This window comes from Rhinatrema bivittatum, chromosome 2, assembly GCF_901001135.1.
Source record: "Rhinatrema bivittatum chromosome 2, aRhiBiv1.1, whole genome shotgun sequence".
Classification (NCBI taxonomy): domain Eukaryota; kingdom Metazoa; phylum Chordata; class Amphibia; order Gymnophiona; family Rhinatrematidae; genus Rhinatrema; species Rhinatrema bivittatum.
Genome location: NC_042616.1, coordinates 323,538,861 through 323,610,949, shown reverse-complemented (window position 1 = coordinate 323,610,949; position 72,089 = coordinate 323,538,861).

Here is a 72,089-nt window from a genome sequence, read left to right as displayed (position 1 = left end):
TATGACAGGGCAAAGGTAGCGCCGGCGCCATTTTGTTTTTTGTCCCCCGACGTCAGGAGCGTAGGAAATCGCTCCCAGACCCCCGCTGGACCCCAGCGGGGGTCCAGCGGGGTGGGTCCAGCGGGGGTCCAGCGGAGGGGTCCAGCGGGTGTCCGGGAGCGATCTCCTACGCTCCTGACGTCGGGGGACAAAAAAACAAAATGGCGCCGGCGCTACCGCAGGGCAAAGGTAGTGCCGGCGCCATTTCTACAATGCACCGGAGGCCCGAGAGTAACAGATCACACCGGGACCCTCCCTCTGGACCCCAGGTAATTTAAGTCATTTTGGGGGGGTTCAGGAGGGTGGGGGATTTATTTTAAAGGGTCAGGGTGGGTTTTAGGGATGTTTTAGTGTGCTGGTTTTCCTGCCCTCCCCCGATTTACGATTTACACGATATTTTAAAAAACAAAACCGCGACGATAAGATTCCCTCCCCCCCCCAGCCGAAATCGATCATTAAGACGATCGATCACACGATTCACATCTCTAATAATAATTGGTAAGTGTAATGAAACATGTCCAGTTCTCCTCGTAACAGTTTAGGATACGAGATTAGCTTTATCATTGTACTTTTATCCTTTATTGATGAACTCAAAATGAAACTTAAACTAAAATATCAAATACAATTATACACATATTGATTTTGGTTGTTCCATTGTTTATAACTGCTTTCCCCTGGGTACTATTCTCCTTTCTCTTTTTGATAAGCTTGTTTAAAGAGCCAGGTTTTTAAATTTTTTCTAAAGGTTTTCTTGTTACTTTGTAATCTTAAATCCAAGGGCATGGTGTTCCATAGTATGGGTCCTGCCAATGATAGTGCTCTTTCTCTTACTTGTGTTAGTCTTCCTGTTTTGATTGATGGAATAGAAAGAAGTGCTTTGTTGGCAGATCTCAGGTTTCTGTTCGGGATGTGTTCGCGAAGGGCTGTGTTCAGCCAATCTGCTTTTTCATTATGTATTAATTTATGTATGGTGCATAGTGTTTTGTACTGAATTCTTTGTTCAATGGGTAGCCAGTGTAACTCTGCCAGGGTTTCCGTGATGTGATCTCTTTTGCTTTTGCCGATCAAGATTCTAGCAGCTGTGCTTTGTAATATTTGTAGTTGTCTTAGCGAAGTGTATGGTAGACCTAGTAGGAAGGTGTTACAGTAATCAGTGCTTGCAAAAATCAACGCTTGCAGTACTGATCAAAAGTTGGCAGTTGTTAGCAGTGGTTTAAATCTTCTAAGAACCATGAGTTTGGCGTATCCTTCCTTTACTTTTAAAGATATGTGTTGTTTTAAGCTCAATTCCGTGCCAATTATTACTCTTAGGTTCCGTACTTTGCTAACTCTATTTTTTGGTTGTTTTTTAGTATGATTGGGTTTTGAACGATCTCAGTAACTTTTCATTCTAAAAGTATAAATTCTGTTTTCTCAATATTAATTACTAGATCCATTTGGTTTAGTAGTTGTTTAATGATATCTAGATACATGTTCACTATTTTTAATGTTTTTTCAATGTTTCGTCAATGGGTAGTATTAATTGGATATCGCCTGTATATATATAATGTGGTGATGCCCAGACCAGCCAGCAGGTGGCATAATGGAAAGAGATATATGTTGAAGAGTGTGGCCGATATGGCTGAACCCTTTGGTACTCCTGTTTGAAGGTTTATCTTTTCTGACATTACGTCTTTGATTTGTACTTGAAAATATCTGTTGCTTAGATATGATCTAAACCATTTGATAGTTTTGTTACTTAATCCTATTTCATCTAGTCTATTTAAAAGTATGTCATGATTTATGGTATCAAAGGCTGCTGAGAGGTCTAGCATCACAAGAATGTAATGTTTACCACTGTCGATACCTCTCATGATGTTATCTGTTAGCGCGAGCAGTAGTGTTTCTGTGCTATAGTGTTTTCGAAAGCCTTGTTGTGATGGATACAGAATATTATTGTTATCTAAGTGTTCTGATAGTTGCTTTTGGATGGTTTTTTCTATTAATTTTGCGATTAGGGGAAGGTTTGATACTGGTCTGTAATTGTTCAGGATAAGTGGATCGCTGTTTTTTTTCTTTAAAATTGGCTTTACTATTGTCCCTTTTAGTGTCTCTGGCATAGTTCCTTCCTCTAAAGATAGATTCACGATCTTTGCTAATGCTGGGGATACTGTGTTTGCTACTTTTTTTAATGTCTATGGTTGGTATTGTGTCATTTGCATGTGGGGCGGGATTTAGTTTTTTTAGCATTGATACAATTTCTAGTTCTGATATTGAATGTCGTCCATGGTATAACATCTCTTTTTTTCATTTTAATTTTTTGCTTCATTGTAATTGGAATTTTGGTTTTTAGGTTCTTGATTTTGTCATTGAAAAATGTGGCTATTTCATTACATCTAGTCACTGGTAGGTTTTGTGGAGAGTCAGATTTGTCAGTGGTTAGGTTTTTTACTATGGTAAATAAGGTTCTAGGGTTGTTCGCGTATTTCTCTATTTTAGTGCTGTAGTACTGTCTCTTTGTATTTAGAATTGCTTTTTTATAGTAGGCTAGTTGTTTTCTGTATTTAGTTAGGTTTTTGGTTGTTTTCTCTTTTCTCCATTCTTTTTCTTTTTTCCTTAGATTTCTTTTGACTTCCTTTATTTTTTCATTGTGCCAAGGGTTTGTTTGTTTGGGTTCCTTGATGTTTATTTATTTTATTGGGTTTGTCTCATCAGCTAGATTTTTTGTTATTTGCATCCATGCTGTGGTAGCAGAGTGTCAGTTGGTATAGTCTAAATTAGTTAGTTTTTTTTCTAAGCTTTCTCTCAGGGTTTATAAGTTATAGGCTGGTCGATATTTAAAATTGATGGGTTCTTTTTTTTCCTGTGTTGATTGGGGTTCAGTATACTTAATGGCAGATTGTATGAGGAAGTGATCTGACCAAGGTATTTGTGTGTAGTCTGATTTGATGTGTTCCAGGTGTTTGTGGTTGATGAATGATATATCGAGAGAGTGTCCTGCTCTGTGAGTGGCCTTGTCAGTGGTTAGAGTGAATCCTAGTGCCATCATAATATCCACTAGTGTTTGGCAGGTGTTGGATAAGAGTTTTTTGTCTATCATAGGAAAGACAAAGACACTGCCTCCCTGAAAGCATGGACAAATAGGACAAATAGGACAATAGACTACAGACTATCTTAATAACAACAAAAACACAGGCCTCCCAAAGAGCATGGACAGATAGAAAAAGAGACTATCATAGGAAAGACAAAGAGACAGGCCTCTTAGAGAGCATGGACAGAGAGAACAAGGCCTCTGAGAGCATGGACAGATAAAAAAAGAGACTATCACAGGAAGGATAAAGAACTCAGGCCTCCCAGAGAGCATGGACAAAGAGAAAAAGGCCACTCAGAGAGCATGGACAGATGGGAAAACAGATTACCTTAGGAAGGACAAAGACACAGGCCTGTTAGAGAACATGGACAGAGAGAAAAAGGCCTCCCAGAGAGCATGGACAGGTAGAAAAACAGACTATCATAGGAAGGACAAAGACACAGGCTTCCCAGAGAGCATGGAGAAATAGAACAACAGACTATAGCAGCTAGGTAGAAAAAAGTGCATCAAGGTAGGTTGAGAGTACATTGTACAAATCTCATCCTTTTATACTTTATATCACCTCAAATCACATAAAATATTCACTGATGTCTACCGTGCTGTTCTTATCTCTGACTATACATGTAAAACTGCCCCCCAAAATCTAGTCCACCACAAAAATTTCACCCCAATTTTAGAATGGCCCCTCTTACAGTGGTAGAAAAAGTTGACTAATATGTTTGTCTCTCTCTCTCTCTCTCCATCTCACCTAATGCACAGCATAACACCAGAAAAAAAAGATGTAGTTATTTCTAGCATTAAAATCCCATGCACCACATAATGTTAAGCACCCCTCATTTTCATTTACTCCTCCCAGTTGGCTACATTTTTCAAATTTGCATATCCATCTCTTAATGAGTTATTTATTGAATGCATTATCTTGGGCATTAGGGCCCTAATGCCCGCAATAAGACCCTAACATGATTTGAAAAATGATCCTCTAAATTAGCTGCATAATTTTAGAACTGCTTGGAAACAGTCTAACGTTATAAGGTTAACCATAGCTGATTAACTTTATATATAACCGGTAATATTCAAAAGAATATACGGTTATGTTTAAAGTTATCTGGCTGTGGTTAGTTGGATAACTTTAAGCAAGTATATATTCAGTGGGACATTTATCCCACTGAATATATGTGGCAAATTATCAGGTTAATCTTAGCCGGATAACTTGTCCACTAAATGGCCTTCTGAATATTGGCCTTGGGATCTTTAGTTGTGAGGGATTTTGTTTTTTATTTAATAAAGTACATTGAAAATGGTTACTGTATTCTGTATTTGATCTGTGGCTTTTACATTTCCTGATTTTGTGGTTTTACATGAAGTCTCTCAGTACTCCTAACCTCGTATGCCCTTTATTCCAGTAAATGGTTTCTCTCGATCATCTTTTGTCTTGTGTCAATATTTCTTCCTGTGAATGAGAGCTTTTTTGAATAAACAACCCCAGTGTAATAAACCATCATACAGGGTGGAAGAGCTAGACTGAGATTGTGTTGAAGCTGGACAAAAGAAAGTAATAGAGAACAAGTGTTGTGCTGTGGTAGTAGAACCTCTATCTATTTTTGACTATTCCATGGTTTTCTTTTGGGGATATAACACCCAGGTCAGTATAACACAAACCAAGAAAAAAGCAAAGCAAGTGTTGGATGAACACCCCCGGGATCCAAAAAGAGGGCACCAATAACAGTGATGAACCATTGATGGTATCTTAAGTAGCAATCTGGCACCAAAAGTGGCATCAGCATCCTTGGACAGCTTGGAAGGGCAATGAGGCAGAAAAGGTGGCAGAAAAGAAATCCTAAAAGGCAGGCTTTGATAAAATAGCAAAGCAGCACAAAGAGATTCCAAAGCACCTTGAGAGGAGCAAATCAGCCCCCCCCCCCCCCCCACACACACACACACCCCATACCTGCAAGGTATAAGGTATTGGGTACAGCATCAAGTCACAGTGGGAAAGAGAACTGCAAATTTCAAGGTCTTGGCATGGAAGATAAATTGAGTGGCACAAAGACTCCAAAGGTGCAGAGTAGGATTTGATTTTCTTGTGAAATGGGCTTTCCAAATGAAACTATTATCACATTCAGCACATTACAATCGTTTCTCTAATGATTGTGGTATGTTTTTCCTGGAAAGTGGTGAGGGCTGCTTTATTTATAAACCATTTGCCATATTATTTTGCTGACCTGAGGCTGTTCCATCTCTTGATTTTTTAGTTTTTCATGAAATCTCTCACACTGCTCTAACTATTATCACATTCAGAGCATCAAACAGTTAATCTTGAGCAGTTTTTTGGTTTTTTTTTTTTACTTATGCAACTATCTAGTCTTACAGAATGAGGGCTTTTTTTGGACAAAAAAAACCCCAAAAAACAACCCAGTATAATCAACCATTCTCAAGAGAGAAGGAGAACCAGCTGAGATTTTAGGAGGAAAGGAAAAACAGTTTTGGTCTGACTCCGTCTGCTGGACGGGAGGGTCAACCCACGGTCTGGACTATCCGGGTACGTACAGGGAACTACAAAATCATGAAAGGACTTGAACAAGTTAATATAAATCAATTATTTACTCTTTAAGATAATAGAAGGACTAGGGGATAGGCCATAAAGTTAGCAAGTAGCTCACTTAAAACAAATCGAAGAAAATTCTTTTTCACTGAGTGCATAGTTAACCTCTGAAATTCATTGCCAGAGGATGAGGTTATGGCAGTTAGTTTATCTGGGTTTAGAAAAGTTTGGATAAGCTCCTAGAAGAAAATTCCATAAACTGCTATTAATTAATAAGCAATAGTAGCTTGAGATCTATTTAATATTTGGGTATTTGCCAGGTACTTGTAACTTGGTTACTGCTAGAAACAGGATACTGGGCTTGATGGACCCTTGGTCTGACCCAGTATGGCATATCTTATATTCTTATGTTCTTATGTAAAGCAAGTTGCAGGTGGCACCGTATCTTGGTAGTGAAGCTGGTGTCATTTATTTACTTTTTTCAAATGCTTGTTCTGGGTACAAAACACCTCAGTTTAATAAATCAAGAAGAAAGCAAGTGTTGGAAGAACACCTCCAAGCTCCAAAAGAGGGCACCAGCAAAAAGGACATGTACCCTTGATGTCATCTCAAGTGGCAAACTGGCACCTAAAGTATCAATAGCATCCTAAGTCAGCACTACTTTTTGTGTTCTTGCTGCTTTGCCTTTCCCCTATTCCTAGCAGGATTGTTTCTGTCACTGGGATGTGAAGATAAAAGCAATTTAATATTTTGCAGTGGTATTGTAATACCCACTGAATATGTCTGTGCCATGCTGATATGTATGTGTATGTGTGGGCAACACAGAGACTCCACTGCACTGAGTGTCACATTGCTTGTTCTGCCTATACCTACCTGCAAAGGTATGGGCCACTGTTTCTTAAACACTGTAAGAGCTTCACTTGTTCCATATACAAATATTGTGTTCCACTATGCTGAGTACTTGCTGAATCATGCAACATTGTCTCAGCTGCTGTATGACAAGTAGGGAGGAGGTGTGAGTGAGTACTGTGTGGTTCACCATCTGCAGAGGTGCAGAGCAGAGGACAATGATGTGTGCTGCTGGTGCTGTACACTAGAGATGTGCAATCGTTTATCACGAATTAGGCAATTTCAACAAAATTGCCTAATTCATCATGGATCGGGTGCCCCGAACCCCGACACGTTTTTCGGGTTTGTACAGGGGGGAGGGCACATTTTATTTTTTTTAATTAAAAACCACCCCAAGCATTACAATTAACTATAATACAACCCCCCCCCCCCCCACACACACACCATCCTGATCCCTCCCCAAGACTTACTAACATCCCATTTTTATGGTGCGGGCCATCCAGTTCTCCTACCATGTGACAGGGACCGGCCAATGGCATGGATACCTTGTCAGATTGTAAGGGCAAAGGGCCATCGGCGCCATTTTTATTAGTGGTAGCCGATGGCCCGAGAGCGGGAGATCGTTCCCAGGACCCCCACTGGACCACCAGGGAATTTTAAAACGTTTTGGGAGGGTCGGGAGGGTGGGGGAACCTAAGGGAGCAGTTTTAAAGGGTCGGGTGGGTTTAGGGGTTATTTTTGTGTGCCATTTTTCCCGCCCTCCCCCAAAACGATAAGAGAACCCCCACGAACAATTTTGTGGGGTTTTCCTATCAGTTTCAGGGAGCCCCCGATTTCTGACGACTTTGAAAATATTTTCAATCATCAGAAATACGATTTACATCCCTATTCTCTAACACTGACAGACTTCACAACACAACCTGGTATGATTCATTCTCTACCCTAACCTCAGTGCTCCTCTTGTGCCCTCTGCTCACAATGCCCACTGACAACTGCCCAGAGACAAAATCAGTACTAATTCTGCAAGCAACTCAACAGTCTGCCTCCAGTCACCGCAGAGCAAAAGTAACAGCAAGCAATCCAACTCTGATCTGAAATACAAAGTTTTAAATGCAGCACTGCCTCACTGCTTTCCACTTTTGTGTGACTGGCTGGCACAGTTACAGACTGTAAAGTAAGCAGCAGCAAAAAAGTAGATTGGCAAAAGTAAATCTTGTACTTGGAGAGAACTCAAATAGCAGACACTTAGAGACAATGTCTTTAGAATGCACGCACAGCAAAACTCTGACATGTTCATTCTTCAAGAGCAGTGTCACTGTAGCTGGTGAGCTGTGATAGGTATGACTGACAAACTGCTTCATTGTGATATGTCATACTTAAGGTCTCCTTAACAATACATCCATCCTACCCAGGTCTCCTGACTACCTGCTCTAAACTTTGTATCGATTTCTAACTGTATACCTGTTGCTCTCCCTATGATTTCTGAGTCTTTTCATTATAATGACTTATAGAAATCACTGAATTTCAAACGAATGAAACAGATAGGATTCATTTTGCTCTGAGTGTCGGTCGCAGATGGCTGCGACCTCTCATGCTTGCCTCTTTATTTTTGCTGCACCATCAAATCTAGGATGAATGGTGGCCTCAGCCAGTCACCGCCAACTTCTCTGGCGTTCCCGGGATGGCGTGGGCGCTGCCCACTGCCATCTTGCTTCTGGAGTCACATAGGCGTGTGCATGGGCCAGCTATGTACACATCATGGCGGGAACCTTGGGGGCATCCCCTCTGGATGACTTAGTCTCGCTACCTGTACTTAAGCAGACCAACCCTATGCACTAACAAGTTAGCAAGGAGTTTCCTCGTTGCTGAATCCACTACTCTTGGACTTTCGGTTCCAGTTCCTGGCTTGCTGTGTGAATGTTCTGAGTACCCGCTTCTCAGTGGCTCTTCCACATTCCTGGGCTATCAGTCTCCTCGGAGGGCCTTCCTGCCTTTGAACCACTGTTTGTTCTATTTCTCAGGACTATCCTTGCAACCGCACCTTGTGAGTATTTTCTTCATACTTCAACTCTACCAAGCCTCGCTGGGATTCCCTGCCATGTACCCCATACCTCAGGCCACTACAGCACTCTCTTCAGCAGGATTCATCTCACCATACCCTACGCAACAGATTGTTGCAACTACTTCTTCAGGAACCTTCTGAGCTTCTGTACCTCTGACTACCTCAACATCACCATCATTGTACAGTCAACCTCGGCATACCCCGCGCTGTGGGCCACTACTCGATCTGCACATCTGTTTCACTACTAGGAAGGCTGCCTGGCATACTCTGCTCCAAGAGCCACTACCGATAATTACATCTGAGGTATCACCCTGGGCATACTCCTTGATCGAGAACTACTGCAGGCCCCGCTCCATGGGTGCTGCTCAAGAACTGTTCTTTAACTGCAGTTCTCTGCTCCACGGGTTCTGCTGTCTCCTCTACAATAAAGTCTCCTTTACATTTGTGTCCTAAGCCTCTGAGACTGCACCTACCAATGGTGAGGCCCACTAGGCTCCTCCCTGTGTGTGGAGTCATCTCTCACCTTGGCACAGGGTTCACATCCATACCAAAACATTTATTTTTATTAGTATAATATACAGACCTCCATCATAGATAGAGGAGATGGATAGCTATTTAATGGAGGATGTTCACAGGATTACTGTGAAAGGAAAGGTGCTGCTGCTAGGAGATTTTAATATTCCAGATGTTGATTGAGATATCCCAACTGCAGTATCTTCTAGAAGCAGGGAGATCCTGAATTCTCTGCAAGGAGAATTGCTCTCTCAACTTGAAAAATAATCCACATGGACCTGGTGCTTACCAACAGGGACAGTATTTATGATGTTGTAATAGATGATCATCTGGGAACCAGTAAAAAGATGATGTGGCTCTATATTGGGATGCAAGAGATACAGGTTCATTCTAAGTCAAAGTCCTTGACTTCAGGAAAACTAACCTTCTTAAAATGGGGTAGCACCTCAAGGAGTCATTAGCTGGATAGGAATATCTAGGGGAAGTAGGACAGTGGGCAAAACCTAAAGGAGATTTTCTAAAGGGCAACTAATCTTTTTGTTAGAAATGTAAATAAAGGTAAGAGAAAAAGAATAGCTTTCATAAACTACAAGAGATCGCAGAAGAAGAAGACAGGTGACAATATCTGGAAAAATTAAGAGAAGCTGGGAAAGAGGTCAGGAATGTGAAAATTCAAATAGAAGAAAAAATAGCAAATACGGTAAAACACGGGGACAAGACTTTTTTTTTAGATATGTTAGTGACAGAAAGAAGTGCAAAAGTGACATTGTACGTCTCAAAGGTGAATGGGAGGAATATGTAGAGGATGATGAAGAAAAAGGAAAATTGATTAACAACGATTTCTGTTTGGTGTTCACAGAGGACGGGCCTGGAGCAGGACCCCATAAAACAAACACAAATAACTATTGAAAGTGAGGTAAACCTCAATTCATCTTCAGAACTGTGTGTTTGTGAGGAGCTAATTAAACTTAAAGTACATAAGGTGACGGGGCTGGATGGGATACATCCGAGGGTAGTAAAGGAAGTTAGAGATATCCTGACAGCTCCACTGCCTGACCTTTTCAAAGCTTCCTTAGCGTCTGGAGTAGTTCTGGAGGACTGGAAAAGGGTGGATGTGGTTCTTATTCATAAAAGTGGAATTAAAGAGGAGACTGGCAATTATGCCAGTTAGTCTGATCTCTGTGGTGAGGAAACTAATAAAATTGCTGCTAAACAGAAGATAGTGCAATTTTTGGAATCCAATAGATTGCAAGATCTGAGACAGCATGGTTTTTACCAGAGGTAAATCTTGTTAGACAAATCTGATCAATTTCTTTGATTAGGTTCCCAGAGATATTGATCAAGGGAGAGTACTAGATGTAGTGTACTTCGATTTCAGCAAGGTCTTTGACATAATTCTGAGCAGAAACCTTCTTAATTATGCGCCGTTGGTATGGATCCTAGAGTGACTGACTGGGTTAGAAACTGGCTGAGTCTGAGGCAACAAAGGGCAGTGGTAAATGGAGTTTTCCGTGAGAAGGGGGTTGTTACTAGTGGTGTGTCTCAGGTTATTTTCAACATTTTTGTGAGTGATATAATGAAAAGGCTGTCAAGAAAGGTTTGTCTTTTTGCCAATGATATCAAAATCTGTAACAGGATGGACAGTCAGAAAGGAGTGGAAAACATGAGGAAGGTTCTTTGGAAGCTAGAGGAATGGTCTAAGTTCTGGCAGCTAATATTTAATGCAAACAAATGCAAAGTAATACATTTAGGATGCAAAAACCCAAGAGAGAGGTACAATATTGAAGGTGAAATACTTCTAAGCAGAAAGGAAGAGTGAGATCTGGGGTAATTGTATCTGAAGATCTTAAGGTGGTCATACATGTGGATAAAGCATCAGTAAAAGCCAGAAAGATGCTTGGCTGCATAGGGAGAGGAATGGTCAGCAGCAATAATGAGGTGATATTGCCCCTGTTGAGGTCCTTGGTGAGACCTCATTTAGAATACTGTATACAATTCTGGAGACCACACCTTCAAAAAGATATAAATAGGATGGAGTCAGTCCAGAGGGTAGCTATTAAAATAGTTAGTGGTCTTCGTTCTAAAGCATATGGGGATAGACAAAGATCTAGAGCAGTGGTCCCCAAACCTGTCCTGGGAGCCCACCAGTCAGTAGGGTTTTCAGGATATCCACAATGAATATGCAGGAGAGAAAACTGGCATGTTATGGAGGCAGGAATGCACTCCATTGATACTCATTTATAATGCTCTTAGTAGCAACTAGTTTTATGTTAATTTCAGTTATTGTTGATTCTAAGTTATTCTGTAAGAAAGAACTTGAAGACTAAAACCTCCCTAGTACTTTTGATACTCTTTGATACTGCTCTTAGAAGCAACCAGCAATGTTAGTGTTACGTAAATTCAGTTAATGTTGATTCTAAGTTACACTGTAAAAAGCAATAGGAAACAATGTTCTTCCTAGTACCATTTGTTTCATGTAAACCAATGTGATATGTCAGATCGAATGTCGGCATATAAAAATAATTAAACAAATAAATAAATAAGTGGGATTTTTTTACCCTACCTTTTTGACTCAATTGGTATCTAATAGCTACCTGATATAATAAGGGTTGCTCCGGTAACTTGCTTCTTTCCTTTGTGGAAACTGAGGACACAACAGTTTGATGTTCATTTGACTGTCTTTCTAAAGACAACACATTTGAAATTATTAATCTTCACTTATTGTTATCTGCAGCTGGTAAACTGATTGATGTTGATGGACTTAGTGTCAGTCTTGGGAGGAAGGTCAAGCTAGTACTACTACTAGCCAGTAGTAGCCACAGCCAGTAATAGCCCAGTAGTAACTGCCAGCCAGTACCTGCCTTTAAGGTAGGGGACAGGGTCTCTCTCTGTGCCTGGCCTTAGCTGCTTGTTTGTAGGCTGAGTGTCTGTGCTAGTTAGTTGCACTGCTGCTTTATAATCCATCTAAAGTATAATCCATCTAAAGTATCACTGGCTGCTTTGGCCTTAGTGTGATATTGTTTGTGAGTCTCTATGGCTTGGCATTTTTCCACTAGCCCACTGGCCTAGTGACCTCAGTGATAATAAATTATAATACATCTATTTATCTGCACTCCTTGCATATTACAATGCATTACACACTCAATGATTGCAGGCACTAGCAGTCAGTGTTTGTGCCACTATAAGCAAGAATTGCCCTTAGGGTCCCTGTGCAGAGCAAACCGGTGGGCACTGTGGCTGACTAACCTCAAAGAGTTAATGCAAGTGCTGAATGAGTTACATTAACATCTCATTCAGTTTGTTTTGTATTGCAGTGCTGGAAGTGGATTGAATTTATAATACTAGTCATTCACTATAGCTAGTTGATTGCTTTAATTAAATTTAAGAAGAGAGCTAGAATAGCAGATCTCCTTGTGCATATTCATGAATAAAGAATAGAGAGATATCAACAAGCAACAATAGCACATAGGCACACACACTCTTAATATAATAGCCTAGCTGTAGCCATTAGCTTAATAGTCACCCAGTAACTATTCTAACTACTTAGTTACTGGGTGTGTTTGTGTGTGTGTGTGTATTTCTTTAGAGTCAGTATCACTCTGTGTGCTCTTTGCTGCCCAGTGTGAAGTGCCTGCCCACCTAGCGCAATTAAATTGATATTTTCTTGCTGTCTTTTATTGATATTTTTTTTACTGGAGTGAGTTTCATGACACAATGTTTTAATATTTAAGGTTTGTATTTTTGCTCCATTGTATGGCCCACAGACTTTACTGAGTGATCCACTTTCTTCTCATATTATTATAAATGTTGTAGTCCTAATGCTGGATTGGTGAATAGTTAATAATTAATGTTATAATAGTTATTATTTCAACATAAGCTTAGCACTGAGAGCACATCAGTACTACTTCTAGTACTTATTTATTATTAGTAGAACTGCAGCAGAACAACACAGAGGAGACTCAAACTAGCAACTGAGCTGAGTGAGCCTTAATTTTTGTTCGGTTGAACTATTGGCAGTGGTAGGGTCATCTCATTTTCAGTCACAGTGTGACCTTTTTGGCTTTACAGCTGCTGCTGAGCTAAGTGCAGACTCAGCACAGGTTTCTACAGGACATCCTGTGGGTCTCTATTTCCATTTTGGTTTTTGATTGTTTACATTTTCATTCATTTTTCTGTGTTATTCCTCCCAGCTCTGAAGCATATAGACTTACTACACTTATTCAGAACTCATTGAACTCACTGTAGTGCAATCACTGCACTGATTTTGCTCACATTATTTATTAGTGTAAACCAGGATTTTCTAATAATACTTGCTCTGCATTTGCCCACTCCTGCAACACTTGCTTTTAAGAATAATAAGTAATACAAGTAAGTAACTAAATAGTAATAGTGACTACTAACTCTACTAGTAATATTAAAACTATAATCAATCAATCATGCCATTGCCATTCGGAAGAAAACATACTATCTGTCAGGTATTAAAATATGGTAGTACTAGCAGCAAGAGTACTGGTACTGGTATTGGCACTAATAATAAAGCTGCACCTAATAATAGTCCTAGCAATAAACAGCACTTATTTGGAAAGGGAAAGAATGATAATCCTAAAACTTCTGACGATGGAGATGAAAGTTACTTGCAGGGTCAGATCAGCAGCAAGAAAGGAGTGAAACCTGAACATGAGGGGCAGACAAAGGCCAAATTTGTGCTGTACACTTTATTCTTTGATCAACAAACTGTGCTAGATAAGGTCTTGCCTGCAGATGATGATTTTTCAAATGTAGATGATGATGATGATGACTATGAAGAAGAATCTGACATGGATATCCAAGTCTCAGGTGATTTTGCTGCTAGAAAAGTGATGGTCACTGAGGAAAGGAGTCAGGGTTTTACTGTTACACATCTCTGAGGAGGAGAGGGAGGAGGCCAATGCAATGGTACTACTAATTAGGGATGTGAATCGTTTTTTGACGATTTAAAATATCGTCCGATATATTTTAAATCGTCAAAAATTGTTAGGGCCACGATACAATACCAATTCCCCCGATTTATCGTTAAAAAATCGTAAATCAGGGGAAGGGGGAGGGCAGGAAAACCGGCACACTAAAACCCCCTAAAACCCACCCCCGACCCTTTAAATTAAATCCCCCACCCTCCCGAACCCCCCCCAAATGCTTTAAATTACCTGGGGATCCAGCGGTGGTCCAGAACGGCGGCGGTCCGGAACGGCCCCCTCAATTGAATCCTTTTGTCTTCAGCCGGCGCCATTTTGCAAAATGGCCGCCGCAAAATGGCGGCGGCCATAGACAAAAACGATTCGATGCAGGAGGTCGTTCCGGACCCCCGCTGGACTTTTGGCAAGTCTTGTGGGGGTCAGGAGGCCCCCCCAAGCTGGCCAAAAGTTTCTGGGAGTCCAGTGCGGTTCAGGAAGCGATTTCTTGCCGCAAATCGTTTTCCGTACGGAAAATGGCGCCGGCAGGAGATCGACTGCAGGAGGTCATTCAGCGGCGGTCCGGAACCCCCGCTGAACGACCTCCTGCAGTCGATCTCCTGCCGGCGCCATTTTCCGTACGGAAAACGATTCGCGGCAAGAAATCGCTTCCTGAACCCCGCTGGACTCCCAGAAACTTTTGGCCAGCTTGGGGGGGCCTCCTGACCCCCACAAGACTTGCCAAAAGTCCAGCGGGGGTCAGGAACGACCTCCTGCGTCAAATCGTTTTTGTCTATGGCCGCCGCCATTTTGCGGCGGCCATTTTGCAAAATGGCGCCGGCTGAAGACAAAAGGATTCAATTGAGGGGGCCGTTCCGGACCGCTGCCGTTCTGGCCACCGCTGGATCCCCAGGTAATTTAAAGCATTTGGGGGGGTTCGGGAGGGTGGGGGATTTAATTTAAAGGGTCGGGGGTCGGTTTTAGGGGGTTGGCTCACGATTTTAACGATTTTTCACGATATTTTTAAAACCCAAACGGCAACAATACGATTCCCTCCCCCTCCCAGCCGAAATCGATCGTTAAGACGATCGAGGACATGAGTCACATCTCTACTACTAATAATAGCAATGTAGTTGCAGCAGATGCTTGTCAGAGTACAACAACCAACTGTAGCACCCCTATACCAATTGATGATCATCAGCCAGTGCCAGTCACACTGACTACTCCTCACCTTCCTGCTATTAGAACTCCTATTACTTCAACCAGTATTACTAGTAGTACCATTAGTGCCCCTACTGTTGCGGTCCCGACCGCTTCCCCTCTGATCGGGCTCAGAACTGCCTACCTCCGCGCCGGCAACCACAGGTTCCCGCATGGCCCAGGTGCCGGAGCTCTCCCTGCTTGCCCATCTTCCACGTGGCGGACGCCATTGCTGACTCGTCCTTCACCAGCCTCGCGCGCGCACAGGGACACGTCCTGCTCCCGGAAGCCCGGCTCCGCCTACTCTGATGACCTCACGCCCAGCTCCCAATATAACCGGCGCCCAGCCGTTACTCAAGCGCTTGCAACGAGGTTCCCAACTGCTTAGTTGTTGCCAGTTGCGCTTCCTGATCATCTCTCTGCGTTCTGAAGACTCCGGTTTGCCTCTGACTACTCTTCTGCCTGCTGCCCGCCAAGACTCCGGTTTGCCTCTGAATACGCTTCTGCCTGCTGCCCGCCACGACTCCGGTTTGCCTCTGACTACGCTTCTGCCTGCTGCCCGCCACGACTCCGGTTTGCCTCTGACTATGTCTCTGCCTGCTGCTCGCCTAGACCCCAGCTTGTCTCTTACTACTCTCCAGCCTGTCAGCCCTTTAACCAGGCTACCCGGGCCGCAATCCATTTCGGGCCTTTCTTCAGTGACTCTCTGACTTTCCTGGTAGGCTTCCGGGCTGTTACTGGACTTATATCTCTACTTCTCATTGCAGCTCCTAAGTCCCAAGGGTTCGGGCCCCTACAGGGTCCTCCCGGGGGGGTCCTGGGCTCCGGGTGAAACCTAACCTGCTACTGTTTCCACCGCCTGGCCTGCCCAGCCATTGGTAGGCTGGCCCAAGGGTCCACCTTCTACCTTCCGACCTGCCTAAACCAGAACAGTTTGCAAGGCCATGGACTCGGCGGAGAATCCAGGGCTCCAGGCCATCCCGGGGATGGCACAACACATCCAGCAGCAACAACAGTGCATTGATACCTTGGCCGCCACTGTAGAGCAACTGCTTGGCCGCTTGGACACCGCTCTTCGGTCCCGCCTCTAGCTCCGCCTCCTGCTTCAGTATCCAGCCCGGTCTCGACAACCCAATTACCTGCCCCAACACGTTATGCAGGGGACATCAAGACATGTCGAGGCTTCTTGAACCAGTGCTATGTACTCTTCACTCTTCTGCCCGCGCAGTTCCCTTCATATGCAGTCAAGGTGGCCTACATTTTCTCCTTGCTGGATGGCAGGGCACTGGACTGGGCTTCGCCAATGTGGGAGCATCAGGATCCCTTGTTGCAGAACCTTCAAGAATTTGTACTGAACTTCCGCCTTGCCTTTGACGATCCCGCACGCCAGACCACAGCCACCTCGGAGCTCTTGCACCTCAGGCAGGGGACTCGCTCCATGGCCGATTATACGATAGACTTTCGAACATTAGCCATGGAAGTTGGCTGGCGGGATGATTGCCTGAGGGGGATCTTTTTGGAGGGCCTAGCTAGCTGTATCAAGGACGAGCTCACAGGCCGAGATCTCCCGGATGACCTCAATGACCTGATTGATATTGCTGGGAGGGTGGATCGTCGTCTACAGCAGAGAGATAAGGAGAATCGCTCCGTTCGCAGAACACCACCACCAACTCCTAGTTCCGCACGGCTTCCAAACCCCAGGGTACCATCTGCTTCTGCCACGCCCGGAGAACCCATGCAGCTGGGGAGGTCTCCCCTGACCCGAGGAGAGAAAGAGACGCCGCTCCTTGGGTCTGTGCCTCTACTGTGGGGGCAAGGGTCATTTTCTCGCCAATTGCTCCAAACGTCCGGGAAACAACCGAGCCTAGGTCATCATGAGGAGCTACTCCTAGGCTTTGCAGGCTCAGCTCCTCATTGCATCCTTCCAGTGACTATCAAATATCCTGGTGGGGAACTTCAGACTTGTGCCTTTATAGACTCTGGGGCAGAGGGCAACTTCATCATTGCCGACCTGGTTGACCAACTTCTACTTCCCACGCAACTCCAGCTTCCACCGTTGCACATTTCTTCCATTCGTGGCACCTTGCTCCCAGGGACCGTTACCCGCTGCACCGGTCCTCTGACCCTCCATACCAGACTGCTTCACTCTGAGGAGATCTCTCTCCTAATCCTCGAACGGGCTGTGCACCCCCTGATCCTGGGTCTACCCTGGTTACGGCGCCATTCACCAGTCATCCAGTGGGATACCTTCCAGCTCACCCAATGGAGTCCCCACTGCTTCACTCATTGCCTACAGGTTCCTCGTCCCAGGAGGCCAATACAACTCTGTTCCTCGCTCCTCCTGCCAGAACCATACCAGGCCTTTGCTAACGTCTTCTCCAAAGAAATGTCAGAGATTCTTCTGCAGCACTGGCCTTTCGATTGCCCCATTGATCTACTACCGGGCACCACGCCCCCTCGAGGCCAAGTGTATCCGCTGTCCTTACCAGAGACCGCAGCCATGTCTCAATATGTTACCGAGAACCTGGCCAAAGGCTTCATTCGACCATCTCGTTCCCCCGCAGGAGCAGGCTTCTTCTTTGTAGCTAAGAAGGACGGCTCCCTCTGCCCCTGTATTGACTATCGTGGTTTGAATGCCATAACTAAGCGCGATCGCTACCCTCTGCCTCTGATCCCTGAGCTACTGGACCGCCTTCAGGGGGCACGCATTTTCACCAAACTAGATCTCTGAGGGGCCTACAATCTCGTCCGTATCCGGCCTGGGGATGAATGGAAGACGACCTTCAACACTAGGGATGGGCATTACGAGTATCTGGTAATGCCCTTCGGACTCTGCAATGCGCCGGCCATCTTCCAAAACCTCATGAATGAGGTCCTACGTGAAATGCTACATTCCCACGTGATAGTGTAATTGGATGATGTACTCATCTTCTCCAAGGATCTGGAGTCTCATCGCCAACACGTCCGACAAGTTCTGCAAGCTCTCCAAGATAACCACCTCTATGCCAAACTAGAAAAATGCATCTTCGAAGCCGAGTTACTGCCCTTCTTAGGATACATTATCTCCTCCACTGGCTTTAGGATGGACCTTGAGAAAGTCTCGGCCATAACGAAGTGGCCCCAGCCTCTGGGCCTCAAAGCCCTCCAAAGGTTTCTAGGGTTCGCCAACTTTTATAGACATTTTATTCCTCGCTACTCTCACTGAGTCACTCCCATCACAGCCTTAACCAGTAAGGGAGCTGACCCTAGGAACTGGCCTGACGCCACCTTCAAGGCATTCTCGGTCCTAAAAGAGGCGTTCCTGGCGGATACTTGCCTTCGTCACCCTGATCCAACTAAACCCTTCATCGTGGAGGTCGACGCCTCCAGTGTGGCCGTAGGGGCAGCCCTCAGCCAACACTCCTCCTCTGGACAACTACTGCCCTGCTCCTACTTCTCCAAGAAATTCTCCCCAGCTGAGGCGAATTATTCGATTGAGGACAAGGAACTCTTGGCAATCAAGCTTGCCTTGGAAGAGTGGAGGCAGTGGCTCGAGGGCGCAAGACACCCCATTACCGTATTCACAGATCACAAGAACCTGGAATTTCTGTCCCAAGCTCAACGATTGAACCCCCGCCAAGCCCGATGGTCCATGTTCTTCAGCCGATTTGATTTTACCTTTCAGTATCGCCCGGCAGTGAAGAACCTATGAGCAGATGCCCTGTCCAGGACCTCCATGGCAGAGGAAGAGATGGATCCTCCTCAATACATCCTGGATCCCGGTAAGGTTCTCCACTCCGCATTAACGGTCCTTTCCCAAGATAGGACCGTAGTCCCCCGGCGAGATCGGCTAAAGGTCCTATGTTGGGCCCATGACTCCCTCACGGGAGGACATTTCAGACGAGAATGGACCTTGGAGCTCCTCAACCGGTTCTACTGGAGGCCTAGTTTGCTACAGGATGTACGCACCTATGTGAGTTCATGCCCCACATGTGCTCAACAAAAACCCAGTCCGGGCCCTCCCTGTGGCCTGTTGCAGCCGCTCCCGGTGCCTGCAGAACCGTGGACCCACTTGGCCACGGACTTTATGGTCGACCTGCCCTTATCCCAGGGGAAGACGGTCATTTGGGTCACGGTCGACCGTTTCTCGAAGATGGCACATTTCGTCCCATTACCCAAACTACCATCAGCACCAGAATTGGCCCTCTTGTTCGCCCAACATATTTTTCGTATCCATGGACTTCCAGTGGACATTGTTTCGGATCGTGGGACCCAATTCACTGCACGATACTGGAGAGCCCTCTGCAAGTGTTTCAAGGTACAACTCAGTTTTTCCACCGCGTTTCACCCCCAAAGTAATGGTCAGTCTGAGAGGATGAACCGCTCTCTAAAGACCTTCCTACGGGCTTTCATTAATGAAAGACAGGATAATTGGACTGAGCTTCTGCCATGGGCTGAGTTCGCCTACAACAATCAGGTTCATGCTGCCACTGGACTCTCTCCCTTCCAGTTGGTTTATGGGAAGCAACTTAGGCCTCCACTTCCCACTCATACGTCCAGTGTCTCCCCGGCCGCCCAGATGACGGCACAACAACTACAGACTCTCTGGCAAACTACTCAGGACAAGCTAAACCTCGCAGCTGCTGCTGCCAAGCACACAGCTGACCGCCACCGATGCCCGGCACCCACGTACTTGCCAGGAGACCGGGTATGGTTGAGTATGAAGAATATTCATCTTCGGCTTCCCTCAAGACGCTTCGCCCCCAGATTCTGTGGTCCCTTCTGGATTGCTGAGCGAGTAGGTCTCGTGTCCTACCGATTGAGGTTGCCGTCCTCACTCCGGATCCATGACGAATTCCACGTCTCGCTGTTGAAACCTCTGGTCCTCTCCCGTTATCATCGCAAGCCTCCGGATCTTTCGACTACCCCTGTCGCCGAGGATCCCACGTTCCAAGTACGCAAGGTACTCGACGTACGATTCCACAATCGCAGATGGGAGTATCTTCTCGCCTGGGAGGGTTGCGGTGCCGAGGATAACACCTGGGAACCCAGCCGGAACATCCTGGACAAGTCCCTTCTCCGCCAATTTCATCTGGAGCATCCAGATAAACCTGGCCCACTTAAGAGGGGCCATAAAGGGGGGGGGGGTACTGTTGCAGTCCCGACCACTTCCCCTCTGATCGGGCTCAGAACTGCCTACCTCCGCGCCAGCAACTGCAGGTTCCCGCATGGCCCAGGTGCCGGAGCTCTCCCTGCTTGCCCATCTTCAACGTGGCGGACGCCATTGCTGACTCGTCCTTCACCAGCCTCGCGCGCGGGCAGGGACGCCCATCTTGAGCGTCCTGCTCCCGGAAGCCCGGCTCTGCCTACTCTGATGACCTCACGCCCAGCTCCCAATATAACCGGCGCCCAGACGTTACTCAAGCGCCTTGCAACGAGGTTCCCAACTGCTTAGTTGTTGCCAGTTGCGCTTCCTGATGATCTCTCTGCGTTCTGAAGACTCCGGTTTGCCTCTGACTACGCTTCTGCCTGCTGCCCGCCAAGACTCCGGTTTGCCTCTGACTACGCTTCTGCCTGCTGCCCGCCAAGACTCCGGTTTGCCTCTGACTACGCTTCTGCCTGCTGCCCGCAACGACTCCAGTTTGTCTCTGACTACGCTTCTGCCTGCTGCCCACCAAGACTCCGGTTTGCCTCTGACTACGCTTCTGCCTGCTGCCCGCCAAGACTCCGGTTTGCCTCTGACTACGTCTCTGCCTGCTGCCCGCCCAGACTCCGGTTTGCCTCTGACTATGTCTCTGCCTGCTGCCCGCCTAGACCCCAGCTTGTCTCTTACTACTCTCCAGCCTGCCAGCCCTTTAACCAGGCTACCCAGGCCGCAATCCATTTCGGGCCTTTCTTCAGTGACTCTCTGACTTTCCTGGTAAGCTTCCGGGCTGTTACTGGACTTATATCTCTACTTCTCACTGCAGCTTCTAAGTCCCAAGGGTTCGGGCCCCTACAGGCTCCTCCCGGGGGGGTCCCGGGCTCCGGGTGAAACCTAGCCTGCTACTGTCTCCGCCTCCTGGCCTGCCCAGCCATTGGTAGGCCGGCCCAAGGGTCTACCTTCTACCTTCCGACCTGCCTAATCCAGAACACCTACAGTAACTAAGCATAAGTTTAGGAATACTAGAAAGAAATCTCAGATCTGGAATCACTTTCATGCACTGGCTGATCAGAAGTTAGCAGAATGTATCCATTGTAAAAAGAATTGTGAGCAGGGGAAGGATAATTGGTCATCTATCTAACAGCAATATGAAATATCACATGGAAAAGCAAAATAGCATTGTTTCTTGCAGAAGAGGCTGGTGTACTGGTTGTTGCTGCTGCTCATGCCCATGAATCAACTACAGCAGCAGAAAAGGAGTATAGGGGAGATTGTAGTCAATCTTCTAGTGTTACCCGCCAACTCTCACCTTCAGGTTCTGTGCAGCTCCTTCCACGGCATCAGTGTCGAGCTACCATGGAGCAGATAAGGTACTGTCCCAATGCAGGAAGCAGGAACATCTAAAGTGACAGAATGGTGAAATGATTGCTTTGGATAATCAGCCGCTATAGGTAGTAGAGAATGTGGGGTTTAAGTGGCTGATTTACTTCTTTGCCCCCATTACAAACTTCCTTTCAAAAGGACATTTAGCCATCATGTGATTCCTTCCCTGTATACAAATCTCCGTGCTCAAATGCAGACTATGCTGGCAAAGGCAAAGGGGAGGAGCATTCATCTCACCACTGACATTTTAAGTGTATGAATGCAATGCATGTGTATTTGTCACTTGCATCAAAGTGGTGTCAGCTGAATGAGCCACTAGCTGAAAGCATCTCTAAAAAGGGAACACTCACAGGAATCTGGTAGGCCATGATGAACACTAAAGTACTAGGCAAGAACCATACTTCAGAAAACATATTGGATGTAATACAAGGGATGATAAAAGGATGACATGGGCTAGTTAGAAGCATTGAATAGATATATAATTACTGACAATGATAGCAGATGGGGCACATTTGCACAACATGTAGCTACTAGATGAAATTCTACTTATCTTATGTTGCAGAGTCCACTTCTTGATTTGATTCTGGACTCAGAAATTGTATTGGAAATTCCATTTGGATGTCAGGATTGGACAAACATTGGCATATGTTCTCAAGCCTTTCAAGTAATATACTTATGCAATGAGTTTAGCCATGGCCATTTTGGTGGAGTCATCCCTATTGTAAACTATCTGGAACAAGTATTAAAGGAATTTCTGCAACAACAGGATTTGGAAAATGAGGTTATGGTATTTGTGAAATGTTTAAAGGAGCAAGTCATTAAAAGTTTAAAAGATCTCATCCAGTGGGATTGATATATGTTAGCCACTATCTGTGACTCATGTATGAAAGGTAGTGTTTTGCTCAAGAATAAGAACACACTGGAAAAATAAGTTGACTGCAATACTTGAAAAGTTATTGTCAATGAGGATCAGTGGCAGTGAAGAAGATTTAGATACCACATCTAGCTCTAGTAGTATCAGCTGCTCCCCATTAGTTGAGCCCTCATCTCCTTCCATGAGACCACCAATCCCATCTTTTCTTTGATGAAATGTTTCCCATGTCAAAACAGTGGCAACAGAAGTTTAAGTGATGAACACTAGGCACAGGAGAAGCCTTCATAAATTTCAGTCAAGCGTGATCTGTCTGACCCTTTGAGAACTTGGCCACAAATCCCTTGGTATTTTGGGCCCACAAGGCTTTAGTCTGGCCCCACCTTGCCAAGGTAGCACAACACTTCCTTTCCTGCCCACCAACCAGTATATCAAGTGAAAGTATATTTCCAATTACAATTTATTTATTTATTTATTTTTGATTTTTTTTTTTTTTTTTTTTTTTTTTTTTTTTTATATACCGATGTTCCTGTATAGGATACATAATTTTGTCAGTCCTCACAGCTCACATTTGCCTCCAGAGTTGGTAGAACAATTGATTTTTATCAAGATGAATCTTCCTCTTCTTGGTTTCCCAGAAATTGACTGTGATTGGCAAGAAGATTGAGAGTAAGTTGTTAATGTTTACCAAAAGAGGAAGAGGACAGACAGACATATAATCACTGGTGCAGAAAAGTATCTTTTTCCACTACTCTCTATTTTATCATGTTTCCAAATTCTTTCTAAGTTTTTTTTATCTCCTCATTTCAAAGTTTGTAGGGGAGAAAAGCTCTCACATCTCTGCTTTCTGAGATGAACTCCCTCTCTTTGACACTACTGAAATGCCTAATCTAAGCCTCTCAGGGCTGGAACTCCAACATTTGGGCACTTGAAATGACTGTAACTCTGTCTGTCCTGAAAACCTTGGGTGACAGATAAGCTTCTGGGCTATGTCTTTGTCAAAACTACAAACCTTGGGTGACAGTGACAGAAGAGGTACTGGACTGTGAGTCTGTCTGCTCTGAAAACATTGGGGATCACTAACTCAGGCTCACTTCCAAAACCAATGATTGTGTGAATGAAGCTATGCTTGGAGTATGAATGATTCTGAAAGTTGTGTGAATGGACAGTAACAAGGATTGGCACTGCTGCTCATAGATTTACAACTTGTACCAATTCAATCTCATTGAGATATTGTTGTTTGCTTGATTTCATGATAAATGATCTTCATGCCAAAAACAGAGCAGTATTTGTTACAAGACTTTCAGAATGATATTATAAAATAAATATTAATATATACTATAGGAAAACGTTCAGATGTTATGAGGTTGATATTCAAAAGCCATTTAGGGTAAAAGTTATCTTTCTAAATGGCTCACCTGGGAATATTCACTTAGTACTTATCTGGATTATTAAGAGGAATTCCAGGAGCAGGCAGGAGGAATGCCAAGGATTTATTTATTTATTTATTTATTTATTTACAATTTTATTAGGCAATATCATTATAGGTCAAATCAGTGTACAAGCTTAAAAAGCACATACATAAATTTAAAAACAAAAACAAGTAATGCAAGACAGACATCTGAAGAAAACTATACTGAACTCAACTGCAAATGACTCCTGAGGAAGGCACTAGAGTCGCTTGAGTAACCTGCCATGGCTGCCTGTCTGCCAGTAATGAAAATGGCCCCCGAGTTTATTGGCAGCCATTTTCATTACTGGCAGACCGCCGAGTTATGAAGACCGATGCCGGTAAACTCAGCATCAGTGTTCATTACTGGCAGACAGGCATGTTATGAAAACTGAGGCTGAGTTTACTGGCATCGGTCTTCATAACTCGGCGGTCTGCTGAGTTATTTTATTTTTATTTTTTTACTTTAAAAGGAAGTACAGAAAAGCAGTTTTTTCTGCTTTTCTGTACTTCTTTTCAATGTGCTCAGCTATTAACACCTGCTCCAGACAGGCGTTAATATCTGAGCGATAAATGTGCATCTGATCTTTTTGCATTGGGAGTGAATGATTTATAGGCTCATTCATATGCATTTGCATGTGATGAGTGCTATCTCATTCACTCCACATTAGACATGCATTAAATAGTCGCTAATCCCCTTATTGCATTAGGGGATTGATTAGCGCCTATTTTAACCACGTCTAATGGCTCGTTAAGAGTGCGCTCGGCATATTGCATCGGCCCCAATGCAACACCAATTCCTAACTAACAGGGTCATTCATAAAAATGAGTTATGGTGTTAATGCACGCGATAAGGCATTAACACTTATGTTAACTCCATAACACATGCGATAATTGAGTTGTCGCATGGTATGAATGCAAATTTTTAGAAGGGGTGGGATTGGGGAGGGGTTTGGGTGCGATTAATTAAAATAAGGGGCCATATTGCACTGTGTGATAGCATGACACATGCTATTGCATGGTTTTAATACTGAAAATTACACCTTTTTTCCTGGTGTTTAGCTGTGAGATATGCCTGAAATGGTGGTAACACAATTTGCAATACATTATGGTCATGACTGGGTTTACGAGAGGGAAAAGGAGAGGAGTATAGAGATAGAAAGAGAGTCTCTAGGGAAGTTGTCACAGGAATCCACTATTTATAACCACTATAGTAGGTCCAGCTAATAGCTCAAGATGAGGTGTTGGTGGTAGTTTACGGTTTAGGGGCCAGTTTCACATACAGAGTGAGATGCATGACTAGTACAGTACACCTGTGAGAACATTCCATATCATTTTGCGCAAAATGGCGCCGGCCGTACGGCAACACGATTCGACTGCAGGAGGTCATTCCGGACACCCGCTGGACTTTTGGCAAGTCTTGTGGGGGTCAGGACGCCCCCCTCCCAAGCTGGACAAAAGTCCCTGGGGGTCCGGAACGACCTCCTGCAGTCGAATCGTTTTTCCGTACGGAAAAACGATGCACGGTAGGAGATCGCTCCCGGACCCCCGCTGGACTTTTGGCAAGTCTTGTGGGGGTCAGGAGGCCCCCCCCCCCAAGCTGGCCAAAAGTCCCTGGGGGTCCAGCAGGGGTCCGGGAGCGATCTCCTACGCTGCTGAAGTCGGGGGACAAAAAAACAAAATGGCACCAGCGCTTTGACCTGTCATATGACAGGTCAAAGGTAGCGCTGGCGCCATTTCTACAACGCACGGAGGTCCGAGAGTAAAAGATCACACCGGGACCCTTCCTCTGGACCCCAGGTAATTTAAGGCATTTTGGGGGGTTTGGGAGGGTGGGGGATTTATTTTAAAGGGTCGGGGTGGGTTTTAGGGTTGTTTTAGTGTGCCAGTTTTCCCGCTCTCCCCCTTCCCCTCTCCCTTCCCCTGATTTACGATTTTTTTGACGATAAATCGGGGGAATTGTTATTGTATCGCGGCTCTAACAATTTTTGACGATTTAAAATATATCGGACGATATTTTAAATCATCAAAACGATTCACATCCCTATTATCTTGTGTGTTGAGGAAAGCTGCCTATTTGAATAAACACAGCCCTTTTGTTTATCGTGCGTGGTAAACGCGTGACAAAGCATTTTGATGAATCTAGGGGTTAGTAAATTTTTCAACATTCACATGACAATTTCTTAATCTCTTGACTATCACAAATTATGATTAGATTATAAACTAATTTACAAGATAAAGGAGGATGTAAGGTCCTCCAGATCTCCTCCAACTACTCCCCTTCATGAAGATGCAGATCTCTGGCTTTCTGGCTCCCTGGCTAGAGGCAGCATTGGAAGCGTAAATGTAACATAAGTTTACGCTTACAGGGGTAGATTTTCAAAAATGGCGCTTTGGCGTACTTTTATTGGCGCTCCAGGCACAAACAAAAGTACGCGGGATTTTTGTAGATACGCGCGTAGCCGCGCGTATCCGCTAAAATCCTGGATCGGCGCGCGCAAGGCTACCGATTTCGTGTACGCCCCCAGACCGCCCCGGGCCGAAACCACGCCCCCCGTCCCGCCCCCGAAACGCCGCGTCCCGCCCCGAAAACGGCGCGCCGTTCGGCCCCGCCCCGACACGCCCCCCTCGGAAAACCCTGGGACTTACGCGACTCCCGGGGCTCTGCGCGCGCCGGTAGGCCTATTGAACATAGGTGCACCGGCACGCAGGTCCCTGCTCGCGTAAATCCACCCGGATTTACGCGAGCAGGGCTCTTAAAATCTGCCCCACAGTGCGGACTCTATTAGAGCTGCGCTGGAGGCGCTGGGAGCAGGACAAAGGGTTCCTTGCTCCTAGCAATGAAAAGAAAGGTATGTGGGTGGGAGGATGGTGATGGGAAGGGTCAAGGAGAAAGGGAGGGGGGTCACCATGATGTTTTTTATTCTTGCGAGTAGGTGAGAGGGAAGAGGAGAGGTAGGCTGTTAGAGAAATTTAAGGTGCAACGAGCTAGGTCTCTTTCTAAACTGGACAGCGTTTAGAGGTGAGTTGCGCACAGCCAGATAGGGCCTTTATAATTAAATTTTTTGAGGGGGATGGAGAGGATTGGGCTACTGGTCCATTTGCATATTTCTTTTCATTCTGTACTGATAGCGCTACTTAGCCAGATATCTTTTGAAGTTATCTGGTTAAGTCGCATGCTATCCAGCCACACAAGGCCGATTAACTTTTGACCTGCTCAGCAGCAGGTCTAAAGTTATCCAGCTAACCTAGCCAAATATACCTGATCTTTGGCTATGATAGCCGGATATCTCAACCCTTCCCCGGAAGGTCCTCAAAACACCCTTCAAGATAGCTGGCTATGTCATTTAGATGGATAACTGTTAGGTCAACCTTTTAACTGGCTTTGAATGTTGACCTCATTATTGATTCTTGTTGGCATGAATTTGTCTTGAATCTTTTTCTTTAAATACAGTAATCAAATCATATTGTTGAATCAACTTTGGACTCCAGTGTTTTTCTTTCAAGATTACCTCAGTATGGGCTTTCTAGGAGATGGATGGACCCTTCTGTGATTGGTTTCTGCCTTAGGTTATTTGCTTCCTTGCTAGAGTGTGGTGGTCAGTGGGCACTAAGATGTTGTCATTCATTAGCAGCAAAGGCCCTGGAAGAGCAATCTTTCTCCCTGTCCAGACTTCAACCCAGACTCATAGCCCCCTGACTGATGATAACACACCAAAAAGAGGGACCTGGCAGTAACGGGAGGTACTGTAGCTCCTGTTACTGCGCCAAAACTTTGTTCATGCAGTGTGCATGTATGACAGCATCTTAACATTGTTTGATGTCAGCCAGCCCTAGCACCTGCCAGACCTTGCAAGTTGCCTGCCTGAGACACTGCCTGCAATGCCTCAGCTGGGTGTCTCTTTTTGGTATGTTATCATCAATCAGGAGGGCTACAGGACAGGGTTCAAATCTTGATAAGGAGGTAGATTGTTCTTCTGGGTCCCCTAGTGCTATCCAGCAAACAACACCTTAGGGACCACTTCACACTCTAGCAAGGAAGCTGAACCATATATAATATTATATTAGGGGTGTGCATTCGTTTTGAACTTAAATGTAAAACGCAACTTATTTATTTTTTTTAACTTAAAAAAGTGATGAGGCGAAAACGATCGGATTTCCAACTTATTCAACATAGCTATGTTGAATAAGTTGGAAATCGCGATTGTTGATCCTAAATAAAAATTTAAACCCCTCACCCTCCTTAATCCCCCCCCCCAAGACTTACCAAAACTCCCTGGTGGTACAGCAGGGAGTCAGGACGCCATTTCTGAACTCCTTTGCGAGGAGCATGTGACGTCCGCGTCACGTCAGAGTGACGCGGCGTCACGTGATTCCCCGCGCGATCGCTCCGGGGGACCCTCGTTGCACCCAAAAGGAACTTTTGGCCAGCTTGGAGGGGTCAGGAGGCCCCCCCCAAGCTGGCCAAAAGTTCCTCCTGACCCCCCCAAGCTGGCCAAAAGTTCCTTATGGGTGCAACGAGGGTCCCGGAGCGATCGCGCGGGGAATCACGTGACGCCGCGTCACTCCGACGTGACGCCGACGTCACATGCTCCTCGCAAAGGAGTTCAGAAATGGTGTCCTGACTCCCTGCTGTACCACCAGGGAGTTTTGGTAAGTCTTGAGGGGGGATTAAGGAGGGTGAGGGGTTTAAATTTTTATTTGCACGTATGGACATAGACTCAACTTATGGAATTCTCCATATGTCCATATTGACAGCAAATGGGACCCCCTTTCGACTTATGGACTTATGAACATAAACTTTTGCTCTGCACATCCCTATATTATATAACTAAATATATAACAGTGTTATGTACACAGCTTAAACTTTTATTTACTTAGTAAGCTTGTCATTCAGCCTCAAGCAGGTACTGGTTGTAGTTGGTGCTGCTGGTGGACCCAGGTGGTGCTGCGTGGAAACTGCGGTCATGTACCGTAGCATGTTTGATGCCATTTTAACATTGTTTAACGTCAGTCAGCCCCAGCACCTGCCAGATCTTGCAAGTTGCCTGCCTGCAGTGCCTGTTCCACCAGCAGCACCAACTGCAACCAGTGCACAGTACCTTCTGTTACTGCGCAGAAACTGCATCCATGTTCACTTCAGTAATTCCTGAGTAATTTGTAGGATCAATGTTCATGCACAGTAGTGGGTTACTATGCAGGAAATGCATTCATGGGTAGTAACTGGACTTATTGTGAGATAACTTTGTATATGTTCAGTTACTGCTTGGGAACTGTGTCCATGTACAGTAACTCCTGTTACAGTGTGATAAAAATGAAATTTGGGGAAAAAAAGAAAAAAACAAAACAAAACACCCAACCTATTTTAAACATGGAACAGATGCAAAAACAAAATGATCCAAAAATGACCTGGTAAAAAAAAACCCACTCCTATTATAATGCTTTCCCCATTGACTTTAATGCAAATGAACAAAACAATTGAAACATATATAAACATTTTTTTTTGTTTTGTTTTGAAACTAAAGAATCAAATTGGGGTCCCCATGAAACAAATGTATAAAATGAAACTTTTTTTTTTTTTCGGTACATCCCTACCCAGCAATTCCTTCTTGAACCCCTGAAAACTATTCTTTAAATTTGGGGGTAAAGCCATAGGGTTGGATTTTAAACAGTATATAGCTTCCTCTGGGTTAGTTGGGTATCGTTCATTTCAAGTGGCTTGTTGGCCAAGTGTAACGCTTTCCTATTCTAAATCTGCACTCCATGGGTTCAAAGCCAGCAAATTTATTATTTTACCCTAGCAGTTCATATTCTATTGTGCCATAAGGTATTTGATAGGTACTCACAGGTTAATGCATAATGAGTGGTATTGCTGGTTTAATTTCTGATTATTATTAAATAAGTGTTTTCCCCTTATACTCTTTTTTTTAAATATATTATACCAATAGGATTCTTCCTACAGTGTTTGTTGCTTATAGTGTTACTGACAATCATAAAAAGCTTTATAAAATTAAACTGCTTTCCACTTTATTTAAGGGTCTGTAATCCCATTTATAATTTATAGCACTAAATAGGCAATAAAACTGCTGCAACCATGAACTGAACTTCTGAATTAAAATAGCAGGATATCATTCATAACCATATTTCTTTCAGTAAATATAGATGCAGTGTGCAGGGAAATGCAGTAGGGTCCTTACACCAATCAATCTGAATAGTTTCTGTGTTACTCATGCAAAACAAATAATAACTGCTACATAGTAATATAGAAATATAGCAGATGATGGCAGGATAAAAGACTAATTGGTCCATCTATTATTCAGCCCAGTGGTAGCACATTGCAATGATTTATCTGAGCTGAAGGGCATACAACCTTGATCACTTGTAGAATATCACATCCTTTCCAAGTTGTTTTTTGCTTGCTTCATTCTTTCTTTCTGTATATTTAACATTGGTTATAACCCACATTTACTTATAATTAAAGCAGGAAACAAAATGCATTCACAGAATCACATATAAAATAACACTGAACATAAAGACAGTTCTCTAGCCACTTGATGACAGTTTGCAATACATACCCAGTCATTTAGATCTTGTTAACAATAAGGGCCAGTGCCAGTCACCCTAGAGAAATCTTATAGCCTTTCAACCCCTCCACCCCTCAACTCCGGCCCTCCCCACATACAATTGAAAACTATGGGAGTAACTGTCAAAAGGATTTGTTTTTGCACTTAAAAGTAACATATAATCATAGCAATTTTCAAAAGCCTAATTATGTTCTTAGGGGTGATTTTCAAAAGGATTTACATGCTTAAAACTGGGATTTACGTGTGTAAATACACTTTATGTAAGTAAGGTTTTTATATATTTATTTATTGCTTTTACAACAATTTCAAGAACTAATCCTTGTACAAAAACAAAGAAAACAAAACAAAATGCATTTCAATAACATAGGAATTTTTTTCCTTCTATTAGCCCACAAATGGATAGTAATGAATAACAGTGAACAATCAATATTTACAATAAAGGAAAAAAGAGGACCATTCTTATAGGGCCATTTTTCAAATCATGTTAGGGTGTTATTGCATGTGTTACGGCATTATAATGCCGTAACACACACAATAAATAGGACATCATACATTGCATATGCAAAATAGAAATTAATATTCAAGTGGAGGAGTTTGGTTGGGGTTAATGGAAATTGGGGTCTGCTAGCACTACATGTGATACAGTATCGCACATTCTCATGGGATCTATCGCTAGAAATAACTACACCTTTTTGGGGGATGGAACAGTGGAAAAAGTAATTAGTGTGCGATATCACAGCAAATATCACATGCAATAATAAAAGCTATGATCATGGACACGCCTACCAGGCCTTCCTGGCCCAATAAAAACACCCCTTTTTACCTGCTTTGTCTTCCTAAATCCATATTGTTTCTTGTAAATGTAATTGTGATGGCATACTGGATGCCTCACCAGGTTCACCACAGACAACACATGGAACACCAGGTTCACCATAGACAACACAGGTTCACCCTCAACAACAGGTAAGGCTTTTTGCAAGGCCTCCTAAGGTGGTACCAGCAGCGCATGCAGAGCCTTTGATCCCATGGACTCAGGGCGTGGGCCACCAACTGGCATGCAGATGGCTACAGCGCAAGAGAAACGGAGCAGATCTTTCGTCCATGAACTACCTTGCTGGGTATCCCAGAGGACTTTAAGCTTAGCAGGTATTGGCTCAGCTCTTGGGCAATCCTGGGATTATATGAAGACATCTGAGATGATCTGGATCTGGTCACCATATGGTCCCATGCTGTACCTGACTCACCAAACTGCTGGCCACCCTGTATTTCATGGCAAGTGGCTCCTTTCAAACCACAGTAAGGGTGGTGGGGAAAATGTCACAAAGCACTTTCTCACGCTGTCTCAACCAAGTCATTGCAGCAGTTGCTGACTGCTATCCTTGCTACCTTCAATTTCTTCATGACAGGCAGGACTTGATGGACTTAAAGAGAGGTTTTTAATGCCTTTGCACATTTTTTTCAATGTTGTTGGAGCAATTGAGTGCACTCTTGTGGCCATCACTCCACCCCGCCAGAGGGAGGAGACGTACTTCAACAGAAAGCTCTTCCATTCCATCAATATGCAAGTGGTCTGCGACGCTCGAATGTGCATACTCGATGTCGTGCCCAGGTTCCTGGGAGCCAAACTCATATACTTATACTACAAGCTGTGTCCTGTGCATGTTGGTGACCTGGCATATTCCCTGTGTGTAGGCTCTCAATTAGTTTTCTAGCCAAGACAGACTACACATCTGCCACGGATATTTGCATTCATACCATGAGGTACAGTTTTTGCTGGTAACACCGGTGTGGCAGCTCTTATATATCTTCTCAAGGTTGGCAGGCTACTACACACTAGTAGCCTTTGCAGGGTTGTGAGGGCATGGCATGCAATCGTTCTAATACCCACATGTAATATAGTAGTTGTGAACAGCTGACCTCAAGCCTGCACATAGAGGGCCAGATTTTAAAACTTATGCGCGGGCGTAGATTTGTGCGTGCAACCCGGCGCGTGCAAATCTATGCCCAATTTTATAACATGCGCGCGCAGCTGCAAGCGTGTTATAAAATCCGGGGTCGGCGCACGCAAGGGAGTGCACACTTGTGTACCTTGAGCGCGCCGAGCCCAAGGGGAGCCCCGATGGCTTTCCCCATTCCCTCCAAGGCGGCTCCAAAATCAGAGCGGCTTTTGAGGGAATTTTTTTTTGGATCCCCCCCACCTTTCCCTCCCTTCCCCTATCTAACCCACCCCTCAGCCCTACCTAAATCCCCCCTACCTTATTTGATGTACTAAAAATATAATTTACTTGAGTAAAACTCTAATTTCTATGAAATTGTCATATTTTAAAGCATATACATAATTGAAATCAACAGTTTACCTGTGTAAAGTGCACTTATGCATGCAAATCCTATGGACTATTCAATGGATATATTGTAGCAATTTTCAAAAGCCCATTTACTGCAGTAAAGTGCATTTACTTGATAAAACCCAGTTTTACTCTAGTAAATGCTTTTGAAAATCTTGCCCTTTATGTTTATAAAATAGAAAGGTTGTGAATACAAACTACTTATGTGCTTTTATGCTAATTTTATGCAAGTGATTCCTTTGAAAATTCACCCTTGTTTTTACTAGAGTTGTGCATTCATTTTTTTCATTTTTCCTTTAGGGGGTAATTTTCAAAAGGAGTTACATGCGTAAATGTAGCTACTATTGTAGCAATTTTCAAAAGCCATTTACTCAAGTAAAGTGCACTTATGTGAGTAAATCCTATAGACAAGTCAATGGCATATATTGTAGCAATTTTCAAAAACCCACTTACTCAAGTAAAGTGAATTTACTCCAGTAAACATGGTTTTTACTCGAGTAAATGCTTTTTAAAATCAGGCCCTAAATGCTGTGTACTGCATGTTAAATCCCTACTGTAGATTAATAAGTGGCTCTCTATGTCTATAATCACTGGACCTAACACTTACCCATATTGAAAAGCCATTCACACATAAAATGATACTATTCATACTCAACCTCTAATATAGGGGCGGATTTTCAGAGCCCTGCTCGCGTAAATCCGCCCAAAACCGGGCGGATTTACGCGAGCAGGGCCCTGCGCGCCGGGAAGCCTATTTTACATAGGCCTCCCGGCGCGCGCAGAGCCCCGGGACTCGCGTACGTCCCGGGGTTCTCGGAGGGGGGCGTGTCGGGGGCGGGGCCGGAGCGCGCGGCGTTGCGGGGGCGTGTCGGCAGCGTTTTGGGGGCGGGTACGGGGCGTGGCTACGGCCCGGGGGCGTGGCCGCGCCCTCCGTACCCGCCCCCAGGTCGCGGCCCGGCGCGCAGCAGGCCCGCTGGCGCGCGGGGATTTACGTCTCCCTCCGGGAGGCGTAAATCCCCCGACAAAGGTAAGGGGGGGGTGTAGACAGGGCCGGGTGGGTGGGTTAGGTAGGGGAAGGGAGGGTAAGGTGAGGGGAGGGCAAAGGAAAGTTCCCTCCGAGGCCGCTCCGATTTCGGAGCGGCCTCGGAGGGAACGGGGGGAGGCAGCGCGGCTCGGCGCGCGCAGGCTATACAAAATCGATAGCCTTGCGCGCGCCGATCCAGGATTTTAGTGGATACGCGCGGCTCCGCGCGTATCTACTAAAATCCAGCGTACTTTTGCTTGAGTCTGATGCGCAAGCAAAAGTAGGCTGATCGCGCTTCTTTTAAAATCTACCCCTCAGGCCGGCACCACTCCCCTGGTCCCACCCCGAACCGCCCCCTGACCCCCGGACATGCCCCCGGACACGCCCCTTCCCTGCCCCTTTTACGAAGCCCCTGGACTTACACGCGTCCCGTTGCTGTGCGAGTGCCGGCGGCCTTTGCAAAATAGGCATGCCGGCACGCAAGTGCCCTGCGCGAGTAAATCCGGCCGGATTTACGCGCGCAGGGCTTTCAAAATCCGGCCCAAAATTACACATCACAAAGAAGCACAAGGAAAAGCCTCTGTGGAGGAACATTTTCTGGGTCCAGACAAATGCATTAATGACCTTTTGATCAGGTTAATAAAGGTCAGGTTCAAAAAAATCCAAGAATGCAAGATATTTAACATAAGACTTCCTATACTGGGTCAGACTAAAGGTCTATCAAGCCCAGTATCCTGTTTCCAACAGTGGCCAATCCAGGTGCCTGATAGAATCCTAAGGGGTAGATAGATTCCAAGCTGCTTATCCCAAGAATAAGCAGTAGATTTCTGCAACTCTACCTTAATATTTGTTAATGAAGTTTTCCTCCTGGAACTTTTCCAAACCTTTTTTAAACACATCTATACTAATAGCTTTCACCACATCCTTTGACAATGAATTCCAGAGCTTAATTATGCGTTGAGTAAAAAAATATTTTCTCTTATTAGTTTTAAATGCATTACCTAGTAACATCATTCTGTCACATATACATATATATATGTAAAATTTGTTGATAACTTATACAGACAAACTTTTAGCAATAAACTGTCTTGAAAGATCACACAAAAATAGTTATTACTTACTAGCATAATTCATCCAAGTGGAAATTATCACTGACAACTTTCAATTTTACTTGTTTGATTAGCAAAACTAAAACTGATCTAAGCAGATGGTCATCATAAACTGTCTGTGGCAATTAAGCAATTTAGTAATTTACAGGCACAAATTATGCAGTCTGCACATAACATATCTATATCTATCTATCTTTCTATCTATATATTCCATCAGTGAAGTTTTGTTTCAGATGAAGGACTGTCTGCTACTGAATCTAAATAAAAAGAAAGTAAATCCAGGTCTATATTTCAGACCCTTGCCTATATATATTGTATGTATTTTTTCTCTTTTTTTAATGAGAATCCTCTTATCATTCTGATTTCTAAAAAAATTAGAGACTTTTCAAATTTGATTTTTCTTTTATTTCAATTGTATATAGTTAGTTATGTCTTTCAATTAGGAAATGCAAAATTAAGAATTTAATTGGAATCTTTTTGAAATGAGAAAATAGCAACCATTTGATTTGGATTATCCAAGCTGTAGCTGTGTTTTTCTTAGCATGACTTGGTTAAATGTTGAACTTTTCTGCCAATTCAGAAAGAAAAACCAATAATTACTCTGTTCTGAGTTCCATTATTTTCTTAATTCCCTAAACTGGAATCACTTAAAAATCCTAAAACATGTTATAGAAGAAGTGAAAATGTCTAAGTCAAAATAAACCATAGAGAACTGAAACATTTTCCTGTGCCTATGCTGGAAAATCAAAAGGTACATTGGCAAACAAAGAGACAGATTTGGTACTGTGCATCTTCCTGCAAAGTTCTTTAGTATTTTAGAAGTGTATTTATTAGCATATGTAAGATTCATTATGCAGTTGATCTATCTGCAATCTTCTTAGGCTCCACATTATTAAGGTTTGCTAAATAGCATCTGTTGTAAGGAGATATTAAAGAAATATGTAACAAAAAATATAGGACCAGCTGCACAAATGATATTTAGAGTAAGCAGGAAGAGCGACCAGAAATGCTATCAAGACTCCAAAGGGATTTTGGCAGCTGAAGATTGGGACCCTCTTCCAGATTCTTACAGCTGACAGCCTGACCCAGACTGAACATGGGTGAATGAAGTGGTTCCATTTTACGGACTCAAGCTCTCACAGTCTGTTTAGCAATCCAGCAAATTCATTTTGCAAGAAGAGTCCCAACAAAACATCGCCATACCTTTGGGTGGTGAGGCAAGTCCATAAGGCAAAGGAAAAGTGCTAACTAGGTTACACAGGCAGATAGATTATTAGGGATGTGAATCGTGTCCTCGATCGTCTTAACGATCAATTTCGGCTGGGAGGGGGAGGGAATCGTATTGTTGCCGTTTGGGGGGGTAAAATATCGTGAAAAATCGTTAAAAAATCGTTAAAAATCGAAAAATCGAAAAATCAAAAAACCGGCACATTAAAACCCCCTAAAACCCACCCCCGACCCTTTAAATTAAATCCCCCACCCTCCCGAACCCCCCCCCCAAATAACTTAAATAACCTGCGGGTCCAGCGGCGGTCCGGAACGGGCTCCTGCTCCTGAATCTTGTCGTCTTCAGCCGGCGCCATTTTCCAAAATGGCGCCGAAAAATGGCGGCGGCCATAGACGAAAAAGATTGGACGGCAGGAGGTCCTTCCGGACCCCCGCTGGACTTTTGGCAAGTCTCGTGGGGGTCAGGAGGCCCCCCACAAGCTGGCCAAAAGTTCCTGGAGGTCCAGCGGGGGTCAGGGAGCGATTTCCCGCCGCGAATCGTTTTCGTACGGAAAATGGCGCCGGCAGGAGATTGACTGCAGGAGGTCGTTCAGCGAGGCGCCGGAACCCTCGCTGAACGACCTCCTGCAGTCGATCTCCTGCCGGCGCCATTTTCCGTACGAAAACGATTCGCGGCGGGAAATCGCTCCCTGACCCCCGCTGGACCTCCAGGAACTTTTGGCCAGCTTGTGGGGGGCCTCCTGACCCCCACGAGACTTGCCAAAAGTCCAGCGGGGGTCCGGAAGGACCTCCTGCCGTCCAATCTTTTTCGTCTATGGCCGCCGCCATTTTTCGGCGCCATTTTGGAAAATGGCGCCGGCTGAAGACGACAAGATTCAGGAGCAGGAGCCCGTTCCGGACCGCTGCCGTTCTGGACCGCCGCTGGACCCGCAGGTTATTTAAGTTATTGGGGGGGGGGGGTTCGGGAGGGTGGGGGATTTAATTTAAAGGGTCGGGGGTGGGTTTTAGGGGGTTTTAGTGTGCCGGCTCACGATTCTAACGATTTATAACGATAAATCGTTAGAATCTGTATTGTATTGTGTTCCATAACGGTTTAAGACGATATTAAAATTATCGGACGATAATTTTAATCGTCCTAAAACGATTCACATCCCTATAGATTATACAATGGAGTTTCTCTTTGAAAATGAACTTGTAAACCCATGAGTTTTTTGTGCTCAGGGGCCTACAATCGTTGCATATTGTTTAAAATGGCTCCTGAGAGCTGTGCAATTTCATCTCAGTGAATTTACATGGATAACTGCTTGAAAATTAGCCTCTATAAGCACTAATTATGTCACTGATTTGGCTCTTTTTATTTGAGAAACTGGTCTTGACTCCAGCTCAGGTGAATTCTCCATTCTTGTAAGTATTTTTGTTGTTCTCATGCTGTAACTGAATTTGCTGATTACTATTGCTTTTGTGTCTTTTTGATTCCTTGTTACAGGTTATTTGAATTGCATTTTGTTTTATGGATTTTCCTCCACTCTTGCAAATAGGGATGCCAACTTTTCCACACACACAAGGACCGAGGTGAGGGTCTCCTAATTTGCATACAATGTATTCACATTTTATTGGTTTGCAGATTGTGGGTCTATTGCTATTGGAGACACGGTGGTGCTGAACCAGGCAGCGCAGGTCCTGAGTCACTCCCAGGTGATGGCAGCAGGAGCAGGTCTCGACTCCATGTCACGATCACTGTAAGCTGCATGCACAGTAGCAGTGGCAGGCACTAAAGCAGCAGGATCTTCCCTTGGCCCTAATTGGTCAGTGACTGCAAGCAGCTCGCAGAGGCAGGCAGCATAGACTTGCCAGCAGCAGCAGCAGCAGCATCTCATCGGCAGTAACAAAATGTTGAAGCATGGTCCCAGCTATCACTACCAGAAGTGGCAGCAAAAAGGGTGAATACATTGAACTGCTGCTTTTTTTAACTTGCCTGCAGTGAAAATTACATCTTTACAATGTAACTTCCACTGTAAGCAAGTTGCAGGAAGAGGGAAATTCAAAGCAGCATGACTCAGCAACCTGCAGCATTCTAGTTGGTGGGACAGGTGGGGTAATTTGATTGGTACCTAGTCCGGAGCAAGAGGTAATGTAATTGGTCCCTGATGTGGCCACCATATTTTAGCTCTGTTGCCTGCCTTGACTGGACACTGTATAGCTGAGTGGAAAATTGGACTGTCTGGTTCAAAACTGGGCAGCTGGTCACCCTATTTCAAAACTCTATGTCATATTTTTTATTCAGTTAGACATTTGCATTTATATATAATTGTTTTCTGAAAATCTGTTGTTTGGGTTAGACTAATGAATGGAACTAAGTTCTGGTCTTGATTTGTATGCCGTTTTTCTAGGGTCCTTTCATTAAAACATTTTTTCTTTGAGGAAGATTTTTAATTTTGCAAGGATTTTTTTCTTATATAGGTTTGTCAGGATGCTGTTTTGGATTTATTAGTTCACTTCCCTCCCCTTTCCATGCTGTGTTTCTTGTCTATGTACAAGTTGACTTTAGAATTGACCAATGACTTATATGTGCTGACTGCTCTTGTGTTCAAAGGGTTCTGCTTCAGGTCTGAATGGAAATGTTTGTAATACAGCAAAACTCTCAACAAAAATCATGACAGTCTCTGACCTCAATAGAAAGGATCCCTGCACAGTACACTGGTGCCATTCATATATGCTAAACAGGAAGAAAAATGAAGCTGTTACCTCGTACAGATGGAAACATTTATACTGCTTTTCTTTTCTTTTTTGTTATTAATGTTTTATTAAGTTTTCAGAACATGATAGAAACAAGTACAATGTGCAACAAAGCCAATACAACAAGAACGCACAAAACAACATTATATCAATTGCATACGCATTCAGTACAAATTGAACGTTTAAAAAAGTTATCAAGTTTCATGTTCCATGACTAACCCTCCCCCCCAACCCCCATTTTCCGGTATAATACCAGCAATAGCATTAGATAACACGTGGACAGCAGGTAAATAAACAAGAGTCAAGTCTGAGGTTTGAAGATATAAACATAAAACACTTCGCTGGCAACTTGGATTGATAGCTAAGTAAAAGCAATGAAGTGAGGATAACGTATGGCCCACCTGCACCGTAGGCATGTGAGAGTGATATAGAAATCAGGTCTAGAAGTAGGATTAATATTGCAGAAGAATTGAAAGAGAAAAGTCTTAATGTAGAAGGGAACTAGAGACACCCGAGGGCTTCCAGATAGTCATGTAGTAAGTCTATCAACTGCTTAGGTTGCTGGCAGGAAACACCAAATCTTCTCAAAGGTATTGAGCCTATTGTGGCGATGAGCCATGAGATATTCTAGTTGCTTATATTGTTGCAAGAGGACAACCACTTCCTCCAACGTAGGTATTCTGTGGCTCTTCCAATATCTAGCTATTAGGAGACGTGCAGCCATCCATACCTGCTGGCTAAACCTCTGCTGATTCTTGTCCAGCCCCTGGAGTAAGCCGTGGAGAAATACCACCCTAATATACAACTTTACCAGCTGTTGGAACAGCCTGGAAATCCAACATTCCAGTATCACCCAAAGGTTCGCTACACTCGGGCATGACCACCATACATGTAGGAAGGTACCCCTAGATCCACAGTCCCATCAGCAGAGAGGTGAGTATTCGGGATAAAGAACATGTAGCCACTCCGGAGCCATATGCCATCTGTAGAGTAGCTTATAACAATTCTCTTGTAGCCGCGCCGAGATGGAGCTCCGTCCCACCCGGAGATAGATACGTTGCCAGTCTGTAGTCGTTAATGATTCTTTCAAATCCAATTCCCATTGGCGAGTATGGGGCATAGGAGCTCTATCGCAATCAATCAGTATGCCGTATATTTTAGAAGCAGTCTTAGTCAGTTTATCAGCCCCTCCACAATAATTCTCAAAAAGAGAGCATGTAGGCCTCAGCTCTTGCTGGCGGATCAAAGAGGAGATAAAATGGTGGGCCTGATTGTAGGGGAGGTAATCAGCCTCAGACAGACCATGTTGTAGTGCGATTGGGTATAAGCTGTCCCCCTTGGTAGAGATGACCAATTGTCGTGATACCTGCCTGAATCCATGAATTGAAGGAGCTCGAGGAGTGCCCTGCTGGGAATTGAAGAGTGTGATATAGGGATGATTGGTAATAATAAGAGAAGTGGCCCAGCAGTATATACTGCTTTTCTAAGGCAGAGTATAGACAGAAGTTGCAGACAGCAATGGGAGGAAAATATTATCTCCTACATCAGGGATGGGAAATTCCAGTCCTCGTGGGCCACTATCCAGTAGAATTTTCAGGATATTGATAATGAATATGCACAAGATAGAATTGCATGCACACTCCCTCAATAATCAACCAATATGGCTTATGCTTATTCATTAGCTATATCCTGAAAACTAGTCTGGTTGGTGGTCCTCAAGGACTGGAATTGCTACACTTGACATACAAACACAGAAAGTAGGGATAAGCAGTTGTTTTGTGTTTTCAAAACAAAATGACAGAATAAAAAATGTTTTGTCATTTCTACTTTTTTATATATGTATTTATATTTAGTGCACACTATACATAAAATTAAATCAAAATACAATGAAAATAAAGAAGAAAATGATACAAAAGAAACAAAAAAAAGGACATAAAACAAACACTAAAATGAATCAAAACATTTTTGCATGCACACCCCTAATAGAAAGATAGAAGTGTTCTTTGCTTTTTAGCACATACCCACATGATTTCTTTTTCCAGGATTTCAAGTATAATTGTAACCATATAGGAGGCACTCTCTTATTATATGGGCATTGTAGCAGGAACCTGGAAACTTTTGTCACAACATCTGTCATCAGCAAGCGATGGTCCTGTGAGACATGAATGTTTAGACTGGCAAATGCTTACAATACATTTCTTCCTGATTCCTTGCAGAAGCTAAGCACATGAATTCAAGCAATAGATCTTATCACAATGGGGAAAATTATATATAGCATAGGAGCACCTTTGCACATCAATCTATTCCTTAGTAAAAGGGACACTGAATATAGTCAAGAATCTGGAGGTAGATATTGAGCTACTGGGTGGTTTGACTAGTTAGCCAACTAACTAGATAATTTATCTGTCTAAGGGGGTCATTTATCAAAGTGCTATATGGCGTTTTTGCATGTGAAAACACCTTTAACGCATGCAAAAACGCCATAACGCAGGGTTTTATGCAAATTAGGAAAAGGGGAGGAGTTTGTGATTTCTGGCCAAGTGGGCTGGCTTTGCAAATTCATATTGCATAGTGCACTTTGTGATGAGAGAGAGAGGGAAAGAGAGAGAGAGAAACTAGCTATAAGGCCCTCATACTAGGTAGGTATTTATACCTCTCTAGGAGGCCCACCTAGCTACTTGAGGTGAGGTTTAGGTATTAGGGTAGGGATTAAGGGCCACTTTGACATACAGAGTACGATGTACGAACAGAACAGTGCAATCTTGTGCTCCTACCATGTGACAGGGGCCAACCAATGGCACTGGTAGCCCCTGTGACATAGTAAGGGAAAGGCTATTGGTGCCATTTTGAATACCGGCAGCCGACAGCCCGAGGGCAGGAGATCGCTCCAGGACCCCCGCTGGACCACCAGGGACTGTTTGTAAGTCTTAGGGGGGGTCATGAGGGTGGGGGGTTTATTCGTTAGATATGTTGTATTTGTGCGGGTTCGCCATACGTTTCTTGACCCCACAAATACAACAAATAGGGACATATACGTTGCGGATTGCCAATACGTCAAAAATGAATGCACACCCCTAGAATGCATACCTTGAAAGTAGTTTATTAGATTCCAAATAGAAGACTGTTAACCTTTTGCTCTTAATTTTACACCTTTGATTCTTTTTTTTTTTTGAATCAGGTAAAAAATATTGTTGCTCAGGAATCTTTTTGAAAAGATAATCCTTTATTCTTTTCAACCAGTACATGTATAATTAATCATTCATTCATATCATAAGCAGCAATCAACTCAGGAGTAATAAAGGACTAATATGGATTTGTATTTTTTTGAAACAAAAATGTAAAATGGTACAGATGAGCCCATTTTTGTTTTGTTTCAAATTAGCCAAAACAAAAAAAAAATGTAATATATTCCTCATTTTCACCAATTTAATTTGCTGTTTGCAAATAATGAGCTCTAGTTGCTAATAGTGCACACTATTTGCTAAAAACAAAAAAAAGTGAAAAAATATAAATCTCGCAGCAATTAAATGTGTTTATTACATTGGTAAATGCATATATGCCTGTGCAAATAATTCTTCTTGAAAATTGTCCCCCCTACCCCCAAGTTGAAGTAAAAAAAAAACAAGACTTGTTTCACAATTTGCATATTTTTACATGTGGAAAAGGGTGTGTTACACCAGGGAGGAAACACACCCAATGATTTCAGCCTTCCTGCCAAAACTGCCAATCTACAAGCTCATTGTTCATTCCAGGCACATTTTCAAAGGGGACGTGAAAATTACCCCCAAAACATTGCGCTGGAGGTGGTCTGGTGCAGGATTGGTATGGCCCTCTGGTCGGACCCAGAGAGCGCCTGCTACTAGGAGGCGGAGCACAGGAGGAGACAGAGGCAAGCTGGAGCATCGCCATTAGAAACCCGGGGTTTCCGCAGGTTGAGCCCTTGGGTACCCGGGCCACCTGGTCTTAGATGGGCCTCACAGGGTCTGCTAGAGATGAAGCGCAGGGGCGTGCCCACCACAAACAAAGGTGTGCAGTCAATGTCCAAGCAAGAATGTCCAGAAGTCACAGGAGGCCAGAATAGAGTGCCCGAGTGGATAGCGAGGATCAAGGCCAGAGTATCAGTCCAGAATGGTCAGCTGAAGCAGGGGTCAGTACCTATAGTCAATCTGGGAGTAGTCAGTTCAGGCAGATGTCAAGTTCCAGGCAGCAGTCAGACGAAGTTAGATGACTGACAGAGGTCAGGTTCCAGGCAGCAATCAGACGTGGTCAGTGAACAGGCAGAGGTCAAAATCCAGGCAGCAGTCTGATGAGGTCAGGAACAAGCAAAGGTCAGTACCGTGAGATCAGTATGAAGGAATGGAGAGGCGAAGGATCAGGAGACGCAGGAACAGGATACACTGGAACAGGCTAACTAGATAACACCAGAGTGTACGACCCGATTGCCAAGGCAGGGATCATGGGTTTGATCATGGAGTCTCTGTGATGTCATCAGCGTGCACCTCTTGGGGTTTTCCCGCGCTTGGCCCTTTAAAGGGCTGCAGGTCAGCCACAAGCACAGCAGAGCTCCCGATGGGAGCTCCGCTGTGAGACCTGCATTGGAGACTGAGAGCAGGGGAGCTGGGGATGCCGCGAACTGGCTGCAGCTGTGGAGGAGGAAAGCCCGGAGCTCGTGGATGGGAGAGCGAGATGAGCAGGGCTGGATGTGGAGCGGACGCGGCCGGGACGAGCAACACAAAATTTAAATAGCACTTCTCCCTCTTTCTCTCTATTTCTTTGTGTAAAAAAAATATGTTTACTAAAACGTATTTTGAAAGATATTTATGAGAAAGTACACATTTTAATTCACTTACAAAAAATATAAATATTTTTAAACTGTTTATTTAGTAAACATTTCTGGTATACAACAAAAGGAAGGACTCTCCACATAAGCAGCACCAAAACATAACATTACCTAGCCAAAATATATCAGCATATACAGGCAAAAGTCATGTTTCACAATATTCCAAATAAGGTTCACAAATTTTACTCATATTTATGGGGATTGATGTTTAAATTGTATCACAGTTTTTCTGTATCAGCAATTTCACACATTTGTTTATGCCAGTAATCCAATGGGGGGTTCATTTTCCAAAAAGTGGCTATTGTGAATCTTGTTGCCAATAGCAGCTGACAAACCAAAGTACGAAATTTAAATGGCACCAAATAACCCACCCAACTACCCAACAATGTCAACTCTGAACCAATTAAAAATTGGTAATCCTAGATTATCAGCTATTACCTGTGTGACTCAGGACCAACAAGCATCATTAGATTGTTTGTGGATTGTGACTAATTTCAATGTCCACCAAAGTCTGAAAGTTGCACATCCCAGAATTCTCATCCAACAGTTGAGCTAAAGTGATCAACAGGTGACTCCTCCAATCTTTAATGACTAGGGAAAAAGTACATCCTTACAAAAATATTTTTGATGGAAAAAATGAACTCCTCATGTATCTTTAACCAAGGCTCTTGAATTTCTGGAGTCACTGTTGCCATGAGCAAGGTATCGAAGGAAATGGAACAGAGGTAAAAATGCATGGAGAAAGTCAATTGACATGATATGGATCCTTGGTCCATCTAACCATAAACCATATTGCAATATGTTCCTAATTTTTTTGGCATTGACCCATTTAATCTTGTTGCCCACAACTAAGATTAGGAGCTAGAAGTAAGTACTGAGGCTACAGATAGCAAAGAGTTGAAAAAGTCCCCACAAGTCTGTGTACTAGCTGTTTTACAATAGTGCATCTTAATGCTCATGAATTTAATTTCCTGAAACTTTTGGAACAGAAAACAATCCATGGCAAAAATAAACATACAAGCAAAATATTTTCAAATCTTATGGTTATAAAAGTTGATTATGATTCTTAAGTTTAGCATTTGCAGTAAAAAGGCTCACAACACTATTTGCTAAAGTGTTTGCTTGCATGTATTTTTGTTTTTCTGTGGAATATTTTTTTTTCTTTCTGAAGTTGTATAAAGTTAAATCTTTGGGTAAAACATATGCTAATTGATAAAAATAGTGCAAGCAGACTGACTTTTTAGCTTTTTGTACTGATTTGCTCTATTTTGCTCCAAAACATAAAGCTGACCCTAGAAACTTATACTTACTGAAATAATTCGTTGACAAAACAATCTGTCAGGATAGTTGAGACATATGGAGCTCATCTTTTTCCATGAAAAAAAAAAAAAAAGAATTACCACATACAGTAAAATCTGTTCTGATTCTAGGAAAAAAACTAAGCTGTGATCAATCTATGCTAGCATTCACTTGTTGTTTTCCCCTGTCAATAAAAAGTGTTAACAAGATCTGAAGACCCCAGTAATGGCATGAGCAGTGCTGAGGAAAGAAGAAAAGAATTCGTATTTGCTGTGTAGGATCAGAAATACTATTTCCAGGCTGAGACCAGGCACAAACATATGTTCAGAACCAGATGGACGAAAATCTAGAGTGGGTTGCTAGAAGGTGAACGTTGAGATTGATTGAAAGGCTGAAGCAATTTACTGTCCTAGGGAAAAAGTAAATTGAATGAAAGGAAGGTAAGAGCACATGGAAATGCGCTGCTACTTTCTGACTTTCAAGACGTGCTTTGCCATCTTTTCCTGTCAGTTCCCTAGATCTTCCCAGCAGCCCCCTTGACATTAGTTAAACTTTGAGGAAGTTCAGTCTACACTGTTTTCTCTAGCAGACATTTTTTTCTTTATATTTTCATATTGCAACTGATTTTTCCACATTTTATGTCTTTATGCTTTATTTAGGGTCCTATTAATGGCATTCTGTGCACAGAACACTTTAGCTCATACCCTAAATATTACCCTACCATCAGGAAAAACAAAATAAAACAAAACAGTGCTGTTAGTGTTTATTGCTTATGTGAATGTACTAAAAGTTAACATATCTAAATATGCTAAACAGTTTATGGCCTCATTAGTTGTTATGCTAAATATTAAACCCCTGATAGCAAAAGGCCATATTAAATTGAACTTCTGTTAAATATGTCATGCCTCTAGTTTGTTAACTGAGCACAGCAGGTTTATCATGCTACAATTTAAACAAAAAGTGTCAGGTAGTATCCTGTGCAATCTACTACTGTGTCTCGCAGGGTAATTAAAATAACTCTGACAAATTCATCATTCTGTAACAGTAATCCCGGTCAACATATCCATCCACCTCTAAGATCTTCTTAACCTCTCCAGGGCTGGCTAACAGGAGGATAGTGTCTTACTTCCTCTGACTTTATCTGTCGGTGTCATTTATTGTTGCTAAACAGTGCATTGAATTTTGAACCATGTGTTCAATGACTGATGGGCTTTTTGGTGGGGCCAGAATGATCCTGGAGATTGAGCTGATAGAAGTTAAGATATTATCAACCTACTAGACTGTCCAGGGAGAAATAGGTAGGAAGGGATGGGGTTATGTACTGGGGGCATGCGTTGGCTATGAAGTAGTTTGTGGAGAAGTAAGTATGTGTCATCTGGGATTTTGTGGCAGTATGTATTTATGTAATGATTAGGGAGCAGGTAGAGAAAATATATGTTAACAGGGGGCAATGTGTTAGCTTGTAATTATGGGAAAATCCAAAGGATATGTAAAGTGTAAGCAAGTTCAAAGGACCTTGCTGTCTTTAATATGGTATTTGAACATGCATGTGACCTGCATATCATGATAGTACATTTGGCATTAACTAAAGCCTGATGTACCATGGATGTCCCTTCCCCCCAACTATGATTCCCCCTTTCCCTTACCCTCCTTTTCCTGATGTACCATGTACCTTTCCCTTTCCTCCTTTTCCTGATGTACCATGGATGTCCCTTCCCCCCCACTATGATTCCCCCTTTCCCTTACCCTCCTTTTCCTTAGAAATAACTCCCTTCAAGACAGACTTTAGTTAATATTGTTACACATATGTATTTGATATCTATACTCCTAGTTTAAATAAGCATTTTGCTTTTTCCACTTATGTTCATTGTAAAGGCCTTTGGCTGAATTACTGTTTGCTGTAAACCGAGGTGATGTGCATTACGTGCCGCGGTATATAAAAAACTACAAATAAATAAATAAATAAATAAATAAATAAATAAATAAATGTCCAAAGTGTGCTAAAACCACATGCTCTGAATTTATTAGGTTTTCTACACTCTACCATCAGGAGCTGTAGCCTTCAAGAATAGTGTCCTGCCATAAAGAACTGTGTCTGCCTGCCTTTTCCAACATCCTTAGCCATCCCTTTGCTGTGTGGCCTTTCCTGCCTCTCCCCCTTATGACATCATCCACGGGCAATGGCATAAACAGCCTGAAACGCCACTGGAGAGGCCAAGTACCTGTACCTCCACCTCAGCTCCACTCTACCATCGGAAGCTGTAGCCTTCAAGAACCATGTCCTGCCATAAAGTACTGTGTCTGCCTGCCTTTTACACCAGCCTGAGCTGCTTTGTTGCTATGCGGGCTTTCCTGCCCCGCCTCCTTCTGACATCATCCACAGGTGATGGCATAAGTGGCACGAAATGCCACCAGAGGCACTGCGTGCTGAAGGAGCTCGACAAAGAGGCATGGCCTTTTGTGCGCCTCTTCATGCGCTCATCAGTGATTCAGCCTTGTAACCTTAATTTCAATTCTCTATCTCCAATTACATTTTCTACAGACTCTGTACCCTGGTCTGACCACTCACTCATCCACTTTTCCTTAACATTAAAGGCATCTTTTCATATTTCAACTCTAATAAGAACATAAAGATCCACCTAAGAAGAAAGAAAATAATTACAGAAACATTTATTGAAGCTTTTCTACCAAACATGCCTTCAACAATAAGCTCTGACATAATCAGCACCGTATCTCTTTGAATTTCAGCAATTAATACTACCCTTAATGCTCTAGCCCCTCTAGTCCCTTGAAATCCATGCTTTTCTGCTGCCTGAGGAAATATAAAAAAGAAATTGACATTGCTAAAAAAAAAAGCCCTTCTATTCCCAAAACATAACTGCTTCAAATGGAAACCTCTCTGTTTTGTTCAATATTGTAAAATCTCTAATTACCCCCCAACTTGACCACTCTGATGTCGATGATGCTCTCTGCAACTGTATTGCAATCCACTTTCAAGACAAAAACTCAAAAATTACCAATAGCTTTCTGCAAACTTCTAATCGTCAAACAATTTTCCCTCCGCCAGTATGCACCTGGTCTGAGATCTCACATGTACATCCTTCATCTATCACTCATATATTACACAAAACCAAAATATCAAACTCTCTATTTAATCCTTGCCCTGGCCATGTCAGCTTGTAAACCAATCTTTAGACTCTAGCATTTTCCCAGACATACTTAAGCAAACATCCATTTGCCCAATCCCTAAGAAAAAAAATGAGAACATTATGAATGTTGCTAACCTCTGTCCTATTGCATCCCTCACCTCTCTGGCAAACATACTTGAATCCATAGCCTTACACTAACTTTTCTTCATCTAAAACTGTTGCACTCCTGCTCGCAGGCCCAGCTGCAAGCAGGCGCTTACCTCGTGGCCCGGAGACTACTGCCATTCCTGGACCTCTCAGAGCGGCAGGACCCACCGCCAATGTCCTTCCCTGGCCCGGAGGCCGCCTTCCTTCTTCGGCACGGTGGGGCCATGCTGGCGTTCCAGAGCAGCAGGAGCCACTGACGTCATCTCTGCTCCACGGCCTGGTTGCCACCATTCCTGCGTCGGGCCTGGTCGTGACCTGCTCCAGCTCCTCCTCCTTCTCAGTGACGAGGACACCACTGTCCAAGGTCCTGCACTTCCTGCTTCCAGTCTCCATAGGTGCGAGGCTGCATCTCCCTTCAATATTTAAAGGGCCCGTGGCCAGATATGCCCCGGGCCCCACCTAGAACTCCTCCCTGGGCATCTCCTCCTCTTCAGTCCTATAAGAACATAAGAAATTACCATGCTGGATCAGACCAAGGGTCCATCAAGCCCAGCATCCTGTTTCCAACAGAGGCCAAAACCAGGCCACAAGAACCTGGCAATTACCCAAACACTAAGAAGATCCCATGCTACTGATGCAATTTATAGCAGTGGCTATTCTCTAAGTAAAATTGATTATTAGCCATAAATGTACTTCTCCTCCAAGAACTTATCCAAACCTATTTTGAAACCAGCTACACTAACTGCACTAACCACATCCTCTGGCAACAAATTCCAGAACTTTATTGTGCGTTGAGTGAAAAAAAAACTGTTCTCCGATTGGTCTTAAATGTGCTACTTGCTAACTTCATGGAATGCCCCCAACACAGCAGACAGTTACGTTCCCTTCATAAATTTTTTTTAGAAATACTACCTGTTCGCCTGGCCATACTCAATATCACTAGAAGGTGTGCCTTCTCAGTCAATGGCCCCTTGCTCTGGAATGAAATCCCAGATCATTTAAGGCAGATAACATCACAAAGACTTAAAATAAAATCTAAAAACATACTTGTTCTTGATAGATGTTAGCAGGGATGTGCATTAGGGATGTGAATCATTTTTGAACGATTAAAATTATCGTCAGATAATTTTAAATCGTCCTAAATTGTTAGAGTGCACGATACAATACAAATGCCCCCGATTTATCATCAGGGGCATTTGTATTGTATCGTTAAATAGGGCACGGGAATTATTTGGGGGAGGGCAGGAAAACCGGCACACCAAAACAACCCCTAAACCCACCCCGACCCTTTAAAACCAATTCCTTACCCTCCCCTACCCTCCCGAACCCCCCCCCCCCCAAAATGTTAAATTACCTGGTGGTCCAGTGGGGGGGGGGGGGGGGTGTCCCGGCGCGATTTCCCGCTCTCGGGCCATCGGCACCATTTTGGCTGCCACTAATTAAAATGGCGCCGATGGCCCGATAAAAAAAACACCCACCCGACCCTTTAAATCGACCCCCCTTAGTCTCCTCCACCTTCCTGACCATTTTTTTTTAGGGAGGCCCGTGCCGCTAAAAAAAACCAACCCACCCGACCCTTTAAATCGACCCCACCCTCCCGACCCCCCCAAAACCTTTTAAAATTACCTGGTGGTCCAGGGGGGGCCTCGGGGAGAGATCCAGGGGGCCATCGGGGAGAGGAGAGATCCAGGGGGGCCTCGGGGAGAGGAGAGATCCAGGGGGGCCTGGGGGAGAGATTTCCCATTCCAAGGCATCAGCTGTTCTAAAAAAAAATGGTGCCGATGCCCCTTTGCCCTTACCATGTGACTATTATAGAGTATAGTATAATAGGGGCTGATGAGTAAAGATGGCCGGCACCATCTTTAAAGATGGCGCCGGCCATCCAGTGCTCCTACCATGTGACAGGGGCCGGCCAATGGCATGGATACCCTGTCACATGGTAAGGGCAAAGGGGCATCGGCACCATTTTTTTTTAGAACAGCTGATGCCTGGGAACGGGAAATCTCTCCCCGAGACCCCCTGGACCACCAGGTAATTTTAAAAGGTTTTGGGGAGGTCGGGAGGGTGGGGTCGATTTAAAGGGTCGGGTGGGTTGTTTTTTTTTAGCGGCACGGGCCTCCCTAAAAAAAAATTAGCGATGTGAATTGGAATCGGAAACGATTCCAATTCACATATCTTAACAATCAGATTTCCCCCTCCCCCCCAGCCGAATCTGATCGTTAAGACGATCTGGCACACGATTCACATCTCTAATGTGCATGCATTTGCGATGAAATAGGAAATAGAGATGATATTTTCTATTTCATCGCGTTTCGGAAGGGCGCTGAAACAATAAGAAAACCCACGAAATTTCATGTGGTTTTCTTATTGTATTTCAGGGAGGGAGAAAGGGCACATTAAAAAACAAAACAAAATCCAAACCCTCCCCAACCCTTCAAATTTAATTAATTGCAACCCCCCACCCTCCCCCCCCCCCCCCCCAAGACTTGCCTGAACCCCCCACCCCCCAGAATTACTGAAAGTCCCTGGTAGTCCAGCGGGGTCCCGGGAGCGATCTCCCCCTCTTAGGCCATTGGCTGCCACTAATCAAAATGGCGCTGATGGCCCTTTGCCCTTACCATGTGACAGAGGCTACCAGTGCCATTGGTCGGCCCCTGTCACATGGTAGAAGTAATGGATGGCCCGCGCTATTTATTAGCGGAAGCAGCGGCTGTCAGCTGGTCTGACAATCGATGTTTAATTTTACTGTTTTCCAACCTGCGGGCCGATGGACAGCTTTTTTTTTTTTTTTTTTTTTGGGACCTCTGACTTAATATCACAGTTTTTTCTGCTTTTCTGTACACTTTTCCGGTGTTGTCCATGATTAACGCCTGCCTTTGGGGAGGCGTTAAATTCTGAGAGTAAAATGTGCGGCTTGGCAGCACATTTTACTTTCAGTATCCCGCAGATATAACTAATAGGCTCCTCAACATGCATTTGCATGTGATGTGCGCTATTAGTTTGGGGGGTTGGCCGCGCATTTTCTAGGTGCTATTATCCCTTACAATATAAGGGGTAATAGCGCATGTAAAATGCATGGTCAAACGGAGCGCACCATTCTGTATCAGCCTGTTAGTCCATATATACAGTAGTGCAGTCACGCCACCTATATGGCTAAGACAATACTTAAATATATATAAACATCACTGTGAACAGCGATCCTCTTAATTCATAATCCAATCAAGAACAAAATATTGCTCTGTCGCTGTAGAAAAAAAATTTTCCACAATTTTTTTCACATGAGTTATGTGTCAATATTAAATGAAGGTATGTTCAAAGTTAGAGTTTTGATTTCAGTACCTATACTCAAAAGTGGGTCTAATAATTTTTCAGTGAATCTTGTTTATTCATCTAATGGGTTTTATTTAAAAAAAAATATTTTTTAGAAAGAGCAGAAGGTTTCATATAGAGTGTAGGTGTCCCCGCACCAATTTGTGTTGGTTATAATCATTAACCTCCTGCCACCTCCATATATCTAAATTTTTTGAAAAAAAATGTTTAAAAATTATTTTCTCAATGTAGTCCTGAAATCTCGATGACATCCATGTTATAATTAACACTGCTGTTTGGGTGGAGAAAATTAAAACTTTTAAGATGAAATTTATGCTGATATTAAAGTGGGTACCTTCAGGCCTCTTTGGTGTTGGCTTCCTTAAATGATGAAAATGTATCCCGACACGTACATGTTTTAGACCTGAGTCTTTCTTCTGGGGAATATCACCGTAGAAATCTCCAACTACTGGAATTGTTTACCTCGCTGCACATCACTTCACCTTACTCATTACTCCGCTTTTTTCCACTTTTTTGCCACTCCATATCTCGGAACAGATGTCTCAGGACGTCAGCTGAACCCCATGTCTGGCTCTACTGCCTCTTAAATATCGAGCCCGGTGTACCTCTGGAGCCAATGAAAAACATTTCCAGCGCATCTGCACCTATCAACTGTCTCTCCTTTTTAATTTAGAACAAACCGTGTCCACCTGTGTGTTATTCTGCGCTCGAGCTGTTTGTGTGAGAGACACCATTCGTGTAACGCGATACTTAATCGGACCTGACCGAAAACTGCCAAAGCTGGTCCCACGTTATATTGCCCGAAATTGACAGACCTGGGGGACACAACCCTACGCTGCACGTCCTCCATTTTAACGCGATACTTGAATCAGACCTAAACGAAGACTGCCACAACTAATCCCCTATTATATTGCCCTGAATTAGCGGACCTGGAGGGCACAACCCTGCACTGACGTCCTCCATTTTAATGTGGTGGCAGCACTATTGGCTGTATCTTCACCAGAGAGAACTCTTCAGGCATAAACTTGAAAGATTTTAACAAACTGTTTACACTGAAGCCGGTATTTACTACAATAAAATATTCAAATTTAACTCATCGTTCATCCCTTGGGGTGTGATGATGATAATGTGTATATCCAAAACACCTCACGGTAGTTGAGTTTGGCTCCAATATTGCCTCCTCGAGGAGAGATCTTTAATTGCCTCAAAATTGTCCACTTTAATTTGGCAATACTATGATTTTTCTCCTTAAGATGTTGGACCATAGGGGTGGTCATGTTTGCCGTGTTGTATCTTGATTTATGTTCACCCAAACATATTCTGATTGGACGTGTAGTCCGACCTATGTAAATCTGGGGACAGGGACACACTATGATGTAGATGAAATTATACGAATTACAGTCCGTATTCGATCTTCTCCACACTCTGTATCTTGTCACTGGATCTTCCCATAATACTCCAGTGATCATCTGTGAACACTAGCTACAATGACCACACCTTTGGTGGCCTGTAATTATTTCTGCTGTTGTTGATGTGTTCAATTGTGCATGAACTGTTTTGTCCCTAATATTCCTGCCCCTGGCCATGGCAAACATTGGAAACTCTTTAAAAACATCATGGAGAGAAAGTATATGCCAGTGCCGCTTGATGGCGGTGATGATGGTTCCCATCGCTGTGGATTGTCGTAACATACAGGTTAATCTTGCTTCTTCTTTTTTCGGTTTATATCATAGGAGGGCTTGTCGATAGCTGAATTTGACTCTCTTATATGCCCGGGTGATAGCTCTTTGAGGGTACCCTCTTTCAAGGAATCTGCCTTCTAAGATCTTAGCTTGAGCCTCAAAATTCTTTTCTGTGGAGCATATACGTTTAGCTCTAAAGTATTGACTCACAGGGAGTCCCATCTTGAAATTGACAGCATGATGACTTGAAAATCTTAACAAATTATTACGATCTGTCAGTTTTCAATGGATGGTAGTATGAAATTCACCATCTCGTACATTAATGGCCACATCCAAAAATGTAACACGCTATGTAGATACCTGTGCTGTAAATTCTAAATTGGAATCTACAGTGTTAATCCAAGTAAGGGATTCTTGCAACTGGGTGTCAGAGCCTTCCCATATGAAAAAGATGTCATCAATAAAGCGGTGCCAACACTTGATGTTTTTCCATTGTGATGTGCTTATATGAGTGTCTTCAAAATGTGATACATGCAAGTTGGCTACCGCCGGTGCTAATTGAGAATCCATGGGGATACCATGGGTTTGATGGTAACAATGTTCTCCAAACCAAAAGAAATTATTAAACAATATAATTTCCACCAGTTCCATAAGGAAACTGGATTTGATTCTTTGTGATGTACTTTGCTGTATAAGAACCTGTTCTACAATCTCCAATGTGCTCTGCTGGGGAATATTAGTATATAATGAACTAATATCCATAGTTACAATGCTTGTAATGTCCAAGTTAACCTTTAATTTGTTCAAACAACTCAAAAAGTGAGATGTGTCTTTGATATATGAGGGGGCTTTCTGAACATAAGGTTGTAAGAAAATATCAACAAAGGTGGCCACAGGTTCAAGTACTGACCCATTCTGTGATACTATAGGCCGTATCAGGGGAAATGTCATGTTCTTATGGATCTTGGGTACTGAGTATATTACTGGTCTTCTGGGATTGGTTACCATAAGGAAATCTTTTTCCTTTTGTGTTAAACCCAATTCCCTGTGTACCACTTCCTCAACTGTGGCCATCAGTCGTTTTGTTGGATCATCTTGTGAAAGTTGATAATATTTGGTGTCTTGTAGGTGGGACATTAATTTGTCTATATATGTCTCCCTATCCTGAATGACCACAGCGCCCCCCTTATCCGCTGGTTTGATAATTTGTGTGGACCTAGACAAACTGTCTAATGCTTCAAACTGCTCATGTGAAAGATTTGAGGGCCTTTTCACTGCTCTGGATTCATAATGGGATAAATCCTTCAAGACCAATTCATGAAAAGTCTGTATATGGGGGTCTACAGGGCCCGGGGGTAACCAATTGGACTTGGGCCTAACTACTGATATATCTATACTGTTGTCTTGTTTGGCAGAAAAGTATAATTTCAGATTTAATTTGCGTATAAAACACTGAATGAAAATGTGACTTTCAAATTCTGAGTGTTTGGTGGTAGGAACGTAAGAAAGTCCTTGATTTAACACTGGCAACTGTGATGGGGTCAAGGGTGTTGAGGATAAGTTTACTACTGCTGAAGAACTTTCACTGTATGTGTCCTTTTTCCCTTGACCACTTCCATGTCATTTTTTCTGTTGTCTAGTTTGACGGGATGTCACTGTTCCTGCTCGATCAGGTTTACTTCCTCTACCTCGGTAGGTTCATTGATTGCCTCTCTGGTCTGTAGTGCTATTGACCTTGGAGGTATTTGTGTCTCTGTTATTAGTGTCAGTGATAATATTATCCTCCCCATCGTCTATACCACTTGAATTATCATCTGATGAGAAAGTAAACCTAACTTTCTTCGCTTGTGTTTTGGTACCTGTCCAGTGGTATACCCTGTCTAATTTATAATCCATTTGATCTTGTTTTAGTTTGGCTATCTTCCCATTTTTGATGGTGGTCCGGAATTGTGTCGGGATACATTTCCATCATTTAAGGAAGCCAACACCAAAGAGGCCTGAAGATATCTGCTTTAATATCAGCATAAATTTCATCTTAAAAGTTTTAATTTTCTCTGCCCAAACAGCAGTGTTAATTATAACATGGACATCATCGAGATTTCGGGACTACATTGAGAAAATAAATTTAAATGTTTTTTTTTTCAAAAAAATTAGATATATGGAGGTGGCAGGAGGTTAATGATTATAACCAACACAAATTGGTGCGGGGACACCTACACTCTATATGAAACCTTCTGCTCGTCCTAAAAAATATTTTTTTTTAAATAAAACTTGTTACATGAATAAAGAAGATTCATTGAAAAATTATTAGACCCACTTTTGAGTGTAGGCATTGAAATCAAAACGCTAACTTTGAATATATCTTCATTTAAAATTGACACATGACTCGTGAAAAAAATTGTGGAAAAAATATTTTGTTCTTGATTGGATTATGAATTATAAGACAATACTTAGCCAGATAATATCCAGGTAAGCTGGATAAGCTATCCAACAGAATCGACTCATCCCCAAAACACCCTCGCTCCACCTGCCACTTAGCCAGATAACTAGTTATCCAAATAAGTTGCAGCCATTCAACGGGGCTGGATATTCAACTGCTGCTTTTTAGCTGGATAATCCCTAATTTATCTGGCTAAGTAGCGCTGAATATTGTCCAAAATAGTATTACCCCCAAATTAAACATATCCATTTATGTATATAATAAGGGGATGTCTCAGTAAGCTCATTCTACAATATTTTTAGTGTGGTGACACCAGAAGGAGAAGGTTGAAAGTGGCCATAGGGCTGCAAAATAATTTTCAAAGGGAAATTCCCCACAGGCTTTTACTTTGAAAATTCCATGGTGGTCAGAGTCACAGGGATCCTTTATGCCACAATTTTTTTTCAGTATAAGTACACAGGATGGAAAATGTGCTGATATTTAACAAAAGAAATCCCCCTACATCCTTCTCCTGGCTAACTGTAACCACACCCCAGTGCTGTCCGTTTTCCCTGTCGGGAAAAGTATGTGCAATGTACACAGTGTAGATATGTTTCCTCACACGGAAGAGACATTATATAAAAATGATTTTTGAGCGATGTTTTCCTATAGTAATCCCTTTGAAATGTGCCCCTTATATTTGTAGGGTGTAATTCTAAGGCTGACAACATAAAAGCAATATTTGAAACTACTTTTTACCTGCAGAATTTGAAATAATATTAAAAGTAAAAGTATGCACATACATTCAATTTGAAAATGACTTAAGGAAAAGAATCCATAAGCATTTCCTCCTCCTAATTTGTGTGGGTACTTTTCATGGCAAAACCTTGCATTTTGAAAATGCAAAAGGAGGGACAAGAAGAAGAAGGGATCAGGGTCTGCCTCTTCAGTCCTTTGGAGTGTCTCTGGAAAGGAAGAGAATAATTTATGTGGGATATCTCAGGAGTAGACCAGGATCATCTCTCAGCTTGGTATAATGGAAGGATTCTTCTTTTGAAAATTTAAAATTATGTGCATCGTTCCAAACCCAATCCAAACCCTACTCCCAGGAATGCATTTCCTTTCAGTGGGTAAAAGTATGTGCATATGGCCTACATGCAGGCTCTTCATCTCACATATGGTGTGCAGTTTTCTACAATCTAATTTTGGAGGTTAAAGGCCTGCTTTATCTACAAATATTGTTTTTAAAATTACTCTCTATGAATGCAGGCAGAAATCATGTTTAGAACCCAGTTCACTAAGAAAATGATATGCAGAGCATGCAATTATGGACCCTGATTGGCCACTAGATGGTAGTAGAATATAATCTAATGCAAAGTGGAAGGATTTTTTCATCTTGAAGGGTTCAGAGAAAAAAGGATAAAGATATTCTGGAGGATGAACTATCCTCTACAATGTAGAAATTTCTGGTTGGGAGAGTTCACTGAAAGGACAGTAGGTGACCTAAAGTATGAGGCTGTTTTCCTAAAATTGGAAACTTTATAGCAAAGGGAGTTTCAGAGGAGTTTGGAGGGAGTGCATGTACTTAACTTGAGTGGCAAGGAGGTTCATCCCCCAAAGGGGATGGAATATTGTGTGGTATAAAAATTACTTCTCATGAAGAATAAGGAGGAGTCTTGAGGAGCTTTATGGAGGAGTTTTGTGAGTCTTGGAATTTGAAGGAGCTCTTATGAAGTAAAGGAGCTGGCAGAAAGGGAGGAACTATAAAAAGAAGGGTTCCTGGCCTGCATCTTCAGTCCTTTGAAATGTCTTTGGAAAGGAACAGAACTCTTTTTGTGGGTATCTCAGGAATAGACCTGGAGCGTCTGTCTGCTAGGGATGTGCATTTAAAACAAATGCACAAAACCTGATGAATTTGTTTCATTCGGTTGCACTAAATTGAATCAGAGGCCCTCCAAATTAATGAAACTTTTTCATTGCATTCATTTTAAATAAATGAATCAGGGGACACTGACCAACCCCAGCAGAAAGCATCAGTTAAAGAAGAAAACAAGATGACTGTGCATCTGTTCCAAGTCCTGAGCTCTGGGACTGGGCCTAATCCTAGGCTGAGACCCAGGTGTCAGAACCTGCTCTACAGGCTGAGCCGCAGCATCAAGCCTGGTCCAGGCTCCAGGCTAGGCTGAGTCCCAGGTGTCGGGACTCGGCCTCCAGTCTGGGTTGTGGCCTTGAGCCTGGGTCTGGCCTCTGGCCTAGGCCAATTTGTCAGCCTTCTATAAGCTGAGGCTGAGGATGTGGCGACCTACCATGTCCTTGGTCTATGCAAGGTCGAGACTTCAGTCTGGTCCTAGGCCTTGCCAGATCTCCACTTGACCGGAAAAGTGGAGACCAGGGAGATCCTGGGCCCAGCATGTTTTCGGATGGGTGGGATGTCCCATTTGGCCCCGCTTTTGTTTTTTTGTCCTTTTTTTAAATGTTTGATTCATTTTTTTTTACATGAATGAAATGAATCAATCATTCTATGAAACAAAATTTGTGGGAATAAACCTCCTGAAAATGAACCTCAAAATAAACATTTATTGCACATCCCTACTGTCCGCCTGGTACAATGGAAGGATTCTTCTAGGTCAGCAGAGTATGAGGTCTGTGAGCAAACACTAGAGACTTTATCAATTTTCTGAAAACAATAGTGAGCCTGTAACATCTGACTGGTGTGGAATAATTCTGCAGGAAGTTTTGGGCTGTGATTTTGTACTTAAGTAATTTTGTCATCAACTTTATTCTTGCTGAAACTTAATTGTTTTTTTTTTTTAGTTAATTTCTATTTTTGTTTTGAATACTAATGTTAGTGTTGACATTGAGTTATTTCAAGTTAACCTCTGCCCACTTGCCTTGCAGGTAAGCCTGCCTCCAATCCATGGAACTCAGTGTGTGAATCCCCCACCACAGATGAGTGAATTCAGAGATCTCTGGGGCTGGGAAAATAACCCCTGAACAAAGGGGGGATTACACAGTCTCTAAAAACAAAAAAGTTACACAGAATGTTAACATGTGTGCTAAAAGAAATAGCTAGTGAATAATAATAGCTCAGTTTGTTATTGTTAATTAGCACCTGCAAACTATTTAGCATATGTATTGGGTTGGAATTTTAAAGCTTCATCTCCTCTGACAAAAAAAATATATAAAATGGAGGCACACATATTTTTTGGCAATTAAAACTGTGAGAATAGATGGGACAACAGCCGGATCCAGATATGGAGGTTTATATTCTAGTACCAGAAAAAAATATTGTGCCTAAGTTCTGAGTGGAGAGTCTTGAGCTTCTTGTATCCTGTTTGTTTCACTTCCTATTGTTTGGTTTTTGTCTTTTTATGGTCTCTGTGTCTCAGATGAAATCAGTTTCTGTTACGATGCTGCTCGAGGAGCCCATCCCACGAGCAGCCTCTCACCTTGCACTGGCCCGATGCTGCAGGTCACCTTCTCGCAGCCTAGGCCACCCTGGACCATTGTTGCCACTCCTCCTCTTCGCAGCAGGAGCCACTGACGGGACTCCTCTTCGCAGCATGGAACCGCCACTGCGATGCCACAGAAAGCTGCTGTTCCCATCTCCTTGTGGCTGGGAAGCCACTGCTCTTGGTCCTCTCTTCGCGGCCCTGATGCTGCCACCGCTGAGCTTCACTTCGCAGCAAGAATGCCGCCGACTCTGCTGCCTCTCTGCCTGTTCTGGGTTTTGCATAGGCGTGCGTGCGCGCCTCTGCTCTTCTTTTAAAGGGCCAGCAGCGGGAAAAGCCCTGCAGCCTCATCGGATGATGTCATCACTCCTCAGGGCCTTAAAATCGGACCACAGTGGTCTGTGGTCTCCTTCCATTCAAGGTCCTCCGTGATCTTGTGTCTAGATGACTCTTCGCTTTATGTTAGATGTTCTTGGTCTCCTTCATTTGATGTTCCTGGTCTTGTTCCTCATCAGAGCTCCTTCATCACCTGTTCCATGTCTTGATGTTCCTTATGTTCCATGTTCCTGATGTTCCATTTTCCGACATTCCATGTTCCTGATGTTCCAGCCCTGGACCTGATGTTCCCATCTCCGGCTCTTCATCCTGCTTCCAGGTTTGTCTACCTTTCCTGGCATGCCACCGTCATGGTCAATGACCAGCCCATGGGGGGATGTATAGGGTGCTTCTTGGCACAAAGCTCTGTCTTCACGTCTGCAGTACAAGTTTCTGGAAGGCCCTTGCTTATAATGCCAAGGTCTGTTCCTGAATCCGAGTTCCAAAGTCTTGAAACCTGAATCTTGAATCCTGAGTCTTGAATCCTGTTCTGTGTCTTTGGAGTATCTTGTTCCTGCTTCCAACCATGCCTAGACTCAAGTCAGAATCTTCTCTGCTTCAGCGTGGTCTGTGACCAGCCATGGGCGGCTGTGTAGGGCATGCTTCGGTGCATGTCTCTCCTGAATCTTTGACATGTTTCCATTTCCAAGTCTCCACTTTCTCACCTGGAGTCTGCTTTGCTTCCAGCATGGTCCGTGACCAGCCATGGGCAGCTATGTAGGGCGTGCCTGTACTTACCCTATCCTAGTGCCTGAATCCTGAAACCTTGCCTGAGTCCTCCAAGTATCCTGAAATATTGTCTGACTCTCCCAAGTTCCACATATCCTCGTCTGGGTCTTCCAAGTTCCTCAAGTCCTTGTCTGAGTCTTCTATGTTCCTGAGTTCCATGTCTCATCTTGTTCCTGCCTTCAGCTTCCGTCTGGTCTCACACACTCAAGCGGCATGTCTGGAAGGACTATCAAGTGGCTGGAGGGCTACTCTTGAGACCAGCATTGTGTTGCTGGGTCTCACCTGTGTGTGTAGGTCCAGTGGAGGTCTGAGCCTGCCTTGTTCCAGTTCCTGATGTTCCATGTCTTGACCCTGGTCCAGCCTTGTTCCTGATACAGCCTGTTACAGTTTTGGCTGCAGTGCAACCGCCTCACCACCAGGGGTCCCTCTAGTGCTGGCTTTCCGGACAGGCCCAGTCCATCTTATCTGTCCACTCTGTGCTCTGGGTGTGTCCTTATAACCCTGCCTGACAGTTGCCTCGGTGCTTCGGCATCGAGCTCTCCTGGGCTCCCTGCTCTAGCCTTGCGCGGCCTTCGGGCCTTTCCTTGCCTTGCACGGCCTTCGGGCCTTTCCTTGCGCGGCCTTCGGGCCTCCTTCCTCGCTGTTCTCACCTGGCCTACGGGCCTTCTGACCTGCCTGCTCTGCTTACGGTGTGTGGCCTACGGGCCTTCTGTGTATGTGTGGCCTATGGGCCTTCTGACCTGCTTGCCCTGACTACGGTGTGTGGCCTACGGGCCTTCTGTGTATGTGTGGCCTACGGGCCTTCTGACCTGCCCTGCTCTGCTTATGGTGTGTGGCCTACGGGCCTTCTGTCTGTGTGTGTGGAGCCTACGGGCCTTCTGACCTGCCTTGCCCCGCTTATGGTGTGTGGCCTACGGGCCTTCTGTGTGTGTGTGGCCTACGGGCCTTCTGACCTGCCCTGCTCTGCTTATGGTGTGTGGCCTACGGGCCTTCTGTCTGTGTGTGTGGAGCCTACGGGCCTTCTGACCTGCCTTGCCCCGCTTATGGTGTGTGGCCTACGGGCCTTCTGTGTGTGTGTGTGGCCTACGGGCCTTCTGACCTGCCTTGCCCCGCTTATGGTGTGTGGCCTACGGGCCTTCTGTGTGTGTGTGGCCTACGGGCCTTCTGACCTGCCTTGCCCTGCTTACTGTGCCCTGACCCAGCCTGAACTTAGACTCTGCTCATTGCCGCCTGCCCTGACCCAGCCTGAACTTAGACTCTGCTCATTGCCGCCTGCCCTGACCCAGCCTGAACTTACTCTGCTCCTTGCCGCCTGCTCTGACCCAGCCTGAACTAGACACTGCTTATTGCTGCCTGCCTTGACCCAGCCTGGAACCAGACACTGTTTCTAGCTTCCTGTCTCTCTCCACCTGGAGCCACCCTGCTGGGTGGTGTTCACGCCTCCTGACCGGAGCCCAAGCGTAACAGTATGCCGAAGCATCGAATTTCCAGGGGAAGAGATAGGTCTGTGTCCTGCCGGTGAGTCAACTTTTTCACTAATTCAAGATGCCTCCTTCTTTAAAGTTTTATACCTGCAATTCCTGTCAGACTTTGAATTATCCAAGCTATCAGAACTGTCTAGCCTGTGAACTTGTTGGTCAGGAACACTGGTCATGCAATAATTGCAACAAGAAAAATGTCTCTGTCTATCAGGAATGTTTGAACTGTCTGGCTCCTAAACCAGGGTGGTGGAAATGCTCCTGTCTTCCGTGTTTGTTACCACCAGGCAAACCCTGCCCCCGGTGTTCTGCTCTAGGACCAGCTGTGCCATTAAAAAAAGCTATCAGCTCTCCTAACCAGTATTCTGTTTCTGGCTCAACTAAAACAGACATTTTTGCTGGCAGTTTGTGGATAGAAAAACCCAGGACTTACCTGGCCAAGAAGGCTTCTGTGACACCAGTGCTAGAGCCTCAGGAACAGGTTTCTCTCAAACGGAGAGAGTTGATTAACTCTAGCAGGGCTCTGCTGCCCACAGCTGCTGTTGAGACACTAGCGAGCACCTTCCCTAGACGTCCTAGAACTGCCTGTGCCTTCTCTAAACTGCTCCTCCAGAAACAAAATAAGGAGCCTCAGAGTGTGGCTCGAGGTATCAAGCCCACAGCAGTGCTACTTGAGTCTTCTATGTGCACTGCTTCAAACCTTGCTGCTCTGCCATCTGAGCCTGTTTCATCGCCCCAGGAGGGGGCCAAGACTGCTGCATCACCCCAAGAGGGGGCCAAGCCTGCTGCATTGCCCCAAGAGGGGGCCAAGCCTGCTGCCTCGCCCCAAGAGGGGGCCAAGCCTGCTGCATCACCCCAGGAGGGGGCCAAGCCTGCTGCCTCGCCCCAAGAGGGGGCCAAGCCTGCTGCCTCGCCCCAAGAGGGGGCCAAGCCTGCTGCATCACCCCAAGAGGGGACCAAGCCTGCTGCATCGCCCCAAGAGGGGGCCAAGCCTGCTGCCTCGCCCCAAGAGGGGGCCAAGCCTGCTGCATCACCCCAGGAGGGGGCCAAGCCTGCTGCCTCACCCCAAGAGGGGGCCAAGCCTGCTGCCTCGCCCCAAGAGGGGGCCAAGCCTGCTGCATCGCCCCAGGAGGGGGCCAAGCCTGCTGCATCACTTCAGGAGGGGGCCAAGCCTGCTGCATCGCCCCAAGAGGGGGCCAAGCCTGCTGCATCGCCCCAAGAGGGGGCCAAGCCTGCTGCATCGCCCCAAGAGGGGGCCAAGCCTGCTGCATCGCCCCAAGAGGGGGCCAAGCCTGCTGCATCGCCCCAAGAGGGGGCCAAGCCTGCTGCATCACCCCAGGAGGGGGCCAAGCCTGCTGCATCGCCCCAAGAGGGGACCAAGCCTGCTGCATCGCCCCAGGAGGGGGCCAAGCCTGCTACATCGCCCCAGGAGGGGGCCCAGCCTGCTGCATCGCCCCAAGAGGGGGCCCAGCCTGCTGCATCGCCCCAAGAAGGGGCCAAGCCTGCTGCATCGCCCCAGGAGGGGGCCAAGCCTGCTGCATCGCCCCAAGAGGGGGCCAAGCCTGCTGCATCGCCCCAGGAGGGGGCCAAGCCTGCTGCATCGCCCCAAGAGGGGGCCAAGCCTGCTGCATCGCCCCAAGAGGGGGCCCAGCCTGCTGCATTGCCCCAAGAGGGGGCCCAGCCTGCTGCATCGCCCCAAGAGGGGGCCAAGCCTGCTGCATCGCCCCAAGAGGGGGCCAAGCCTGCTACATCGCCCCAGGAGGGGGCCAAGCCTGCTGCATCGCCCCAAGAGGGGGCCAAGCCTGCTTCATCGCCCCGAGAGGGGTCCGATCCTGCTACAACGCCCGGAGAGGTGTTCCAGCCTGCTGTTTCATCCCGAGAGGGGCCCGAACCTGCTGCACTACCCCGAGAAGAGCCTGCTAAACCGGTCCTGCTGCCACCCCCGGAGGGGCTCAAACTGGTACCACTAACAGACTTTCTAACTCAGCCATCTGAGCCTGTTGAATTGCTCCAGCTGTTGTTGCCCTCGGAGGGGCCAGATCTCATCTTTGAGTACCCCCTGCTAAGATGGGACCCAGGAGGAGGGGGAGGCCTTGAGGAGGGGGTACTGTTAAAGTTTTGGCTGCAGTGCAACCGCCTCACCACCAGGGGTCCCTCTAGTGCTGGCTTTCAGGACAGGCCCAGTCCATCTTATCTGTCCACTCTGTGCTCTGGGTGTGTCCTTATAACCCTGCCTGACAGTTGCCTCGGTGCTTCGGCATCGAGCTCTCCTGGGCTCCCTGCTCTAGCCTTGCGCGGCCTTCGGGCCTCCTTCCTCGCTGTTCTCACCTGGCCTACGGGCCTTCTGACCTGCCTGCTCTGCTTACGGTGTGTGGCCTACGGGCCTTCTGTGTATGTGTGGCCTATGGGCCTTCTGACCTGCTTGCCCTGACTACGGTGTGTGGCCTACGGGCCTTCTGTGTATGTGTGGCCTACGGGCCTTCTGACCTGCCTGCTCTACTTATGGTGTGTGGCCTACGGGCCTTCTGACCTGCCCTGCTCTGCTTATGGTGTGTGGCCTACGGGCCTTCTGTCTGTGTGTGTGGAGCCTACGGGCCTTCTTACCTGCCTTGCCCCGCTTATGGTGTGTGGCCTACGGGCCTTCTGTGTGTGTGTGGCCTACGGCCTTCTGACCTGCCCTGCTCATGGTGTGTGGCCTACGGGCCTTCTGTCTGTGTGTGTGGAGCCTACGGGCCTTCTGACCTGCCTTGCCCCGCTTATGGTGTGTGGCCTACGGGCCTTCTGTGTGTGTGTGTGGCCTACGGGCCTTCTGACCTGCCTTGCCCCGCTTATGGTGTGTGGCCTACGGGCCTTCTGTGTGTGTGTGGCCTACGGGCCTTCTGACCTGCCTTGCCCTGCTTACTGTGCCCTGACCCAGCCTGAACTTAGACTCTGCTCATTGCCGCCTGCCCTGACCCAGCCTGAACTTAGACTCTGCTCATTGCCGCCTGCCCTGACCCAGCCTGAACTTAGACTCTGCTCATTGCCGCCTGCCCTGACCCAGCCTGAACTTAGACTCTGCTCCTTGCCGCCTGCTCTGACCCAGCCTGAACTAGACACTGCTTATTGCTGCCTGCCTTGACCCAGCCTGGAACCAGACACTGTTTCTAGCTTCCTGTCTCTCTCCACCTGGAGCCACCCTGCTGGGTGGTGTTCACGCCTCCTGACCGGAGCCCAAGCGTAACACAGCCCATGCCTGAGGCTCCTCCCTTAGCTGCACCGTGGCCCAAGGGCTCGCAATCCCTTTTGAGCAAGTGAACGCACCTCCGCAAAAGATTAGTGACAGTACATGTCCATGGAGAGAATGGAGCATAGCAGTGGGCACATGCCAATATAGGTACATGGGTATGCTAGGAGTATGAGCATTAAGAATGTGGATAAGAAGCCAAGTAGTGAGGTAAGCGAGATAAACATAAGAGGAAAAATCATAGCGAGAAAGAACACTGGAGGAAAGTTTGTGCTAAATAGGGAGGAGGGAGTAAAGGGAGATGTGGAGGGTGAATGTAATGGGTTCATGGAGGTAAAGAAGGGAAGGAAGAATTCAGTAGAAGGAGGAATTAAGTAGAAGGAGGAAGGAGGCAAGAAAGGACAGGAAGAGGAGGATAAAATCGAAGAAGAGGTGACAAAAGGGAAGCAAAGTGGCACAACAGCTCCAAACAGCAATGCTAGAGCAGGAGGATAAGCTGGAGGAAGCAATATTTATCATCAATATTGCTCAGGCAAAGCTACATTTACAGACTCTCAATTACAGCAAAGAGAAGGACAAGTTCCTGGAACATTCTTTACTCAATAGTAGCATCTTGTTTGGTAAAGTTTCAGTATGTAAATCCCTGAGAAGGAGCACATCTGGAATGAAGTAGCAGCAGAAATGAGCATCTTAAGAATGGCACCAAATCAATAATACCAACATAGGGAAGTGCAGATAGTACAATAAGTCCCCACAACTTCAGAATAATTTCATCAAAGATATTTATTTTTTCATCGGCAACTCCATTGCTTAGAAGGCACAGAATTTAAGCAGGGTCCCCCGACATGGACCCATGTTTCGCCAAACCCGGCTGTGTTGGGAGGGACAAGCAATTAGAAATGGGAGTTCATCAACTGTAACATAAAAAAAATATATATATAAACTAGTAAGGGGGACCATTACTAGAAGGATCCAATAATAAACAACATTCTTATAAAATCTTTAAGCACACATACCTTTTCGTTGCTGTGCGTACATTTAAATTGCAAAGAGAGCGGGCAGTGCAGGCAAAACTCAGCATTTAAAGGTACCAGAACTTGGCGCCAAATTCTTGGCCAATGACAGCACACCAGCATTATATCCAACCAATAAGTGAGCACAATTAAATACAGTAAAGACGGGAACTGACAGCTTTCGCTGAAAAATTACATATAAACAATAATGAGTGTAGTTGAGGTGAAAGTGAACGGAATTTCATTAAGAGTAAAGACAGGACAATATAACAGAAAATTTTTTAAAGAAAGAAACACCATTCAATCTCAGAGTTCAGTCCATTGGGAGATAAGCTATTCAATTTAAAGATCCACTTTTGTTCCCGGCGAATGAGAATTTCGGAGAAATTCCCACCTCGGGGTGGTAAAGGCACCACATCAATCACAAGGAATCTTAACTCACTCTCAACATGGCCTGACGTTATCCAATGAAGCACCAGGAGAGCCGTTTCCCGGCTATTTCTGATATTAGAGCGGTGTTCTATAATTCGAGTCCGGATCGGGCAGGAGGTTTTCCCCACATATATTTCGGGGCAGGGACACATAACAACATATATGACTCCTTTGGTCTGACATGTAGAGGTAAACCCCAATTTAAATTTGGCCTTGATAGTAGGATGTTCAAAGGTGGACAAAGAAACTGAAAGGGGGCAGACCGAGCAGTGCCCACAGGGTGCATGGCCCGAAGGCCGTTCAGAATCAAGCTGCACTCGGTCATTAAAGTGTGAATGAACCAAAATATCTCTCAAATTACCACCCCGACAAAATGAGAACCGAATAGGGACATAGAAAATGCTGTGGGAAGATAAAATTGGCCAATAGTGTTTAATAATAGAGGTAACAGTATGTATATGAGTAGAGTAGGGCAAAATACAATGTATGCATTCATCAGATGTTGTGTTTTGCTGTAGGAACAAATAGTCACGGCTGCCAGTATTCAAAATGGTGCCGATAGTCTTTGCCCTCACTATGTCACAGGGGCCAACCAATAGCACCGGTAGCCCCTGTGACATAGTAAGGGCAAAGGCTATCGGAACCATTTTGAATACTGGCAACCGACAGCATGAGTGCAAGAGATGGCTCCCGGACCCCCCCCCCCCCCCCGGACCACCAGGGAGTTTTGGTAAGTCTTGGGGGGGGGGTCAGGAGGGTGGGGGGTTTGTTTAAATTCGCTCCTTTCGACGGCCAAATAATTCGGTGAAGATTCATTGTATTCGTGGGGAATCGCGATATGTTTCGCTTCCCCACGAATACAACGAATATGGCCCTATACGTTGCGGATTACCAATATGTTGCAAACGAATGCACACCCCTATAATCCCCTTAGGTAATGTTTAAAAGGCCATTTGCATGCCTAAAACCAGGGTTTAGTATATAAATCCTTGTACAAATTAGCCACTATATGTTCTTGCTAGGCTGCTATACTCATATTCCACCCTAGGTACCATTTACTTCTATAATTTTCTTAATGACGTCCCATCCATCCACATTAAGGAGCTAGTTGTGCTTGTTAAAAATAGTGAGGCCATATGTTCATATTAAAATGTCCCCTTCAAATATTAGTGAAGTTGTGCTTTACTGCTCGGCCCTGTACTATATTCTTTCGTTTGCCATAGGTTGTAATATGATTTGGAAATACATCAGTGGGATTAAAATGCATTTAGTCTGCAAGTAGTCAGAGTTCCTCAAATCCAAAGTGTTCAGGTTTATTGCCAGAACCAGGAAAAAAATGTATGTTTTATTCATTCTTCAAATACTCTGTATGGGTAATTAGATAGTTGACAGATAAAATCATGAGAGCTATTGGAATTCAAACAGGCAGAAATACAACACAATGGATCTTATTATTAAGTAGGGTCTGTATTATAGCAATAGGTAAGATAAATGGATAGACTAGGCACAAAAATATATTTATCTTTTTGCTATATCTCTTTTTCTGAATAAACACAAAGTCAATATTCAAAGTCATTTATATGGTTAACTCCCAAGTTTTCCATCTATATGGCAACTTTTTAATTGTTTGGCCCTTACTGTATCTGGTGAAATGTATTTATTTTATTTAATTATTTGCAGTTTTTTTATACCGCCTATAACACAAATACTGTGCTAAGCGGTTAACAATTAACCACAGGTAATGCAACATCATCACTTCAAACAAAACAAAACATGTTCATCTATAACACAGAATAAAACCTAAAACTTCAGGAAAAGGCCACAAGAAAGAAGTATGCTTTTAACTGCTTTCTGAAGGATTTATAAGTGAGATTTCTCAGCTCAATGGGTAGCTCATTGCACAGCATGGGACCAGTAACAGCAAAATTTCCTGGCTCAAACTGGAGATAACAGGACTGTACAACGGAGAAATTAAGTAGACCTTTGTCTGCAGATTTAAAAGAGAGTTGGGGAACATAAACCTCACCAATTTGTTAGCCAAAAAGGCAGAACCATCGGTTTGTAGGGCTTCTTAGACAAAATTCACCAGCATGAACTGAATCCTCTACTTAACAGGAAGCCAGTGAAGCTGGCTGAGTGCAGGAAAGGAACACTCCATGAGAGGTGCATTTTAAAAGCCAAGCATGCACATCAGTTGGGGATGGTACAAGTCGGACTGGTATGCACTGATCAAATTTTAAAAGCTGCCCAGATATGTGCATATCTCCCACCGTGCGTGCATCTCAAAAGTTTTGAAAAAGGGGCAGGGCAAAACCATGGTCTGGGCGGGGCATGGCATTTTGGATCGAGGCCAAGAATGTTACAGAGGCCTTGCATTCGGTTACAGAGGGGGAGTGCTAGGAGAGAGATCCCATCTTGAGGGGATTGTGTGCCCTTGGGCCTCGGCACGACCCCAGAGAACTCCAAGGCAGCACCGAGAATAGGTGAGGCGTGTCCCAGCATGGGTGGAGACGGACGGTCTGACCCTCTGCCGGACCTGCATGCTTCTGGAGCCAACACATGGTGTTGGTTATTGAACAGTCCTCCGACTGTTCCCAGCCCTTTCGGACCTGCCACAAAGAATGACAAGAAGCAGCAGGCTGGACTACGGACGAGGGCAGACGAAGGCTCCGGAACATTGTAACTCTAGACATAGACGAGGAACTTGGAGGTACAGACAAAGACTCACTTGAGTGTGCAGACGAAGACTCATGCAAGGGCTTTGGAGGAAGGTTCAGAAGCAAGGTACTGCAGGCAAAGGTATTCAGAAGCAGGATCAAGCACTGGGTTGAGACTGCGACGCAGCATGCCCTACACAGCCACTACCCATGGGTTGGTCGCGGACCAGGCTTGAATGCGAAGCAGGCTCCAGACGAGGTATGGAATGGATAAAAACCGGAACATGGCGAAGATTCGGTAGAAGCCTGTACCAAGGCATGCCCTATACCGCCCATCCTAGGCTGGTCGCGGACCACGCTGGAATGGCACAGGTTCAGTCAGAGTCTTTGGCATGGATGGACGCAATGCAAGGAACTCCAAAGACCGGGACGGAAGCAAGCAAGGATTCAAAGACAACTCAGGACTGAAGCAGAAGTCTTCCGGAGGCTTATACTTTCACTGGTGAAGATGGCCTTGTACCATGAGCGCCCTACACAGCCACTACCCATGGGCTGGTCACGAACCACAACATGGCATGCCAGGAAAGGGTGGCATCGAGGAACCAGGGGGTCTGGAAGCAGAGGCGAAGACAAGGAATCAGGAAGCAACATCAGGAACCAAGGACATCCGACAACAGGAACATGAAAACATATCAAGACGAGACATGGAGCTCCAATGAAGAACAAAGGCCTGACAGAGCACTGGAAGGCGAGACATCCAGGAGCAAGAAACTCCAATGCAAGGCAAAGCAGAACTGAAAGAGAAATCATTTTATAGTGCAGGAAGCAGGCAACTCCCTGGGAGGAGTTTAGATGGGCCACACCCAGCTGGCCCTATAACTAGAGAGAAGAGCTGCGGGCCAGCCCCTTAGGAAGAAGGGGCGAGGCCCAAACCAGAGAGTCCAGGAGGAAGCAGAGCAGGCCTCAGGCAGGCCCAGATGGCAACGAAGGCCTCCCAGGCCATGGAGCAAAATCAGAAGACTGTCCAGGCAAGGCCCCAGCTGTGGTGCGGCCTCCAGAGAAAAGGTGAGAGGCCTCCTGTGGCACAGGTACAGGAGGAATCGTAACAAAGAGACGTGTGTGTGTAAATATTTATGCGCCTGGGCACACGCTCAGGTCAAGTGGCGCATAAGTTTACTTCTTCTATGGAGGAGTAGTAAGTTATAAATTAGCCAAGGCTATGGTGATTTAAGAGTCTGGGGTAACCAGGGAGAAGAGCAGAATATCAAACCATGGGAGTTTGGAGGACCTACCTGTTAACTGGGTGAACTGGTGAACGAACTGGTGAAACTGGCAATGGCGTGGACACACACCCCTTTTAAAATTCTCCGACTTATGCGGTAGAAGTAGGATTTACATGCATAGGCATGTGCCCACTTTAAATTGGATGCACATATGTATGCAGTCAGCCTAGTTCATAACATGCTCACATATACACGTGCAAGTTATAAAATGACCATGCACCAAAGCACCCACACAAAATAGGACCCACGTGATGGTTTGAAATTTACCGTCCCTGAGGACAAGAGATGATTAAATGTGTGGCTGCGTTTGTAATAGCTGAAGTGCTCCAATCATATATTTGGTAACCCTGTATATAAACAATTGCAATAGTCTAGGATGGTCAGAATAAAAGCTTGCACTGTTGTTCTAAAATCAGCAACAGGTAAAAGGTATTTTAAGGGACGGAGGGCTGAAAGCTTAAAAAAAGCTGACTTGACTACAGCATGAAGTTGGGGGGCTTTAAACCAAAAACAGAGTACAGTAAAAACCTATGCTCTGAATAATGGAAGTGAGCAAATGAGACTTTCCATCCACGGTAATAACCATGGATGGTTACTCAGCCATAAGACTTCAGTTTTGGCGAGATTAAGTATTAGGCCATGTTACTTAAGTCACTGTTTCATGGCAGAAAAACAATTCACAATAGTCTCACACACTGTAGCTATGAGGGAAATGACTGAAAAAGTTTAACTGAATAGTCATAATCCAGCTATAATTTAGCCAGATAAAAAAGAGGTGACCCGGGGACCTTCCAGGGAAGAATTAAATTATCCCTCTAACTTAGCTGATTTTCAAATTTATGTGGCTAAATTAGCAGGATAACTTTAGACCTGTACCATAGCCCGAATCTTCCCTGCTCCTCCAAATTTTCTTCACGGCCCTCTTGGGCCATGCAATTCCAGCCCCCAAATCCCTTCCTAAAATATCTGAAACTGCTGCGGTTGGCAGATCACCACTCAACCCATTCCCATTTAGATTTAGATATGAATCCAGCTTCACTCCCCCGGTCCCTCCCATCCACCCGCAGTCTTAATAGGCCAGACCAATGCCCCCTACCCCTGACACTGCCCATCCCACTCCCTGATAATAAAAAAAACATCCCTGCCAGGAGCAAGGCTTAAACTCACCTGATTCCATCTCTCTAGCACTTCATCTGTTGGAGAAAGAGATGGAAGCATAAACTACCCACAACTTATGCAACTGCCTTAGAAGATTTACCCAGCTAACACTGGAAGCGTAAACTGGAGAGCTGGGAGCAGGTGAGTTTAGAACTCACTCCTGACAGGAGTTTTATTTTCATATTGGGGAGTGGGATGAGGGTCTGAGGGGGTACAGGGGTGTGGGCCAGCCTATTGAGACTATGGGTGGGTGGGAGAGACCTGGGGGGAAGACAGATTAATATCTAAATATAAACTGAAAGGAGTTGGGGGGGGGGGGGGAATGTCCTGCCAACCACAGCAGTTTTAGATATTTTAAGAGGGGTT